General features: G+C 41.6%; 1 protein-coding gene and 1 long non-coding RNA gene across 2 annotated transcripts; one reads left to right on the forward strand and one right to left on the reverse strand.

Moving 5' to 3' along the window:
* Positions 1 to 1,072: 1,072 nt before the first annotated feature.
* On the reverse strand, positions 1,073 to 6,466 carry LOC308582498. Its single transcript, XR_014005704.1, has 2 exons — positions 6,376 to 6,466; positions 1,073 to 6,208 (listed from the first exon to the last, which is right to left on the reverse strand). It is a non-coding gene; the product is annotated as an uncharacterized lncRNA (long non-coding RNA).
* On the forward strand, positions 6,419 to 57,296 carry LOC308582444 (solute carrier family 22 member 4-like). The gene is made up of 10 exons (XM_081185570.1): positions 6,419 to 7,465; positions 32,480 to 32,583; positions 35,031 to 35,185; positions 41,297 to 41,468; positions 48,785 to 48,911; positions 50,210 to 50,307; positions 51,997 to 52,211; positions 53,335 to 53,517; positions 54,754 to 54,889; positions 56,746 to 57,296. The coding sequence occupies exons 1-10, from the start codon at positions 6,521 to 6,523 to the stop codon at positions 56,828 to 56,830; spliced, it is 2,220 nt and encodes a 739-aa protein (XP_081041696.1). The 5' UTR covers positions 6,419 to 6,520; the 3' UTR covers positions 56,831 to 57,296.
* Positions 57,297 to 66,710: the final 9,414 nt, after the last annotated feature.

Below are 66,710 nucleotides of genomic sequence, written 5' to 3' on the forward strand. Positions count from 1 at the left end.
ATGGGCGTAGTCAAGGGGGGACAGGGAGGGACAGCTTTTCCCCAAAAAATCAATAAAAATACATGGCTAACTGAGGTTTTGCCTCCCCTAACGAAAAGCCTTTCCCCCCATGGTCTGGCCTTCCATTATCTTTTCACCTCCTCCATACCATCCCATTTATCTCAAGTCACATTCAACCTGCTGTCAATTTTTCTTTCACAGCAAAGTATTTTATCTTTACAAGTTGTTTACAGGTTATTTAAAAAGGGCAACAGTGATTTACATTAAAGGAAATCAGTTTAGCTGACTAGAAAGAGACACAGCCTGTGCTGAGGCTAGGAACTGCATCCTACTTGTACATATTTTTTCTGTTGCCAACAGTGTGGGCAAAACTTCTACCTTGATTAACATTTGTTAGTCGCACCAAGGGCAACATAAACATTGCTTTGGTTATGTCAACGCGTGGAAACAAGTCATGCAGTTGCTGTGTACTCATTGCACTTATAAAACACATCTGAAACACACACGTGAATTCTGGGTGCTGTAGTTTGTTAAGGGTTGCTGGGAATTATAATTCTGTGATGGGTAAAGTGCAGGGCTCTTGGGGGAAAGAATATACTTCAATTGTGCTTTAAGGGTATAGTGATTAGGCAGCACAATATGAAAGGCTTTGGTTCCTGCTCTAAATAACTTGGGAATCTCCCTGTTGATCATGTTTATGTCTGCTTCTTCATGGGTACTTTTTTCCAGGTTTGACCCAGCCCTCCTTCCTGGAAATGGGAATGTCTACATGTCTAGATTTGCTTTTTTAAAAAAAAGACATTAGTGCTAACACATATTTGTGCATGATATGCAATTAGCTCCTTTACAGTTTTTAAGTGTACACTTAAGATCTTTTATGCGTAAAGTGCCCTTAGGATAACTTTGTTCACATTAAGGGAGTCTCCTTTTGAAAAGGGTGGAGTGCTGCTGTTGAAACCTGCACTGATATAGAAAAAATAGGGGTGGTTGGCTTTTGCTCCCCAATTCCCCAAGGGACTGAGTCCCCGAAGTCCATGATCAGTGAGAGATGAATGGATGGATCGAGGCAGGATAAAGTGAAAGCAAGACAGATCTTTATTTTTCTGTTGCAACAGAGTTCCCTCCACTCCTTGCAAGGAGGCAAGAGAGACCCAGAACCAAGAAGAAACATCACTTTTAAGGGTTTGCATTTTGTCGTAGAGAAGAAGCACATCCCCTCTACAAACATTCAGAAATTATATCACACACAAGGTGAGGTTACTGTGGCTCAAACAGGCCAAGGTGTGATATTCCTGAGGATTTAGCAAGCTTTACATAGTTCCAGACACAGTTTACACAAAACATTAGCATTTGATATGATCAGGATGCCGGTCAGACATCCCTCAATGCAGAGCATCTGAGAAGATAATGACAATTAATACAAAGGAGGTTCATAGATAGAGGAGAGGATTGCTATCTACCTACCTGTTCACAGGCAAGGGGGATTTAGGAGGCAGAGGAAATATTTAGAGTCTTCAGGAGATCCAAGATGGATTTTGGATTGCTCTCCTGTACAATTTTAGACGTGTGGTTTATATACTTATGTATGTGTATTTTTGTTGTGCAATTATCAACATTTATTCTATATCTGAGACCTTAGAATTCCTATAACACACCTTACACTCTCTTTCTCTCTCTAGAATCATTCTACTTTCATTGAATACAGTCATACCTCAGGTTGAAGTAGCTACAGGTTGAGTGTTTTCAGGTTGCGCTCCACAGCAACCCAGAAGTAACAGAATGCGTTACTTCTGGGTTTCGCCACTCGCGCATGCAGACGCTCAAAATGACGTCACACGCATGCGAAGAAGCAGTGAGTCACGACCCGCGCAAACATGGGTTGTGTTCGCTTCAGAATGAGAACGAGGCTCCGGAACGGATCCCGTTTGCATCCAGAGGTACCACAGTAAATATATACAGTATGTACACAGAAAGGCAAGCTGTCTAGTAGAGCTTAAAATCTTTGGTCTTCATTTGTAAGCAGACTGCTGTCCTGAGGATTTTGTCCTCTCTTTGTAATTAAGTGAAGTCACTCATCTAAGACCATCTGCCAAATCCAGCTGTTCAGAAACAGCAGAATGCATATTAGATCCAAATGCACATAACAGTATATTTCTTGGAGAAAGGCCATAGCCCACTAAGGTACTTATGTAGACCTACTGGCCTCCATTTTCATAATTAAAGCAAGGTCTGGAGAACCTTGCTTAAATTCACTTTTTTGTAAGTGAAAATGGAAGGCCAGTGAGTCTACACAAGTACCTTAGTGTACTATGACCTTTCTCCAAGAAATATACTGTTATGTGTTTAAACAAGTTGTGTTCAACTTCTTGTATATGCTACCCGTAGAAATTATAGGATATTGTATAGAGTGCATTAACTTGCTTGACATGTTACAATCTCAAAAGTGTGCTTCCTGTTAACATTTGTACCTCCTCTCCGCTTGCTGGAAACCTGGCCGTCCTTACAAGTGAGGCAGCAAAAGCTTCTGTCTGCTTGAACCCTCATCTCTCCTTCTGCTCTTGGCAAGCACACACACAACATGACTTCTGAAGACCATTACATACCCACTCATTAACAAGAGCAGTTTCTTGCCAGAGGAAAGAAAGAATTGCTGGCCTGGCCTTTAAAGAAAGAAAGAAAAATCTTGTTATCTTTAGTTCAGAGAGTTCCATTCCTTCTCTATTACACAGCATTTCCAGCAAAGGTTACAGGGGCTGGGACAGCAATAACCCTATCTCCCAACGCAAGCCTATAATTGCTTGATGTGAGTCAGCTGATAGGTGAAAGACCCAGGAAAATGCAGATAAAAGTTAAAGGTAATGGGAGAAATTCAGCATCACCGTCTTCTAATCATTTGGCGCAAGCATTTCTGTTTGCCAAGAGGAACAATCTCCTCTCTCCTCCCCTGCATGCTGTGTTGAGGGTTCTTCTGACTCTCCCAAGTGAATTTGGAGAAATGCGTGGACAGGAGGAGGAGAAGAAAAGCCCTGTTGCATTAGCAGGAGCCCTTGGACTGACTTCTACTAGAATGCAGAGTTAGCTGAATCTAGGCCAAAGTCTTATTTTTATTAAAAACAACTGTATTTTAAACAAATGTGTAGAGTGAGGTCTTAAATTTTAATAAATATTAATAAATATACTCAATAGTAAGAATATTTCATGGCTGCCTGACCCATTATATCTGGTATATAGGCCGTGGGATAGCTCAGTTATTAAGAGCATGAGACTCATAATTTCACAGTCATGGGTTCGAGCCCCACATTGGGCAAAAAGATTCCTGCATTGCAGGGGGTTGGACTAGATGACCCTCACGGTGCCTTCCAACTCTATGATTCTCTGAAGATACTGAGTCATAATTAAAACCTAATTTGGAACTGCTTATGATACTATATTTATAAGAAATATGGAGTGGACTTGTAAATATTACACCTTTCCTTTTGATTTACTCAAGCGTACAATAAATTCACTAACCAAACTATGTCATATATTCAACTGTTCTTGTAATCTGGATATTGCCTGAAAAGTAGTGTTTAAACTGTTCTAGACATCTTCATTTTATCTCATTGGTGAAATGGGATTCTGAAGCTATTTATGAAGACCACCAGGCTGTTGTTTCGTGTGCTTTGTTCAGAATGCTCCAAGAGAGACACAGAAAAGGCCCTGTTATTTATTTTATGTCCATCCACCACACTTTAGACTGTGGGGAGAATACCGAGCAGGGCTCAGTCCATGAGCAGGACAAACAAACAACCAGTTAGATTAATAATACCAGATATGATTTTGGGAAGGTCTACATACCAGGAGTTGGAAAATATATGACAGACCTACATCATCACACTGTTTTGGCATGAAGCAACATAAAACTACCAGATTAAGGGAGGAACAACTGGGAATACAAGACCCAGTGTGCTATTCGGAAATAATCTATTTTTGTGACATGGTTCAAGAGCAATGTGACTTAAAGGAGGAGGCAGTTTAATATGGGCAGAGATTATTCCTGTGCCCTAAAGATAAAACACAGCACCTTAAATTATGTCTGAAAACCAGAGCAGATGTTATAATTCTCTCTCTCTTTTTTAGGAGAGTTATAATTGTGACCTTCCGGCTTCACTTAATATTATGGTGGTAGCAGTCTGAACCCATTTAATTTTCTTAACTGTCTTTCTTAACATCCCCAGATGTATTGCAATAATGCAACCTGGAGGTGACTAGAACAGGAGAATGAATGAAGTTAGGCCAGGCTTTTCACAAAAAGGGAACCAACTAGAACTAGCAAAGGGGGCACTCCACTACTGCATGATCACTCAGGAGAATGACTGGTTCCAGAATCACCTTCAAATGTCATACCTGATTCTAAATTATGCTCTTCTAAACCAAATGTCTTTTTCTGAGATAATTACTTTACCTGTGATGTCTTGCTTTAAGATAATCATCTTGGTGCTTGGGAGGATAATATGTCATACATTTGTGCCCTAGGCAAACGTGTGCAGGACAGCACACTTTACAGTGTCATAGCCTACCATAACACTTCAGTCTTGGGAACCATTTATTGCTGTGAGGTCCCAGCATTGTATGGGAATTATGGGCATCAAAAGCAGTTAATGCAAAGAACAGCTATGGTAATGCTTGCTTGATGATAAATAAAAAGGAAAACATTAATACAGTATTCTTAGCCTTCACATGAAAGTGCTGGGGAAGGCAGATCTAGCTGTATACTCTTGGAGGGGACTGATTCCAGTGAACTGTTCACAAATTTCCAATGTATTTGCATCTTCAGGCTGTCTTCTGTAACTTGTTTAAATATTTGTTTGTGCACTCTTGATCATTAGTTCACAAGTAGGCAGAGAAGTTAAAGAATGTTCTCATTCTTTTATTCTCTGTTGGTCTATATGTGAAAAGACTCCTTTATCTTAGGCCTCTTTAACCAGGCTTTGGGCTGATTGACATCCAAGGCCCTTTTAAAATGTGATGTGGAAGAGAGGATTATTGGGTTGTCTTTGTTTTTGTTTTTATTATGTATTTTGTGTTTTTCATATTATAATTTTTATGTTGTGAACGATCCTGAGATCTGTGGGTATAGGGCAGTATACAAATTTAAATAATAATAATAATATCATCTTAGGCAAGCCAGCCACCACCAGTGTTTTCAAATTCCATGTTGTGCTCTCCATGAGTCCAAAAATAACTACCGATATAGGATTTGTCATAAATTCAGGGAAACCCCAAGCTAGCAAGCCCCACCTGGTCTGTTGGTCCTTGCCTGCCTTCCGTCAGAACTGACAGCTGTAAATTCATGAATCCTGAGGTCAGGGGTATTACATTTCATTTCACCACTTGAGGCAAAACAGGAAGTGCCACCCTGCTCTGTCACACCACCACCACCACCACCACCCATGGGACACTCACCACCACTGTGCCACCTGCAGGTGGCACTGGTAGCTGCACCATACCCTCCAACATTTCTCTGATGAAAATAGGGAAGTCCCATTCCATCATGCTAATTTTACTAAGGATAAGGATACCATATTTCATAGTACAGTGGTACCTCCGGTTGCGAACGGGATCTGTTCCGGAGGTCTGGCCATGTCCCAAGGGATCCGCAACTGGAGGTGCTGGTTCTGCGCATGTGCGCGATTTAGCGCTTCTGCGCATGCGGCGAAACCTGGAAAAATACTCCCAGGTTTGCCGCATTCGCATCCTGAAGTTTACGTAACCAGAGGGATACATAAGCGGAGGTACGACTGTATGTGAATGTGGTGAAGTGGTTAGAGTGTTGAACTAGGAGCTGGAAGACCAGGGTTCAAATCCTGATTTAACCATGAAGCTCCCTTGAGCTGGCCACTGCTTTTTAGCCTGAGTGTATGTGTTGCGAGTACAAAATGGGAGATATATGCCACTTTGAGCTTATTGGAGGAAAGGTGAAATATAACTGTAATAATAAATAAACAAAAGGCCTGCCTGTTCAGTTGGCATCCATCTGTCTTGGGAGACAATGGAGGAATACACCTTTAAGGGTGAAGTCAAACTTTTGGAAGGTTGCAGGGCTTGCTGTGGCTGTAGAGACCAAAACAAGAGAGACATGTTTCATTGCAGCTGGGGCAGATGAAGGCGTCCAGTTTCACTATTGGCGTTTCTTCTCTCTGCACTCCTCCAAGTGGTCATCCCTTCGCTGGACATATTCAGGACAAAGAAAATAAGGTTCACAAAAGAAATGCACCCTGCATACTCAAGAGTACTTTATCCTTGGGTCATTAAAAAAACCCACCACCCTGTTACATAGCTGTCAACTTTCAGATTTGAAAATAAGATATCAAAATAAGGGATCAGCAGCCTCACCTGTCCCAGGGACAGTCTACGGGATATCTAACAATCTGGGATAGCAGCGAGAAACAGCGCTGGAATAAGGGAATTTCCCGCAAAAAAAGGGGAAGGTTGATATCTATGCCCTGTCATACAAGGTGAGGTGCCGTAATTTTTGAAAATGAACATTAGATTAGCATCTTTAGAACGACACCCCTTTCAAGAAAGTGTTTTAAAGTTCTTTGCACGGTGCTTGGCCACCTTTCTCTTAATAAATTCCTCACAGAAGTTATTTTTGCTTCTGGAAACAGCGCGACCAGCAGCCCACTGGGCAGCGAAAACCAGGGCCTTAGTTCTCGTGTGGCGCTCTCTGCCTCAGTCCACCCCTAGCCCCCCTGGGTGGCAGCCTCCTCCAGATTGCTTTTCCCGCCCAAAGGCCCGGGCGCCGCGAGGCAGCGGAACGCCTTGGGGCGGGCTCGTCGCCGGCGCCTCCCTCCAGCGGCGGGAACCCGCTCGCAGCCCCAGCGAAGGTTATCTCGGTCGGGACCAGTTAGCGCCGGTCGCCCAGGCGAAGGGGGTGTGCTCGGGAAAGGCGGAGTCCGCCGGGGGAAGACCCCACCTCCGGAGAGATGACAGAGCCAGTCAAGAGAGCGCAGCGCGGCTCCCGCTGCCTCATACCCACTCGGCGGTGTGCGCTCCGCTGCTGCGTCTCTGTCAGCCTCCCGCCGCCGCCATGCGAGATTACGACGACATCATCGCCTTCCTGGGCGAGTGGGGCCCCTTCCAGCGCCTCATCTTCTTCCTGCTCAGCGCCAGCATCATCCCCAACGGCTTCAACGGCATGTCCGCCGTCTTCTTGGCCGGCACCCCCGAGCACCGGTGCCGGGTGCCGGCCAGCGCCAACCTGAGCCTCGAGTGGCTCAACGCCAGCATCCCGCTGGAGGAGCGCGGCGGGCGGCAGGTCCCGCAGCGCTGCCGCCGCTACAGCCTGGAGGCCCTGGCCAACTTCTCCGCCCGCAACCTGGTGCCCGGGCGGGACGTCAACCTCAGCCAGGTGGAGCAGGAGAAGTGCCTGGACGGCTGGGAGTACAGCCGAGAGCCCTACCTCTCCACCATCGTCAGCGAGGTAGGGAGGGGCGGCGGGCAGGCGCCGCAGCAGCTGCTCCGGGAGGCTGATTATTATGACTGGGCTGTGGCGCGTGTGTTTGTGTGCGGAAGCGTCAGCTGTGGGTGGAAGGGAGAATGAACTGTGTGTGTTGCCGGCGTGAGGGAAAGGAGGCGCGCGTGTCTGGAGCCTCGGAGTCAGAAAATGGAGGAGCGGGTCGGGGCTCCGAGGAGGGGCCTGGTCGGCTGCAGCACGCGCAGAAGATGCGCTCCGGGGCCGACGCGCCGCCGAGCTCCCCTTCGTAGGAGCGGAGGCCGGCTCCGGCGCCTGTCCTGGGGGCACGTGTCGCCCGCGCGGTTGTATTCGTTTCTGCTGCCGCCTGGCTCCCCGGAGGAAGGGTTGCATATAGGCTACGCGGGGTCTTCTTCGCATGCTTTCCTGCTTCTCTGGAGAGGTCGGTTGTTGCCGGGCTGGCGGAGGCATTGTCTCGTGCATCGCGCGGCACCTCTGTCCGTTTGCCTCTCTGAAGTCGTGGCACAAGCCTCTGCTCCTCGCCCTTCCATGCGTAGGGACAATGCTGCTTTGTTCGTGATCTCTTGGGTGTGTGAGGAAGGGACCGAGAAAGGCCCTTAGGCAACGTGCATGCATACATTGGGGCCCACGTAACAGATCCCGTTCAATGCATTTAGCTTCGTATGGCTAAGATTCAGCAGTACCATACAGTGGCGTAGCGTGGGTTGTCAGCACCCGGGGCAAGGCAAGTAATTTGCGCCCCCTAACCCGTGGATTTGCGCCCCCTAACCCTAACCCCCAGATGTTGCGCCCGGTGCGGCCGGCCCCCCCTGCACCCCCCACGCTACGCCACTGGTACCATAAGGGACCTGTTTACCCATCCAACCCAGGAAACATTTAGGGCCCCTACTCTTATAGCCGCTTGATGCCACGTCGCTATACGTCACCATTAGACCACTGACTGTTGAACGTGTGGACTGGCTCAATTGCAAAGTGTTGTATGTGCTGTGTGTAGGTGGATGGTTTGGTTCACACGTGTAAATAAACTGAATGCACCCATAACATACTGTGTTAATGGATTCTGCTCTCAAGGGAATCATATTAGAGAGAGAAAATCTGACAGCAAAACACAACACCAGAGTGAGGCTCTAAGTTATCTGATGGATCAGGCTCTTCTGGGTAAGAGAGCCATGATGCTGGGAAAGATTTGTTGTTTTGTACCCTTCTCCCTGCGTGTTGTTCTCCAGCTGTCACTCCCTTCCCAAGCTTCTTCTTACCATATGGAGGAAAACATATAGGCACCCTTATGATCAGCAACCAGAATACTGCATAAGTACCTCCCATTGCCATCTGTATCCTGGACTGGTAGGCTACTGTAAATAAATAAAAAACACAGCTTTGCTAGCATGCTAATTATGTCAGGTCAGATTAGATCAACTCCTTAGAGTTCTGTTGAACTGTGTAAGTGTGGGCACTGGTGTGGAATAACATCAATGTGGTAGCTAAGGGTGTGTCATATAAAGGGTGTTGTCATAATACAATTTTAAAAACATGTTATTTCACCTCCTTAAGGCGAAGAAGAAAGGAGCACAGTCCAAAACAAATTAGATTACCGTAACTAATCTAGGATAAATCTGGTAGTAATAATTACCCAATCTCTACAACTAATCTAGAGATCACATCAGATTTCTCTTTTTTCATTTTTTTTAAAAAAAATCTTCATTTCACAAAGAATTGTTCTATTGGAATAGACTGTTTTGTAGATGAGAGCTGAAACTCTGACTCATTTCTGAAACATTCATGCTTAATATTTGGAGGATTTTGGATTAGGTTAGCCCAACACGTACCTTTTGTATATACTCGAGTAGTAACAATAACAGTCCAATCCTATACCTGCTGACTCAAAAGTAAGCCCCATTGAGCTCAATGGAATTTACTCCCAGTAAACTGGTCAGGCCACTGTTCAGACTTGCTTGTTTGGGAACATTGCCTCATGTTATGGATGCTATCCGGGAGACTGCTTGAAAGACTTATCAATTTAAACTCTATCCTTTCTGTAGTTTAATACTGTTTAGACATTTAAATGAAGACTTGACTATTCTTAACTGACTCTTGTTGGTCCTGAAAATGGGGTCAGTGAAACGGAACATATAGTTATGAATAAGACGCACAAGCCCATTATTTTTATTGTGATCTTCCGAAATATCTGAAAAAGCACCACATCTTACCAGTAGTCAGTGAACTGCAGTTTTAAGTTGATGTGGGGTCTTTCAACAAGATGGCCGTGCATTAAGTCACTGAATGCTATAATGTTTCCTAATACCAGTTGCTGGAGGCCACAGAGGAGAGAGTGCGCCTGTGCTCATATCCCGCTTGCGAGTTTCTCACAGGTTTCTGAGTGGCCACTGTGAAAACAGAATGTTGGACTAGATGGGCCATTGGCTTGCTCTTGCTCTTATTATGTGTGCAGTTGTTTCCCAGTCTTAAATACTTCCTCAAGGTCTTCACTTTGCAGAAAGACAGAGAGAGCATTTCCTAGCCACTCACAAAATAGTTATTCTCCTAGCATTTGTTTCTGTTGTGGTTGCTCTGTTGAATAGAGTTGTACAGGGACACCTACAATGATAAGCAATAATATTGTCCCTTCTTCCCTGCCCTATCAGCATTTTGGAAACCTTGTGTTGAGGTGTATGTTGTGGTTGTTGTTATTAAAAAATGTTTAGATGCTGCTTTTCAGTTTAAAACTGTATACTGAAGACACTCAGCTCTACACTGCCACATCTGAAATCAATTGAGACGATGCAAGTTCTGTACCAACATGGCTCGAGTCAGTGATGGGCTGGATGAGGGCCAGTAATCTGAAGCTTAATCTTGTTAAGATGGAAGCTTTATGGATAAGCGGTTGCTAAGTTTGAGAAATTCGCAGGTTGCCTATTCTTGATAGGTTTGCACTCAACCTTGGGAGTACTCTTAAACCCATCATTGTCAGTGCTTTTTCCGGCACATATACTATCTACACCTGTTCCTTGACAGGGATAGCTTGGTCTTAGTGATGGAGGCTTTAGTAACCTCTACACTGTACTATTGGAATGCGCTCAATGTGAGGCTACATTTGGGGTGGTTTGGAAATTTCAGCTAATGTAGAGTTCTGTAATGTAGAGTTCTGTGGTCCACATTAGCGTATTGCACAGATGCTAAAAGCTCTACACTGGCTTCCGGTACATTTACAAAGTTCAAGATATTAGTGTATAAAGTCCTAATGGCCTATAATGCATTATACACCTACCAGAGCACAACCGTCATGTGGCTGAATCATCCTAACTGTCCCACAGCTAACTCATATTCATTCAGTTTCTGTGCAAACCAAGGTTTTTCACGTTATGGCACCAGTAATTTGGAACACTGTTATAAATAACATACAAATAAGGTGTTAAAACCAATAAAAGCCAATAAGCAAGGCAGAGCTGGTAGGCCTGGGCAAATAAAAAGGTATGGAAGAAATGCCTTAAATAAGTAAATGAAATGTTTTCATTTGCAGTGTAGCCACATGCACTGGCTGCTTAAGAGTTATGCACGCTTTTCAAGGTGTGCCTTATCAGAGGCATAGCTAGGGGGCAGTGGGCACTTGGGCCTGCAGTGCACCTGAGCCACATGTCTCCTGGGAGTGACGTGGTAGCTTGGGTGTCTGCAGGCTCCGTGCTGTCTGAAAGCGCTGCCTCCTCCTCAGGATGCCACTCTACAGCTGAGGGGGAGGCAGCAGGCGGACTGCATGCAAGCTCCACGTTGTGCAAAACTACTGTAAACTACAAGGTATTTCAGCGATGATGGTTTAGACCTTAGCCTGGGGCTTCTGTGCTCCCTCTCCATCCTTCTTTCATGTACTCTGATATCCCTCCCCCCCCCCCCGCTGACGTCCTGGTTTGTTGTAAGCATTACTTCCCCCACTGCATCCAGTCCACGTGAAGCATGTTTTTCTGCAAACCATAGTTGGAAACCATAGGCCACATTTCTGTGTACTCCTAAAGGACTACAGTATTAAAATACGATATATATGTGAACGTGTAGAACAGATGCTCTTCCTTCCCTGTTTTCTTCCCTAGCAACAATTCTTTTTGCCACCATTTTAGCTGCATTTACCCTAGATAATAGCTGTCTAGGCTTACCGGTTGGGCCATCTGTTGTCCATTGTCGATTTTGACAGAAAGCATTAGCATGATACAAATCTTTTCATCTGCATTGTTTCAACATTTGATGGTACTTGGGGGCTAGGTTCTTGGAAATGGGGGCAAAACTACCTCATTGTATTGCTTTCCACACATATACTTTGGCCAGCTTCTACATGAGTACTGTAATTAGAAATGAAGCTAAGGGAGGGCACCCTGTCGAAAGGGCTTATTACTTAGCCAATGTACGTATTCGGGACTGTTTTAAATCAAATTGATCTTATTTCTACAATTTCCATAAGTGAGATCTGCATATTTTTCTCTGTGTGTTTTGAGTTTTTAGGCCAAATTGAACATAAAATACGTGACTTAGTTGGGAATGAGTGGTCCTGTGTGCTTCCCCAATCCCAATCTGCTAGCTTCTTCCCCGTGCAAGCCAGCTTCAGTACTTTGATTCTGGTCTCTTTAAACTAGTTCCCCATTATTATGCCTAAAACAGAAAACTAGTTTAATTTCACTTTTTCTATAAGACATGATCAGAAGCCACAATCAAACTGTGGTTTCAGATCCTGATGAATCAACCAGCACTGAAGTGCAATTCAGTTTATGATTTAATGGAATAGCAGACCAGATTCAGTCTGGTGCATGGATAGGTGCTGGAAGTCTAAGGAAAAAGAGGGTACCTTTTGCCATATGTGGTGGTTATGTAAGATCGTGAAAGCTTTTTGGGAAATGATTTATAATGAACTGGGGGGGTGTTTGAGGTATCTTTTATTTTAAAAAACAGAAGCTTTACTTTTGGGAATAATAGGTCAAGCGATACCCACATGTCAGGGGAAAAAGTTTATTATGTATGCAACAATGACTTATGATTATTTACGCTCAGAAATGGAAAGAAGAAAAAGCTCCAACCAAGGAGGACTGACAGATAAAACTGATGGAGTATACAAATGGAAACACATGTGGTTTCATTATTTGTATGCTTTGTTATAAAATTGGAAAAGGATAAATAAATTATATTTTTAAAGGATTAATCTGGTGCATGAGGGGTAGAGCAAAGGATAGGTAGCACAGTGGACCTGACACTTGTTCCTGGCATAAAAAACACTATGGTTTGTTAAGCCAGGAACATTATGTCAGAAATATCTCTGGATCTTGTTAGCTTTTTCAGCCTGCTTCCATGATTTTATCCCTTTGTTTCATTTTTACTTTCCCACAGGTTTCCAAAGATTGGTACCAGCTTTTTATTTTGTCAGAATTTGCCCTGAAGGCAGGCTTGTTGCGTTTTAGGCTCATGGACATTTGCTTCTTAGGCTAATACAGGTGCTCTATTGTGCTTGAACTCTATGGTATTTCAGTTCATTGCAAGACTTGGTTTATTATCAATTCACCATGAGTTACAATTTATTAATATAACTGTAGTTGCCCATATATTGACTGTCTTTGTGTTCAGTGTTACAAACAACACAGCAAGGTATTTATGTCAGCAATGTTCTGTTCTCACCCCACTATTTTGATTACTGGTGAAGGCTCGGGAATGTTCACAATTATTATTGCGCAAGAAAGTATTAACCTGTTTCAGAATGTTGTTGTTCCTTCTGAACACGAGCAAACTTGCAGGAATTTGCACCACTTCCTGTTCCCTTTATGGTTATTATTCCTACAGTTGCAGACCTACTGATATTTCTTTGACTTTTACCAATTTTTTTAAATTCACAAGTGGCATTGTTGAGCCAGTCAGTCCCCTAGCTAGGATAAAGCTCAGGGGCTTCAGCAGGTGTGGGCAACCCTTGTCCCTCCAGATGTCGCTGAACTACAACTCCCATCAGTCTCAGCAAGCATGCCCAATGCCTAGGAATGATGTGAGCTGTAATTCAGCAACTTCAGAAAAGCCAGACATTCCACACACTTGGGCTAGGAGATGCAGCAAGCAGGGTGATATTGAAAGGAGATGGGGGCTATGAGAAAGCAGCCTTTCCACAAAGTGTGTATTGTGAATGTGGCAGGAACAACATGATTGCTTTGCTTTTATGTGATGGAGGGCTGGGTAATTGTGAAGTGAAAAGCTGGAAAGAGCAGAACCATGCCAAAAATGGTACTTCGGAAGTATCTATTGTGTGGTTTACTGTGAACATTTCCAAACTGGTGTTGGTTATGGGAAAATATGACTTCTTTTTCCTTTGGGGAGTAGTAAAATCTCTGACGTTTTGAGATTTTAAAAAGTTACATTCTTGGCCCGCAGTTACAGAAGATTTGTAAACGCAGAGAGAAGAGCAGAAATGCACCATCACAGGGGTTAGACTGGAGAAAATAAAGTTCTCTCCTTTACTTCTGTTTTTCCTTTGAGATAGAAGAACCGAAAGCATATTACAGGAAATTAACTCATATTGGCCAGCACTGTGCACATTATGAGGTAGAAATCAGAAGAAAGTGTGAAAATCCTGTCTAGCCTATGATTTAAAAGTTGTTGCAGGATCATTTGGTTTTCAGGAGCAAACTAGATAGATGCAAATTATATAGATTAAATTCATCTATGCATTTAATGCATAGGCTCTTAAAAATGCAGGTTGCATTAGTTGAGAAGGGTTGATAATGAACTGTATCAGGACAGGCATGGAGAAGAATTCAAACACTTTCCTCCCCTGCAGTGTCCTGAGGAGAACCCGTTTTCTCAGACTAATATCTGCTGTGGGGAGGGATTTTCCCAGTGACTCAATGCATGGCCAGAAGGAGCCAGAATGGAAAACTGCAATTTATAGTGAGCCTGGAGATATAAAATATCTAGATTTTTTTTTTTTAAAAAAACAAAAGCTAACTTAAACCCAACTTTTATTTATATCCCACTCCATCTTATTAAATTATACAGCATTGAAAATAGTTCCAGCATTATTCATGTTTATTTACCGGTTAGTGTCTGAAAGATCCATAGCTTCCTATTCAGAACTTTCACTTGGAGTTTCACAGCTTCAAAAAATAAAAGACACTTGAATCAAAATAATACTTTCAGTTCTTTCATGTCTTAGTTTGTTCCTTAATTAAATGTGGGCATCAATATTCATTTGATGAGACAAATGAAATCTGAGACAAATGAGAGCTCAAAGGATTCATTGTTCAAGGCCTTGCCACCATGTTACAGGAGCAATATGCTTGTGCAGACACCCAGATTATAAACATCTAAACATGGCACTGTATTCTTCAATATGTAAAAGTGCTTAGGGCAATGGCCGTAGGGAAGCCCCCCCCCCCCCGGTATCTAGGTGAGCGTGCATACATTGCACTAACAAATTTAAGCTGGGCCAACAAACAGCTGTTTCCCATTCATGTCTCTCCCTTCCTTTGCACTTCAGTAGTATTTCTTTTCTCTAGTTTTGTTTCATCTATAAGGCAGCAATTTCATGTTCTGGTCATCTTTAGTTTGTACACCAATATGTTTTTGGTTTATTGTTGCTGTCCTTTTTAATGCAGTGGCCAGACATTGCTCTGATTATTTTTAATACAACCTAACTGAAATGATTTCATTAATATGATTCCATGTCATTTTGATGGGTGATGACAGTTGCTGTTGAAAATAAATAAATGCCACAGTCTCTTGTAATGGAGAGCAGAAACACTAAAGCTGTGGTTCTCTGTCTTTGCTTCACTAAGTCTTCTATTTTTATTTTTATTTTTATTTATTAGATTTATATGTGTTTCTATGCTTTCTTATAAAGTCTGTGGCCAACACTCTGGTAACCTCTAGGTTGGATTACTTCAATGCATCATGCGAGGGGCTGCCTCTGAAGGTGGTTCAGAAACTTCAGCTGGTGCAAAATTTGATGGCCAGATTGCTCACCAGAACAAGATTTGAGCTGATCCTGGCCAGACTGCGCTGGCTGGCAGTTAGTTTTCAGGCCCAATTCAAAGTGCTGGTGTTGACGTCTAAAGCCTTACATGGCTCAGGACCTCAATACCTTAAAGACTGGCTCTCCACGTTTGAACTGACGAGGACCCTGCACTTCTCATCTCAAGCCCTTCTCTTTGTTTCCCCTACCCAAGAAGCGGAGGGTGACTACATGAGAACAGGCTTTTTCTGTGGTGGCTCCCCATCTGTGGAATGGTCTCAGAGAGGGTTGCCTAGCACCATCATTACGTGTCTTTAGGTATTCAGGTCTTTGGCTATTAAATAATCTATGACAGGCACCCCAACCTTTGGCCCTCCAAATGTTTCGGACTACAGTTCCCATCATCCCTGACCACTGGTCCTGCTAGCTAGGGAATATGGGAGTTGTAGGCCAAAACATCTGGAGGGCCAAAGGTTGGGGATGCCTGAACTATGACCTGTTAAATGTGTGTGGGCATGACGGTTATTATGATTATTTTATTATGTCGTTGTTATGCTCCATAAATTAGGTTCTTAATAGTGTACAACACCAATCTTTGAATAAATCAAATAAACAAAAATGCCAGACTGCTATGTTGATTTTGCCAAAATAAAATTTTCCATAGAAAGGGGGGCATTTGCCATTGTTTCAGTATGTTCCAGACTGCAAAGTATGTTTTGGAAAAGGGCTGCATGTTATGGGAAGTAGTCCTAATCCACTTTAAGTCATGGGATCTGTGACACTTACTTTAATAGAATTAGGATAACAGCTAATTTTCTTTTCGGGGAAAAACCTAAATATGTTTCATAAGACTTCAAACACACAGCTTTCCCATGGAAAAAAAGTCAGTCTGATATCAATTTAATAATGCAGTCTACGCATATAAAACAGTACATTTTTGTTGCCTCTCCCTTTTTAAGCTTGTTCCTGCAGTATTATAATTACTTGTGTAGCTTTACCGACAGCAGCATGCTGTGCCTGATGCAGGCTTGTGCTTCTTTACTACCTAATCTCCATACCGGATGGCAAATACCGTATTTTTCGCTCTATAACACACACCCGACCATAACACGCACATAGTTTTTAGAGGAGGAAAACAAGAAAAAAATATTCTAAACGAAACAGTAGATGTATGAGTTTTGTGGTTCATGCTGTGGCCACAGACATGTGATCTGACAGCGAGTTTGGAGTAGCCCAATGCAAAAATCCTTAGGATCCATGTGGATCCATGCTTTGTAACCATGTTTTTGCACCACTGCGGCCCCAGGCAACAGTGGGTGCGTGATTTTTTTGGTGCAAGATGTAGCCATGGACATGCTATGTGATCTGATGGTGAATTTGGGGTGACCCAGTGCAAAATTCCTGAGGATCCATGTGGATCCATGATTTGTAACCACGTTTTAAGTGGGGAGGGAAGGAAAAGCACTCAAGGGACAAGGAGCACGCGTGAGGTGTGTGGAGAAGGATGCTGCTAATAATGCAGAAGAGGGGTATAAGAGGAGAAGGCTCCTCTCCTCTCCCACTTTGCTCCTTTAAAGCAAGCAGGCTCTGCTTTTCTCCCTCCTCCCCGCTCATCCCTGGCTTAGCAAGCTGAAAAACTTTGCTGCTATGTAGCGAGCTGAGTGAGGAGGAGAGAGGAACAGAGAGCCTGCTTGCTTTAAAGGAACCAACTGGCTCCTCTCCCCTCCCACTTTGCTCCTTTAAAGAAGCAGGCTCTCTGTCCCTCTCTCCTCCCCACTCAGTGGCTCTTCTCCTGCTTTGCTGTTTCAAAGCGACCCACGGAGGAGGGAAGGAAGGGGAACCATGGATCCTCTGCTCACAACTGCAGCAGATCCCCCCCGCCACCCATAGGCATTCCCTCTATAACACGCACAGACATTTCCCCTTACTTTCTAGGAGGAAGAAAGTGAGTGTTATGGTGCAAAAAATACGGTACATTTCAAAAGTGAGGGAAATTTTGAAAGCTGAGTGTGATATAACATTACATAGCATTTCATTTTTTAAAAGTTTATTTATTTATTTGTAATTTTAGATTATAACCAAAAAGAAAACATTTCAACAGTAACTAACATTTTAAGCCTCAACTTCCCTCCCCCTTCCTGTGGTTACTTAAAGTTGTTTTCATCTTTCCCTGCATATCCTAAATTATCTTATCTTATTCTTTTTATTCCTCTATTATTATATATGTTTTGAAAACTGCAGGGTTTTACAATAATCCGGCTAACGTCTTAATCTGTTTACAGCTTGTATTTCAATAAACCATTTCCTATCCTTAATAAAGAGTTTGTTATCTTGATTTCTAATTCTTCCGGTAAGTTTTGCCATTTCTGCATATTCCATTGATTTCTGTAACCATTCTTCTCTTGCCAGAACTTCTTCTTTCCATTTTTGGGCAAATAACACTCTTGCAGCTGTAATTCTATACATAAATAAGTTTCTGTACTGCTTAGGTAGCTCTGACCCCATTATTTCCAAAAGAAAAGCTTCTAGGTGTTTTTTTTACAAATATTATCTTTAAAATATTTTTTTCAATTCATTATACAGTCATACCTTGGAAATCAAATGGAATCCATTCTGGAAATATTTCATAATGTTCAAAAACCAAATTGCGGCTTCTGATTGGCTACAGGAAGCTCCTCCAGCCAATCAGAATGCCCTGTCGGACATTCAGGTTCCAAAAGACTGTAGAGACCAATATGGGAGAGGCATGTTTTACTTCAGGTGAGGCAAATGAATGCATCTGGGGTTTTGCTATTATAGGTGCATCATAGCCTTTCTTCTCTGTGATCCTCCCAGTTCTTATTCCTCCTATGGTCACTGCTGTGGATACACGACCTGTGTCTCCAGGCACTACAATAATCTGCAGTGGATTCTCATACAGCAGCGTTAATGTTGCCAGCCTTCATGTCATGATTGCAGACATCTTTGTAATGCAGAGTTGGTCTGCCATAACAGCAGCCATAACAGATGGCCTCCTTCTTTTCATAGACCCAAATAAATATGTGCTAGTTAGATACTTAGAACTGCTTCAGGACCACTGGGTTGAGCGGTTTTAGAAGGTCCATGCCAGCTGTTTAATAAGACAAAGACCAACAAGGCATTGGCAGTATCTGAAGCCATGTGTATTAATTCACTTGACTAAAAGGGAATAATATCTGCCATTTGCAAATCATCTATATCGAGCGTAGAAGAAATCACACAGTGTTTATTGGAAGGCATGTTTGGGAATCCCAATATGTGAACCAAGCTGGAACTCTGTCTGGCAGAAGCAGCCCATGTCATCAAGGATAGTAATGTAGGTTTATTCTGTAATGGACTAGTTGAGCATTTTCCCATGGAAAGCAGTGGTATGTAAACTACTTTCACCATGCTCTTTTTAAAAAAGATAATCATTTTAAAAAATATTGCGCTGGCATTTCTGACTGTTGTGTGCTGTGTATTTACAAGAGATTTACAGCAGGGTGCATTTCAGCTCAGAAGTTCTGTTGCGTTCATTGAAACTTACTTTGCCTGTATGTAGGTGTGTGCACATGCAAGAGAGAGAGGGACCGTGCCCAGGACCAGGTTGTGTATATTGGTTCCTGAAGATGGCCCACCTCAGATGCTCCAGCCAAACCACAGTTTTAGCTATTGGGCATGTGCTGTGGACTTGTATGTCTGTGGCATTTATTATTTCCCTCCTGTACTTCTTGGTTTGAGATACAGTAACTATAAGTACAGTCTTTGACTGAACTGTCATAGACTATTGTCTTGAGGTACATTCTTTTTCCTTCGTTCTGTCTCTGAACATGTGCTTGTGAAAGGCGGGGGTGGTTCTTGTTTGATCCTTAGGTTGGGAGTGTATGGTTAGAATTATCACAAGTATGCGCCCTACCCCTGCTGGGTAGAGAACTACATAAAATAACTTTTTTATTTTTGATTGCCAAGAGATTTCCTAATAATCTGTTTGATTGCCAAATGATTTCTTAATAATAAATCTAAATAAAGTTCCAACACAAACTGCTGTTTCTGTGTATAATCCACTCTGCATAATCCACTGATGTGATTTTAATGCCAGCTTTTGTTTTGGTAAACACATGTAGTAATGATGAATAATTTCCTTTTGCCATGACAACCAATAGCTATTTTGAGTTCCACATGCTTGGTATTATGGTTGCTTTCATAACTCTAGAGCCATTCTTTTTGGCAAGGCATTGTCATCTTAGGTTTTATAAAAGCAGTGAATATAAAACTGCTGTGGCCTTTTGATAGGGTTTTGAATGAAGAAAATTTGTTTTTCACTTTTGTGTATTCAGGGTTTTCTAAGGAATATGTAAATATTGGATCCTATCTTTGTGAAACTTTGCAAGGCTGTGGCCTGTGGCACCCTGGAGCAAAGAGGTATGTTAATTAGTAACTTGGGTTAGTAAATTGGGTAATAGGCTACTAAAGTCTTTTCTATGCCACAAGAAAAGTGTATTACTAGAGAAATTTCTCACATTAGAGAGATTATATGTTCTAATTATTCTCAGAACTAGTGCTCATGGCACAACTTTCTCTTGCAGCTTGCAACCGCGTATAATCTCATATTAATAGCTAGGGTATATCCTTTATTCATATAGGCAGTGTTCCTCTGCATGGGCATAACAGAACTCTCCCTCTCAGCCTCGCCTTCCTGGACATGCATAAGGCCCCATATGCAAACTGTATGTCACAGCACTCTGGAAATGAGGAGGCTTGTGAGTACTGCCTTAATCCCGTCCAGTCCTCCCATTCTGCTCAGTAAAACTATGTCAGCAGCATCCATTTGAGGATTCTGAATGGTGTAGAAGTGCTGACTTGGAATATTTATTTTAAATATCTGTACCCTGCTAGTTAGCTAAAGGCTCTCAGTAATAAGATAGCCTCTACCCTCAGGCTTGGAATCTAAAGTGACGAATGAAAAGGAAAAAAAATACATCTCACAGATGCCAAGCAGATTGAGGATTTAGGTGTAATGAACATGCCAGCATACTGAACATCCTGAAAACAAAAAAATTCCTTCCAGTAGCACCTTAAAGACCAACTAAGTTAGTTCTTGGTATGAGCTTTCGTGTGCATGCACACTTTTTCAGATACCTTTATTTTGACTATGGCAGACCAACACGGCTACCTATCTGTAACTGGAATCCTGAAAACAGCATATCTTTTTGGTATCTGAGAATTATTCTTCCTTTTTGCTCATTATTTTTGAATACTTTCTGGTTTTAGTGTGTGTGTGTTTTCTTAGTCTGAAATACACGATACAGAAGGAAAAGGTTTTGTGACTGAGGAAGAAAACAAATGAGCTTGGGTGCTAGTTCTTAGCTGCATAGTTCTTGTAAGTTCTCACTGCCATTGTTCATTTGGCTGATGGATGGAACTAGGTTTGTCTTCCCTTTGCTATGATGTTCTTTCTGGGAGGCAGGGACAACAGCTTCTCATTGACCCTTGGTTCCCTGGTCAATGATTGAGGCACAGCACCCTGCCCTGTGGTCTCAGAATAACTTACACATGTAGCTCTCCTATTCCTAGTAATATCCCATTGTATGGTTCACAGGCAATGACGAGACAGTGCAATGAAGAGAGAGTAATTTCCCATTGTATGGTTCACGGGCAATGAAGAGAGAGTGCAAACGGGGGTCCAGTGCAAGGAAGAATCCTATCCATAGTGGATAGTTATGAAGTTGAGGGATTGATAATTGCAAAAAGCCAAGGCCAGTCCTTTAGTATGGGATTCCAGTCCCTACTTGCACACTAGTAAATTGTTTTATGTCAAATTTCCAGAGACTTTGCCCTGTGATAATGTTTAATCAAATGACAGAAACTCATTGCCTAGTTAATGACTAACATAGCGCTTCCTTTGTTTTCATACTGATGTATTGGTGCAGCCCTCATACTCAGGTGTTGTTAACCTTGTGTTTGGTAGTAAACCCAAACATAAGAGCTCATAAGAGCTTGCATGTTAGAATACATCCCTTCCAAACCAGCATGTCTTATTTTCTGCATGCAGCCTTAGTGACACCAACTCTCAAATTGTTGATTATTACATTTCTGTCAAGTAATTAATTGCAGTCTACGGTGAACTAAGATCATACTGGCAACAGTTCAACTTAGCTGTTAAAATTCTAAACGGATATGACCACAGGTCTTTATATAACAATAAATAGTAGCAAAGAAAAAGTGTGTGCTATACACTGTCCTGTGAAATGTTAGAACTGGTCTCTCAGCTCTGTCTGTTCCTTCCTTGGTTATGTTACCGGAAAAATCCGAGGGCTCCCTTGGACAAAAACAAAGACACCAACCAGTATAACTTGGAGCAAAACAGCAGCCTGTAGGCTTGGCCTTTATTGAACTGTTGCAACAGGGTGTTCCCCTCACTTGCAGGAGAGAGGAAAGACCCAGAAAGATGGTGTGCAAGACCTTATAAAAACTTTTGAAATTCCCATCCTCTAGGTCAAGCCCACCCCCAGAAACATCATGCATACATTACAGAAAGGAGGGGTTGGCATCATGCATACATTACAGAGAGGAGGGGTTGAGGGAGGAGTTGGTGGTAACCTGAGTGTCCTGTCACCTGGCTGGTTCCTCCTTTCCCCCTGCCCATGAGTCACTTCCAGGAGACAAAGGGGAGTTTGCAGTTTCCTTCCCCCAGAGGGAAGATCTGATCATTGTCCTATGTTTCAGTCCATGCTGAATCCACTCCCATATGCAAGTTCTTTGTGATTTTGATTGTCTTCTGTCTGGGATCATCAGGGTTGGCATAGCAGCTGGGCAGGGCTCCTGTGGATGTGCTGGGATGGTGAAGGGATTATGGCTGACCAGAACCAAGCCACCCCCCTTTGATAGTCCTTGTCATATGGAGTAAAATAAAAATGGAACAGTGCAATCCGATGTATGGTTGATTTTTCTATGAATTTATAACAGAAATGTGGCGTATGTAGTGTGTGAGTGTGTGTGAAGTTTGTACAAACAGAATGATTGGGGTGGGGGGGTTTCTGCTACAGTTACCAGTGCTATGCACTTCGGTTCATAGAACATGAAGGTTCTCCTATGCAACTATGCAAAATTCCGAAGATTATATATTAAAGGTAGGGGGGTGTTGGCAGAACACTCTCCCCACCCGTATTCTTCTTCTGTTTCTGTCATCTCCACTGTCTCTCTTCTTACCCTGAGAGAAGACAGAGGCTGGTACAATACTGACTGTTACTGCTACCGAGCCTACTTAAATGGGAAAAGACCATGGGGTAAAGGAGATATCTATCCAGGCAGATAATCAGGCTCTAGGAGGTTGGGGAGGAAATAATTGGCTCTCTTACCTGCTCTGGTCACTGTCTAGGGCAGGGGTCAGCAACCTAAGGCCCATGGGCTGGAAGCGGCCCGCGGAGGTCGTTTGACCAGCCCACGAGCCGCCCCAAACCGAGTCACCTGCTTGTGCGCTGCGCTAAACCAGCACGGCATGAGGACTCGCTTCTGTGGCGCTGGAAATTGCGTCTGCGCATGCGCAAACACTGGAAATCGCAGGCATGCGCGTGCGATCCGACCCACGGAGGGATCTCTGCGGGACTGATCTGGCTCAGGCAAGATAAACCTTGCCAACCCCTGGTCTAGGGAGTAACTAGAAGGGTTGGAATTGAGCAGCAAGGTTTTTTAAAAAAACACACCAAACAACTGTTTTCTAGAGAAAATCTTTAAAGATAATTATTTAATTTTAATTAATTATGCCATTTATAGGCTGCTTCATTTTCTGGGTGATTGAAAGCAGCTTTAAAAGCAGTAAAAAATTAAAACTCACCTCACAATAAAATACAGTAAAATGCAGCAAATAAAGCATGTGCGTTATAGAAACTTAACTTGTGGTAACTACAGAAGTCTGTAATGGTAGATAGGCCCATAGGCGCCGACTCCATGGGGCTTGAGGGGGCCCGAGCCCCCTCAAAAATTCGTTTGGGGGGCTCCGCCCCCCCAATAATCTCGGGCGCCCCTCCAGCAGAGCGCCACCGCCGCCCCTCCCCCAGCCCAAAATGCACAGGGTCGGGCTGCATGCCTCCTGCCCTCCCTCCCGAGCAAAAGCTCCACCCAATTTCCGCTCCGTAGCTGATTAATAGGCGCAGCACGCTCTCCCCTATTCGCTCACGAGGAGGCGGCGCCACTTTATTTGCATATTCATGAGCTTATTTATTATTCATGAGCTTTCCCGCCCCCCCCCCCCCAATATTTTTTATAAGTCCGCGTCCCTGGATAGGCCTCCTGTTGTTACCATACTAATCCAAACTGGATTGCATAAGGTTTATATGTGTCATTTTCATAATGTGTCACACCCACCGGTTTAAAAAAATAACAATAGTCATTTGAAAACTGTGTGTGTAAATATTTACCATTCCTTTTAATGGGTAGCACTGTAAATTGTTGTCTTACTCGGAGACATTCCTTAAAGACCATAGGCAGGAACACACAGACACTTGAATTGTTCATGGGGTTTAGACACACAAACAGGCATTGGAATGTTCTTTAAAAAATGAAATCTGTTCCCCTTGAGCACTGTATTTGCCCCAATATAAGCCGCACCCAAAATATAATCCGCTCTATTCCTCGCTGCTCCTGGCTGCATACTGGGGGGGGGGGTGAGCTGCGCTGCGTTGCTGGTGCCCTTTCCTCTTCCTCTCTCCCTTCCTGGCCTTGGGGGAGAGGACAGAGTACTACGTGCGGGGTGGGCGCCACTTTGCCGCACTCCTGGCGCTGTTTGCCCCGCGCTCCTGTCTGCGTACCACAAGGTTGCGAATATAAGCCGCACTTTAACTTTTCATGGTTGGAATTTGGGGGGAAAGGGAGGCTTATATTCAGGCCAATGCAGTATTGCTCTTCTCCCCACCACACACACACACACACACAGAGTTTTCCTACAAAGTCCGTTGCCTGCTTTGAAATGCTCCTGCATTTCTTAGTGGAGATGATAAACTGCTTTTATTTTATTTTAAGAGGCAGTTGATTGGTTTTCTTCATTTCAAGTTCCCAAAAGGGAAATATTTTTCATGAGCTAATAAATTATTTATACCAAGGCTCTAGGAGTCACAATGTGAGAATAATGGGGCTGGATTCTCATTCCACCCTTCCTGCTGGCACGAGTGTTTTGCTACTCTTTAATTGTGCCAAGTTAATGTAGCACGCTGGGTGCAAGTATTTCCTAGCTGATGTTGCACACCCTGATCCCAATCTTCCAGCCATCTGGTGAGACGAAATGTATTGTGATGCGAGAAGCGCTTGCAAAACTAGGAAATCTTTACCAGATTTTTCCATAATAAATGGCTTCCCAGCTGCACAAATAAATATCCACAGTACAAAAGAGATATGTACAAAGTTGCAATGTAAAATTCTGTGGTGTTTCTGCTTCAGCCCCTCATCTTGGCAGCAATGAAGGGATAGTACTGGGGTAGTCAACTTCTTGATTACTTGGGAAACAATTCATTCACCCAAGTCTATAAGACATGGTAGTAGAATGCCAGAGGGACTGAATAATTTGCCTTTAAGTGCATAGGACATAGAGTGGGAAAAACCAGACTAGCTGTCTGGGGTTTGGAAATATGTTAATTGTGTCTGGTGAAGGAAATGTCTTACCTAACCTGAGGCCAATGCAGTACTTCCCAGAACTCTTGGGCTTTTGGGGACCAGATATGACGCACATGCAAGTATTCTGCGCAAGAGGCAATTTGGCTTGATTTTAAACATAAAAGTAATTGGGGGAAAACAGAGGTGGTGAAGATAGCAAATTTAGCTGCGTCATATCAAGGCAGTGGGGAACTCTATAGAGAAATTTATAGAGGCAAAATAGGTCATAGCTCTTGTCACCCTTATTGGACTGTTGTTCCACAGCAGAAGTGAACAGATAATACTGGGCTGCCCATTGTTAAAGCTCCTTTTAAAGTGGTGTTGGAAGTGTGGTTTTACAAGAGACAAGTCAAAATCTCAAAATTCAGCAAACTGTAAATTAGTCAGGAGTCAGGACTACTGTATTGGCTAAATTTCTGAACTGCAAAACAATTCACGTTCCATTTTGTCTTTGTTATGTGCTGATGACCTTTGGCTTAATTTTAATTTTAAAATAAAGGAACAAGATAAGATGGTTTTGTTTAAAGATACTGCACATTTTAGCCTGTATACTTTAAGTTAATTTTCCATACCAGCTTATAGCATCTAAGAAGTATAATGGATTTTAATTTTTATTTAATTGTGGTATGTAAAATGCAAGCCTAAGGCAAGCATTTGAAAAGCGGACTGTTCTTTGTTTGTGATATACCAGACTTCAGGGACTGGCGAGTGCGCAGGGGGCTGGAGTCTGACTCAGGAGAGCAGGACAGTGGTTTGTAGGGACCTGTTCCAGCCAGGAGGCAAGAGTCAGAGGCAAGAGACGCTTCAGAGCTTTAGCCTTATTATTGTGTCTACAAGAAAGCAAAAACTGTAAAATAATCACATTGTACTTTATATTGTGGAAAGCAATGTGTGGCCTTCATTTTCAGAACATGCAGTTTACGGATGGCTGTGTGGAGTGGGCTTCAACAGGAAACACAGTTACAACACTTGGTTATCTCTGTTATGTCAGGCTGCACCTCTTTATCTACCTTAGTCATGCCTAGCATGTGTCTTTCAGCACTGTAACATTTAACTTTTACTGACTATATTGCTATAGAGCTGCGGTCAAAGCGTTGAGCCAGGAGAACTGTGCCTTACTTGTAATCTGACATTGCCCAACCTGTGTGGGCAGTTAAGTGACCTTTCTTTGTGGTTTTAAAGCATGAGCTTGCTTCAGATACTTCACTTGATAATCCTTCTGACCCGCTTTCGAAATTATATGCCACCTTCAATTACTTTGTTAACTGTTGTTTGCTTGAAGCTTTCTCTGCTCTGAATAGAATAGTTAAAATGGCCAAGAAGCATACTCTTCGTTTTAAACGTCTGTATCTGTTTAATGTCCTTTATTTTCAGATACGTATTTCAAAAAAATCTCAAAACATTTTACAACCTATCTTAAAGCATGAAATAGAACATTACAAAATATTAAAATAACTAGACTGTCATATACACTGTTTTTAGTGGGGCGGACGACTTAAATATAAACATTCAAGATAAAAACTGAATACAAAAATACAATAAAATTCCACATATACAGCATCATTTGCAATTAAACAAAATAACTAAAATAGAAGTTGCACCACATTCTCCCACACACCTAGAACTATAACCTCTCCCAAAGACGTCCTTTACAACCTTTCATTTACAAGCCTCATTCTCAAGCATTCCCACCAATCATACTGATAACACAGGTAATGCTCAACCAACCATTTGACATAAAGAGAATGCCTGGTCTGCAAAAAATCCCAGACAGTTTTAAGCATGATTAACAACCTGCTCATTCACCTATCACCATCTAGGGCAATAAAGTAACATACAAACAGCAACATAACCACTCACTCCTTGTCTCTCATCCAGGTAGCACCTTAATTGGTTCGCTCTCCCAAACTATGTGGAATTAAACAAGTTCAGAAGATACAAACACATTACGACCCAGACTTTCACTCTGGGCAACCAAAAACACAATTCCAGTTACCACCGAATAATACCTCCGGATATGTAAATCTAGATAATAATGTAAATTACATTATGCTTTCTAAATATGAAGGAGAGAAGGAACTTATTTGAAAAAATATGAGAAACAGTGCTGCAGGCTCCCCTGCGCCCAGTTTAGGCAATGGTAGGCATCTCTTCCAGCCACCTGGCTAATTTCCAAAATTCCAATATTGCATGATAAGGGACATTCTCAAAGCCAAGAAATCTTGAGTAGAAAGCTAGTGTTCAGTTAGAAAAATTCTATTTCTTCACTAGGTTGGGGCACGCCTATTAAATTATGTAAAAGGGGAGAAAAAACACATGGGAATGGCAAGTTTTAGGAAATTCCAAAGGAGCATGGTAAATAAATGCAAACAAGTAACATCTGCCTTTGTGCTGTGACTCAGGAGGAAGGATGGCGGTTCAAGTGCTGCTTCAAGGAAATGTCACTCTGCATAGTTGCAGCTTGTGCCCCACAGAAATCTGAGCAAAGCGTATTGGTGTTGGCCTGCTGGAACCACTTTTTGCTGAATAAAAATGTTTTTTTACTAAAGGACTGAGGAAACAAAGGGAACCCAGGAAGAACGCTGCTGGATCTGGCCAGAGGCTGCTGGATCAGGCCAGAGGCCCATCTAGTGTACCATCCTGTTCTCACAGTGACCAGCAGTTGCCTATGAGAAGCCCACAAGCTGGACCTAAGCGCAGCAGCACTGTCCCCACTTGTGATTCCCAGAATCAGTCAAGCACTGGGGCCAGAAGCCAACCTTCCTCCTGAGGCCAGCTGCCATGTCATCATAGCACTGCTGCCTCTCGGTATGCAAAGGCTTTTATTAGTCTTATAAAAGCACACTTCACACCCACTCCAGTTTAGATACGGCTTTTAATATGTATAGAGTTGGAACTGATCAGTTCTAGGGGTCTGCCCAGTCAAGTTATGGATACCATTTTCAGCGTGTTCACCCTGAGGATGTGAACCAATCTACTTAGAGAACAGAGACATGTACATGCAGGATCATGACGCTGCTGGTGGTTCAGCTTCAGGTGTTTTCCCATTAAAAGTACAGTTGTACTTACCTAAAGCGTAGTTTTCCACTTGGAATGGGAAAACGGAGTATTTGACTGCTTTACAGTCTTACTCAGACCTAGCTTCCACCTTGGGCTCTATATTGGGGAAACATGGGGTATAAGACAGACAAACAGATGGGATTCTATCCAACTAAGTTATATTCAGAGTAAACCCACTGAAATTAATGGACCTAGTATGTGTAGAACGAACATTGGATAAAATCTATTGTTTTGGTGCAGAAACTACATTGGTTACCCTAGTGCATGGCTGTTTCTGGGAGATGGATGAGGGGAGGTGCAAACCTTTTGATTCTGCTGGACCTCTCAGGGCACTGGAAAGCAACAAGGCCCCTCTGCACCCCCATGAATAGTCATCCCCAGACTTAAACAGAAAAACTTGTGTATGTAGAACCTGAAATACGATACAAAATGTACAGGCACTATTCTTATTTTGGAGGAAAAACTTTACTGCTTCCCCTTTTAGTGTTTTATTTTCCCTCACCCCAGAAGAAATCCTGTGAATACCCCTGTATCAATAGCTTTTGATACCATCGGCCATAGTATCCTTCCGGAATACCTTGTGAAGTTGGATTTGAGGCCATTGTTTTGCAGCTTTTCTGCCTTTTCCTGGGATGTTGATCTCATAGGATGGTGTTGGTTAGAACTGCTGTTCCACTCTCTGGCCATTGACTTGTAAGGAACCACAGGTTTTCATCTTTTCCCCAGTCTTGTTTTAATCTTGTTTTGATTATTTTTTGTGACGTACTTTATATTTTGAAGGCTTCTTTAAATACTTTGCAAAGGAAAAAGTGGACTAAAAACAAAAACTTAACTGGCAAATGCATGCTCCTCAGCCTGAGTTTGTTTAAGGAATAGCAGTTGCCTAACGGGACACGGGTGGCACTGTGGTCTAAACCACAGAGCCTAGGGCTTGCCGATCGGAAAGTCGGTGGTTAGAATCTGCGTGACGGGGTGAGCTCCCATTGCTCAGTCCCAGCTCCTGCCAACCTAGCAGTTCAAAAGCACGTCAAAGTGCAAGTAGATAAATAGGTACAGCTCCAGTGGGAAGGTAAACAGTGTTTCCGTGCACTGCTCTGGTTTCGCCAGAAGCGGCTTAGTCATGCTGGCCACATGACCTGGAAAAACTATCTACGGACAAACGTCAGCTCTCTCAGCCAGTAAAGTGAGATGAGCACCGCAACCCCAGAGTCGTTTGCAACTGGACTTAACTGTCAGGGGTCCTTTACCTTTACGTTTAACACTTGGTACCATATCATTTCCCCCACACACACACACACACACCGAAATGCCCACACATGCCTCTTCCTCCTAGCACAAATTGAAACGGAATACTTTATAGTTAACACTTTTATGCTTGTACAACATCACCGTAAAAGCTAGTGAGTGAGATAATATCTTCTTTTCTTTTCTTTTGCTATGATTTCCCTCTCGTTCCAAAAGCTGGGTATCTTAGTCCATATAAATAAAGTCTGATAATGTTTCTGGACTGTATTTTCTTTCAGTCATACTCTCTCTCTGCCAATCTCTTTCTCTTCTGCTTCTCTTCCAGTAATTATCGCTCGATGAGTTGGAAATAGATGAAAGATCTAAATAGTTTACAGTAGAAATGAGAGGTTGATTTACGCTCTGTTGAAAGTGATTTGACTTCTGGTTTGTTTGCCAATTGTGTGCGTGTTGCAGAGCATGAGTTTTGTAATCCAAGCTCTGCGGGAGCAGAGCTGTCTGTCGGCATTTCTCAGCTTTCAACTGAAGAATATTTGGCCTACATTTGCAGAGTATTGATTTTATCTTCAGCAAATGCCTGTTATTAACTCTGTACACACAGACAAATGCATGGTAATAAAGAGTTCGTTTCTTTCAGATATGCAGCCGTACCTTGGAAGTCAAACGGAATCCATTCCGGAAGTCCGTTCAACTTCCAAAATGTTTGGAAACCAAAGCACGACTGCTGCTGCTGCTGCTGCTGCTGCTGCTGCTGCTGCTGCTTTTTACATGCTGGCCATTTTTATTTTTTATTTTTTTATTATTAATTTACATCCATACACAATCTTAGGTACATGTACAGCCTTAAATAATTATACCATTAAATATTAATTTAAACTTGTATTTGTACATGCTCCTTTCTTATAATTTTTGACTAAACAAAAATAAACAAAAGTAAAAAATCCAATAAACTAAACTGTATGAAAACAGACTTCCCGTCATTTCCCGATGTTAGTTACATTTACGACATTGAATGTACTTATACTTCTTACCTTACTCTTACTATAGTTTCTAGTACTTTCTTATAACATATCGTACCATTTTTCCATGCTTAGTAGTATTTAATTTACACAAGGGTAATTCAAATGCTGCCATAGATGTTATGTCGTTGTTATATTTTTGTAGGTATTTCTTGAACATATCCCATTTTTGCGTGAATGATTGTTTTGTATTTCCCCTTAATCTGTCAGTCAGTTGAGCCAATTCTGCATATTAAACTTATTCTGCCATTCCATTACTGTTGGTACTTTCCCCCCTTTCCAGTTCGATGCAATTAATAATTGAGCAGCGGCTGTTGCATATAAAAAGATTTCTCTTATATTTTTTGGGATATCACTGCCTAAAATTGCAAGTAGAAATGCTTCTGGCTTCTTTGCAAATGTTAATTTAAAGATCTTTTTCATCTCATCATAGATGAGGTTCCAGAACTCTTTAATTTTTCGGCATGTCCACCACATATGGTACATATCTCCTTTTGTTTCCCCACACCGCCAACATTTGTCTGAAATATTTTTATACATTTTGGAGAGTTTTGATGGTGTAAGGTACCACCTGAACTGCAGGAAGCACAGCTTCTGATTCGCTGCAGGAACTTCCTGCATCAAATTGGAAGCCCTGTCGGATGTTCGGCTTCCAAAAATAGTTCACAAACCGGAACAGTCACTTCCCGGTTTGCGGCGTTCGGGAGCTAAAACGTTTGAGAACTAAGCTGTTCGAAAACCAAGGTACGACTGTACAGTATAGGTGTTAGTAATAAAAGTATTTTATATTTGTAAACAAAAAAGATCTGTATTTCAATGAATTTGCTTGTGTGTTGAGAGTTCATAGGCTAGCATAAGATTACATTGCAAAGCACAACATCAGATGATAGCACAATGCTATACATGTTTACTCAAAAGTCAGTCTTATTAACTTCAGTGGTGCTTATTCCTAGGTGATTATGTCTATATAGGATTGATTTGTTTGCCCCAGGTTGTTGCAGTGCACCATGACTAAGAAGAAGATGAGTTCCCAATTTTTGAAATACCTTAGGAGCTAGATAAATTTGTTCCAGAGCTTGCTTCTCCTCCTATCTCAGGGTTAGCTTCTGAACATCTTCAAAATCATTTCTTTACAGCCATATAAGCTAGTGAATCTCTCCCCAATTTGGGATAATAAATGGAACAGTTCATATCATAACTGCCCTTATTCAATACTGTGTATATGTATGGTCAAACCTTTTTCAAAAGTGGCACTGTAGAACTGGAAAAGGTGCAATCAAAATTTAGCAGAGAGCTGGAGCACTATTAGGTAAAGCTAAAGCATTTGGGGCTTTTTAGTTTAGAAAAATACATCTAAATGCTAGGGGTTTATAACAAGATGTTGTTGGACTACACTTCCCAAAACCCCAACTACAAGTTATGGCTAAAGACAGTGACATCCGGAAAGCCACTTCTTCCCCAACTCTGGTTTATAAAATTATGCATGATATAAAGAGGATGGATACAGATAAGTGTTATTATAGAACCCCCAGTTTTATTTTCAGTTCCATTGCTAATACAGGTGCTCCCCCACTTACACAGGGGCTACGTTCCAGGCCCCTGCATGCACAAATGAAATTACATAAAGTGGTGTGCACGGGGAGGAGGGGAGGAGACTCACACGGGCTGCAGCCCGGCTGGTCCCAAATCTGCCTGCTTGCCTGCCTGCCTGCCTGCGGAAAGCCAAAAGGGCCAAGAAGGGCACCCAGCAGAACTGGTGTCAGGATGGGGGTGCAAACACAACAGAGGTGTGTGTGTGTGTGTGTGTGTGTGTGTGTGAGAGAGAGAGAGAGAGAGAGAGAGAGAGAGAGAGAAGGAGGGAGGGAGGGAGGGAAGGAGGCTGTACACTCTAGCATGGGGTTTGGCTTTTTCTCAGCAGGATCACATTCAGCTGATATTTTTACTGAGCGCTTCCCCACTACCCTAAGTTTTCTTTCTTGCTTAGTCACTGCTAATCCATATAGTTAGTGACCAATTTAAACTAAGTTTATGCCTTAATGACATGGGATTTGCTTTGTTGTGTTTCTCTTGCAGTGGAATCTGGTGTGTGATGATGACTGGAAAACCCCCTTAACTACATCATTGTTCTTTGTGGGTGTGCTGCTTGGATCCTTTGTATCAGGACAGCTCTCAGACAGGTAAAGTACACAGTCAGCTGGCTGCCCTAGGATTTTCGCCCTGCACTTTTGAGGGAGCAGGATCATGTTTGGTGTTTTCAATTCCAGCTGTGAACCAAAATTAGACGTACGCAGCAGGCTTCAAATAGTGTGCCATGCTCAGTGTGAATTTCCCCTTTACTTTCTAGATTCTTTTAGGCATGCCTCAGTAAAAAAAGAAAGACACATACTTGACTGCTACATCTTATTTATTTATTTAATAAAATTTATACACCACTTGATTGTAAAAAACCTCAAAGCGCTTTACAAGTCTTACACATGCATATGAGGAAGAGACGGAGACTGCCAGTGTACCATGCTGTATATGGGTATTCATTCTTGCCTACAAAAAGTAAATAATAATAATATTATGCAACCTGTTTATGCCAGTACTTTCAGATTAATTTTCACTTCCGTAAAAGGACACTGTGAGTATGAGTGTAACACAGGAAAAGGAAATAAAAATACACCCGAGCCAGGATGAGGATAAAAGAAAAAGGATTGTGGTAAACCATTGCTGCAAGGTTTTCACAATCAGTGTTACAATTTGGGCAGCAAAATGCTATTGTTATTTCTGTGATTGTAAGTTGTTTTCAACTCTTCAAATATTCTGTTTTAATTGTTGTAACCTGCGCTGGGATCTTAGAAAGAAGGGCAAGTAATTAATTATTGTGAATTCTAATATTCTGGACATGTTGCCTTGAGAGGCTGTGATCTTGAGGACATAAGTAAAAGGAAGTGTGTGCTGAACCCTTGTTTTACTGGACTTTTTTTGTTTGCTTAATCTCTCCCCCCCCCCAATACTGTTCCCTGGTGGGTTCCAGAGGCACATTTACAAGGGCAAATAATGCATCTGGAACTTCAGAGAAACTCCACAGAGGCTATTTCATTTAAAAACAAAGTTAGTACAATACATGTATTAGCATGTAGTTTGCTCCTTGTGTTGCTAGACAAAGGCAATCTTTGCTTTCTGTCATTTCTGTTAAAACCCCCAACAAATTCATGCATGGCATAAATATGTCACCATGTTCTAATCAATAATGCAAAATTCATCCTGTGCTTGCCACTGGATGTTCCATGGCTGTAGATTTTCATCTCTCATCAGGAGATAATGATAATGACATGCTGCCACCATGTGTTCATCTGCCAAGAAAGGCAAATCCAGATTATTTAACTTTATCAACTGTAAAATTATTGTGACATCAGCTGATACTTAAAATACTTGTTATCTGGTTATATCTTGCTTCTCTTTACTAAGCATCACTCCAATTAGACAGAATACAGAAAACCCCAGAATTTTGTCCAACAATATTTACATAATTTCAATGGTTTAAAGCAAAGGTACCTGTAGCTGTGCTGCCTCTTGGTGTGATGTGCCTAATGAGTTAATTGCCATTTTAATTTGCAATTAGAGAATGCACAGGACAAATTGGTGGCAGTCAAGCTTTATTAATTTGAGTTCAAAGAATAGTCTACATCATCATCATCATCATCATCATCATCATCATTACAAGATGACCCCATGGGTGCAAACCTGCCTAATTTTTGTACTCCCCCCCCCCAAAAAAAGATTCTGCTAAATCCCTGCTTTTTATAACTTCTTGCCTGATGCAGAGTTCTGGAGAACTCAAAAGCTTGCCACATTTTTGTGAGTTGTTGGTTAATCCTTGGCATCCTTCCAGGGGGGACATACCCATGGTGGGCAGGACCAGAAGCAAAAGTGGGCAACATGTAAATTTTACCTTTGCATATAATAGTAGAGTTTACACACACTCGCATGCCCTACTCTATCTTGCATCCATGCAAGCAAAAAGCATTATTGGAGTTCAGGGGCACACTCCAGCCAGGAAATAACCCTCAAAAGTTCCTGTAAAGTAGGGTTTCCCAAATTTGGATCTCTAGCTGTTTTTGGACTACAATTCCCAACATCTTTGACCACTGGTCCTGCTAGCTAGGGATGGTGGGAGTTGTAGTCCAACAACAGCTGGAGGGCCAAGTTTGGGAAACCTTTCTATAAAGCAGGACCATTGAAGGGTGTGGCTGGGGAAGGTGTGTGGCCTGGGTTGAGTCCCCATGGCCAGACAAAGGAGCCCAGGGAATTCCATTTGACTCTATGGCCCATTTCTGTACTAGGGTACTGTTTTCATTTTTGAAAAGTGGGGCTCATCAAATGTCACAAGTCTGTGTTCTAGTGAAAAATAATGAACAGGTCGTGCAATGTTGGGTGAATATTGCCAATACAGGTATCTAAACTTTCAAAAGGTAAACTCAATGTTCCAGCCCCTCTCTGCAGGAGAAATGTCTGCTCCTTGAGTCTTAAGTTAAATCAACCTGCTAGGTTTCTTTGCTTTCTCTAGAATGTGGCAATAACAATATTGTGGATTCATTTATGGTCTTGCTTGTTTGTTTTTTGTTCTTTTCCTCAAAAGGTTTGGCAGAAAGTCTATTCTATTTGCAACTATGGCTGTGCAGACAGGTTTCAGCTTCCTGCAGATCTTCTCAACCAGCTGGGAAATGTTCACAGTTCTTTTTGTTCTAGTTGGCATGGGACAGATTTCAAACTACGTTGTGGCCTTCATATTAGGTAAGACTATTTCCACTCCATTTAAATGTCCTATTAGCATGGTAGTTTGAGTATGCATACTAATTTCACTTAGTAAGAAATGATTCTATGTAACTGATAGTCCTGTGCCTAAGAGCGTAAACTTCTTTTAGGAACATTTCGCAAAATTGATATAGATAAATTTGCCATAATCTATTCTGCTCTGTAGGTCAGGAATTTAGGTCTGGTTCTCAGGGCCAAACTAGATGAGATGATGAAGATATTTCTTTCTTTGGCCAATTGCAATTTCAGCAATGGCATGGAAATTATTTTTAGATATTTAAGTTTCCCAGTAATTTGGTGAGAAATGAGCAGAGAACAATTCAAAAACTCTTCCATCCCCCAAAATGTGGATGAACAATGAGTTGAATGGGCATTTCAAAAATGTTACATTCCTATGGAGACTAGAGTGGTATGCATCTGCAAAATTTGTCAAAAATTGTGTTTTTTTAAAAAATCAGATTATCTCATCAGATAATCTCATCAGATAATTATCTCATTCAGATTATTTTAGGTGTTCCACGCTGCTGGTATTATTATTATTATTTGATTTATTTGTGTCATGCCATCACTGTATACAATGATTCACAGGGTAAAATAAGTAAACAAAAATAGCTTATGCTCCAAAATCCTTTATAATCTATAATCTAAATGGTGGTTGGAAGAAAGGGGGGCACAAAGGAGGTAACCCTCAAGTAAATGGTTTACTTAGTAGAGGCAACCTCCATATAGTGCCATTTGAAAGTGGCTACCACATCAGAGCTGTTTACATATAGGTGCTTGTCTTTCCCACTTCAAACATTACTAAGTTTCTGTAAATTTGATTATACTGTAATTTCATTGACACTTATTTAAACTTCTCCTGTATTATTATAGTTTTTATTGGGATGGGATATTTTAATCTTTCCCCACCCCCCAGAAAATGTTCAGCTTTGTTTTGAGGTGCTTGAAGCCTCTTGTGATGGATATAGGGTCAGAATGTTATTGTATCATGCATTTTAACATGTAGAAAGCGACTCTTTCCATTTTTAAAAATACGTTTCTATTTGTTGAGGCAAAATTGTGTTTCCTTGAACTGCCATGCATTATTTTTCTTGTACTGGACCAAGCTGGGCCGAAGGCAGCCGGGGTTAGCAGGGTTTCTCAGGCAGGACAGTGATGCATTCCTGGTGTCCCAACGCCAAGCATTGCTGCCACTGACCAAGAAGAGGAAGGTGCAGGATGCTCAGCACCATGTGGGCACTGTGCCGCACCATGCAGAGCTCCCAGCGCCTTGCCCCTCCCCCCTTGGTAAGTGGCAGTGATGCTTTGTGTTGGGAAGTCAGGTGTGCACCCCACGCCCGCCTGCACCATCCTGTCGACCACAGCTGACAGAATGGGAACGGTGAACTGCATTGCCATGCTTTGTTTTTATAAAATGGAAAATTTTATACCTGTGGGTTGGGTTTTTTTAAAAATTTAAACCCACTTTGTCCATGCCTCATGTCTTTGTGCATTTAAGTAAAATATGCTTAAGATGTCTCTCATTTTCATTGTCTCTCCAGCAGCGTAGACTGAATAACAATGCAGTTCTGTTAACCGACATATTCCGTACTTGTACAGATTTTCCTTCCTCATTTGGTACCCTTTGCTGGAGAAATCTCAAAGGCTGTAGCCACAAATCCCAAACATTGAAGCAGGATTGTACAGGGGACAGGAGTGGGGGAATAGGCAGGGAGTCATGCAGTTGTGGAAAGTTACATCCACTAACTACTGGAATCACTTCATTTGGACATGCTTTGAGTTCACACATGCTCATTTCAATAAACTGGAGCAATGATTTTCTCTTTTGGAGGAACTGTTGACTTTTTTGTACTATGGGGCACTTTTTTCAATCTAATAATCATACTGCACAGTTTGATTTATTTTCAAAACCTTTCCTAGGCTCATGTACCCTCTGTGCCTTAATACTGTGTTCACACACAAGCAAGCAACTTCACTTGTATATGTATGTAATTGTTTTTTAAAAGGCACTTCTTTTGTTGCCCTACTAATCCTTTATCAGGCTATTGAGTACCAACACCTCACCCCCCCCAATCACTGCCCAAAATTGTTTGAAGCACATCATGTTTTTGCCCCAGGTTTCTATTGTGTGTTGTCATCTCCATGGGTTTGATCCCCAGCATGGATCCCAAGTTTGTGTGAGTGTGTCATTCCTTAGTGTTCAGAGGCAGACAGAGAATTCCACCCTGTTTTACCTTGATCAAACATACCCAAATTATCAGGCTGGCTCATAAACTTTAGTACTACAATTTCTTTATCACCCCTCCATGTTGGCAAAACTGGATTGCCACATATTAATTTTCTAAGCATCATCTGACTTCCAAGAATGGTTAGATTTATAACCTTTAATGACACTTTAAACAAAGTTTCATAAGGAGAATTAATATAAATTTCCTCTTGGAAATAAAAAGAGAGCATTCTTAAGGCAAGATGTTCTCTTTTCCTACTGCAATAGCAGCACTGAGGGCCAGGAAATAAAGTGTACTAATACTTTCTCCTTCACCCTGGTGGTATATAAAGGAATATTGCCACACTATCTTAATTGGTTGAGACCAATTGTGTCCACCCTTGGAAAGGACAGAACATCATGACATGGATAGATTCTCCTTCCCTCCCTTTAATAGACCTGTGGGCCACCCCAAGTTGTCTCTAGGAGGTCTCCAAGTTGTCTCTAGGAGGTCTCCTTATCTTAGTTGGTCTTTAAGGTGCTACTGGAAGGAATTTTTTTATCTTAATTAAGAAGGAGGTCAAAAAGAGCACCCATAACCCTTGTGTGCACATTCCTTCCACAACAAATGTTGTACTGACTGCACTGTTCTTTCAAGCAATTTTCAAGAATTATTCAAGTTGCCAGAGTCTACTTGAAAATGATCTGATGTATATTTCTGGTAGCACAGCTCTTGAAAACCTTTTTGAGCATGCTCCAACTAAGACAGAACAAATTCCCGAAAGTATCTTCCTTCCTCTTTTTATTTTCTGCAGGGGCATTCAACAATGAAGCAATATAATTTATGAAACGATTCCACACAATTCCAGCATTACAAACTTGTGTTTTTAAAATGTGTTTAAGGAGGCCACAAGTGCAGCAAATGAAGGGAAAAGAGAGAACTCAAATATGTACAGAAATCAAACAAATACATTTACTAGCTAAGAATCACGTAATATATTTTATAGAATGATTTGTATGCAACTTTGGAGCCTCTTTTCTTAATTCATTCCAGAACATACAAAGTTGTTTCATAATAATAATAATAATAATAATAATAATAATAATAATAAATAATAATAATAATAATAATAATAATAATAATAATAATAATAATAATAATAATAATAAATTTTATTTATATCCCGCCGTCCCCAGCCGAAGCCGGGCTCAGGGCGGCTAACAACAATCAAATAATCAATCAAATAGTCACACAATCTAAAAATATTTCATTATAAAAATTAATTAAATCAAATTGATGGCAACCAATTAAGCAAAATTCTGTGCAGGTTGCCAGAGGAGGGAGTCAGGCTGCACCCTGACCAAAGGCCTGGCGGAACAACTCTGTGTAAGGCATACTGTAAAATAGGGGGTAGGAGTGGGTGGGTGGATGAAAGAGAGATAGAGACCCGCCCCACCTCCCAAAAAATCGATCTGAACCTTCCACTTGATTTTGCTGAATTCAGTCTTCTTCATAATAAGAAATTGTGAACTGAAATGCAGGATTCAATGACAAAAACTCAGGTACCCATTGTTGAGAATCTTGTCACCAGTACACATACTTGATTATTTCATTTTCCATAAACTGCTTCAGAGAAAAGTTCTTCACAGAACTAAAGAAAAAATAAAATTTGCTGCACCACTTGGTTCATCACTCAAATCTTACAAGATTTCTGACTGGGTTTACACAATGGCCTTCTTTCAGTCATGGGGTGGCCTATTGTGATGAGATACCTATGAAATGGAAATTTAAAGGTCAAACAATAATTAGATTCCCTGGGTTTGGCCGTCTTGATTTTTGAACTTGCTGGATGCTAAACTGGAAAAGGGCCTAATACAAAATAGTAATGTGACTTCATCTTAGAGAAGGAAATGCATATTGGTACAGTTTTATGAGTATCAATGGCAATTGTACTGTAAGAGATGATGTAGCATAGTGGCTAAGTGTGTGAAGTCCCTAATTCAAATCTTGCCTCAGCTGCAAACTCACTAGGGAGTTTTACACAATAGTATTTTCCCAGTCCCCAATATGGGAATAATAGTAATATGCACTTTCATTACAATAATAATATGGACATTCCTTCCTTCGCTTGTTGAGGGAATTGCTGAGATAATCCCTCAGATGCCTTGTGCTTGGTTTCCCTCTTTTGATGCAGCTGTTAGGACTGCACTTAGAAAACCTAGTTTTAAATGTGTGATTGTTCCGATCAACTGTTCAAGAGGAGAGAGAATTGTAGGGGGGGCTGCCCTTAGTTACCTTCCCCTCTCCACAGATTGACACATTTCTGCCTGCATTGGGGGCACTAACAACTCCACGGCCCTAACAGTTTCATGAATCCAGTAGTAGATAGGTAGCCGTGTTGGTCTGCCATAGTCAAAATAAAAAAATTCCTTCCAGTAGCACCTTAAAGACCAACTAAGTTAGTTCTTGGTATGAGCTTTCGTGTGCATGCACACTTCTTCAGATACACATCTGTATATCTGAAGAAGTGTGCATGCACACGAAAGCTCATACCAAGAACTAACTTAGTTGGTCTTTAAGGTGCTACTGGAAGGAATTTTTTTAGTTTCATGAATGTATACTTAGAGTGATGATGAAGAAGAATTTATTCATATCCCATCTTTTCCCCTGGTTTAGGCCAATGTATGTGAAGGACTTGGAATATTTTAAAGGACTACCTAAATGATAAGTGTATTTTTAATGACACTGAAGGTTCACCAAAGAAATAATTCATTAGCCCCCTTGGTCTTCACAGAATTACTGGCACTAGGAAGTTTCACCCTTCTTCAAAGCTTTCTGTTACAGATGGTTATTGGGGAACGTGGCAGGTGTTTTTATTATTCTTCAGAGTGAACCAAAGTAGTACTTAAATCTCATAAATTTGGATATTATAGCCCTTCTTTTCTGTTTTTAAAATTAGGTTATTTTTCTTGTTTAAAGCATTTAAAAGCATTTTCCAACATTTGCCGCAACCCCAGAATTTGTTCCAGTGAGTCTGGGCTCTTCAGCACTCACAGCAGGGCAGTGTCCCTCTGGCCTCCCAGAAATCTCTGAAATTGAGCAGGATGAGTCTGGCCCTGCCCCCAAGGCCAGGTGGAAAGGGCCTTGCAGGGAGCGGTCTTCAGCACTCACAGTAGGGCAAACATCTAGTCATTTTTGTTAGAATTAATACTAGTTGTTGGGTTGAGATAGGATCAAATGGGACTCTGCTTGTATGACAGGGCTATCCCGACTCCTCACCAAAAAAGCCATCTGGGTCCCTGCAAAATCTTCTCCTGGAGGTCAGCAGCCCCTCTGGAGCCGAATGGGCTGGGCTACAATGGACTGCTGTAGGCTGTGAAAATTGGAGGAATATGGGAGGGCTGCTTTTCTCAAGTAGAATTGCTTTTCGCTTGCACAAGATATCTCTGGATCTAAGCTATGGTTACAAATGGAATGACTCTTACTTCCGTGCTCTACTTGTGAGTGTCTAGAGAGATATGATTCGCTGGTGTTGGGAACATAATAATGGATTATCTGAACCTTGGTCAAACCTAGCAAAGGCAATTCTGATATTTTTTAATAGAGGTTGAAACAGATTCTTAATAATGTTATAGCTGTGTTTGATAATCCCATCCCATTTCTTCCCCCTCCCCCAGCATTATATCCTATCTTACACATTAAACCATAGTTACAAGCATAGCTTAATTTTGGGCCATACTTCTCTTGAAATGTTCTAGGACAAATGGCTCCATTTTAAAGACTGTATTCATTTTTCAAAATGCAATAGAATATTTCGAGTAACTTTTTTTAAAAGAGGGGGGAGAGAGTTAAGATGCTAACCCACACTCCTTGTTTTGAACAGGCACAGAAATTCTTGGCAAATCAGTTCGTATTATATTCTCTACATTAGGAGTTTGCATATTTTTTGCAATTGGCTACATGTTGCTGCCACTATTTGCTTACTTCATCAGAGAATGGCGGATGCTGCTACTGGCTCTTACTGTACCTGGGGTTTGCTGCGTTCCACTGTGGTGGTGAGTCTTAATGTTTGAAAGGCGTTCAGCTTCAGAAATGTGTCATCTGTAGCTGATAGCCTTCAACTTGCATTGTTATATAACCAGCTGGAGGATTTTAACAGCCTTTGGTTGCTGTGGATATATTCCCCACCCCTGGCATTTTGGTTGCAGAGAACAGAATTGTCTTCAATGCCGAACATGTTCTTTACAGATAAATTATCTTTCTTTTTAGAGCCTGACTGACTCTGGTAGCTTGGTTGAGTGCATCCTGTGCCGGCTCTTCAATGCAATTTTGAAATTATTTCTCGCCTTTCTTATTCTTTTTCCTCCAGCTTTTTTATTGCCTTTTTTGAATCTTACTAGATGAGCACTCTTGTACAACCTTTCCCTTTCTCTAATTTTCTTCCATCCCCATTTTCTTCATAGTTACAACTAAAAATTTTCCTGAAATATCTGTTATAAATTACATAAAATAGACAATTCACCTTGTTCCTCCAATAGTCATAGAAAAGTAGTGGCTAAATCTATGTATACCTCATCTTCCGGATCACATTACAGTGGTGCCTCGCAAGACGAAATTAATTCGTTCCGCAAGTTTTTTCTTCTTGCGAGTTTTTCGTCTTGCAAAGCACGGTTTCCCATAGGAATGCATTGAAAATCAATCAATGCATTCCTATGGAGACCGTCCGTGGGACAGACGCGCTGCGCTTCCCGCTGTCCCCGGACCTGGGGCTGCGGGGAGAAGATCGCTTCTCCCCGCCACCCCTTGCTTCAAAAGAGGTCCGGGGACAGCGGGGAAGACGCGCTGCGCTTCCCGCTGTCCCCGGAGCTTGCGGGGCAAGCTTCGTTTTGCAAAGCAAGCCCATAGGGAAATTCGTCTTGCGAGGCAACTCGAAAACGAAAAAACCTTTCGTTTTGCGAGTTTTTCGTCTCGCGAGGCGTTCGTCTTGCGGGGCACCACTGTATATAATTTCACTTGGATACCTTTTGTATGTACAGTGGTACCTCGGTTTTTGAGCATATTGGAAGCCAAACGTTTTGGTTTTCGAACGTGCCTCCATTTACGAACGTGCCTCCAAAGTCAAACAACTTCTGCTGCATTTTTTTCAATTTCTTCCATTGACTTTGCCGACCACCCTTTGCACCTCAGTTGTTGAACATTTCGGAAGAGGAACTGTCTTCCAGAACGGATTACGTTCGACAACCAAGGTACCACTGTATTTGATATATGTAGCCTATTTACTTGTTTGCAACTCTGACATATCTAGGCATAGTGAGGGACTGGGGAAGGCATTGCAAGTTTATCTTTAAGGGGGGAAATAGCTCCCTAAAAACCATCGAATGATCAAATGATTCTTAACACGGATGCTGAATCTAACTCAACTGCTAAAACCAGAAAAATATTGAAAACACATATGTACCTGCCTTGGACTGGGTGTGTATGTTTTGCTTGGTATTCGCTCCTGCATTACTGCTCAGTTTGGGATGTGATGTTAAGTTTATTCCAGCATCACCATTTGTAGCAGCTTAATGCTATAGCTATTTTCACTAGTAGGGTATTCAGATGGTGAAGTAGAAGAGCCACACTAGTTCTGCCCTCCATCTGCCCCTGTCTGCCCTGGTGCCCATGGATTTCCCCTGACAGAATTTTTTTCTCCAGTAGCTAGCAATATGTTGGCACTAAATATTTCAGTAATAATAGTTTTTTATTCATTCTATAGTTGGTGTCTGCTCCAAATAACATGAACAGGAGTATGGGCCCTTTTATTCCCCAACCCCACCCTACCCTCCAGCTAATATTTTTTTCATCTTCACTGAAAAAGCTGTTAAATTGATTCTAAAATGTGGTGTACAGCTCAAATGTTCTTGAGGGACATATCACATTTAATTTAATGTATTTATGCTAACTCATTTATCCCTTGTTCTCTCAGTACCCCATAGTTCGCACACACACTCTTCCCTGCTTCCCTCACCACCGCAGGGCTCTCTGAATCCCCCCACCTCTTCTACTCCATAGCTAACACTCCTTTCCCCCCACTACCTCAAGCCTTTCTGCACTCCCAGCTCTGTTTCTTTCTTTTTCTTGCATTAGGCCTTTTGTTTTGTTTACACACACACTTTTGAATACCATTATCTGCTTTCCTTCTCCTGTTCCCCAAGTTCTGGGCGACAGAACATAAGGCATTCAGTCTCCTAGAAATTGCACAGTGGTGATTCAAATGGTGGCTAGTTACAACAGGCTAGAAAAACTAGTACAGATTCTACCATGTAGACCTATTGATAACGGTATTTGACTATCTCTGCACCCACTTTTGATGTGCTTGAGTGAGGTGGGAACAGCTGCAAACAAGGGGTATTTTTAATTTTCTGAGAAGGATTCAGTCAACTTTTTAGATTTGTTGACTTGAAATAATGATTTGGCAGTGGCCTTAAAATTTCACTATTGTGAACACATCAGTTTCAGATGCTCTTAATATACAGGAGCTGTGCATTTTTAAAAGGGTTTTAAAAATCTGCTACCCTGTTAAGCAATTTTGCTTCATTACATTTTAGTCTACAGGGAATGTGTATGGTGTCTTTTCTTCACCCATACGCCATTCCTCCCAACCTCAGACTACTTGTTTGAGTTCTACATAGGTGTCCTCCATCTTTAATCTTGTCCACCAAAGCTCTCTCCCTAAGTTTCTGGTGGCTGATGTTTGATGTGTGTTTTTGCTAGGGAGAAACTTCTAAAATGAATTCCCCGCTTTAGCTGCTGAAACAAAAACATGGTTCAACCTTGGTCCCAGCTGCTTTCTACTCTGCTAATCAGTTTGCCAGTTTGCTGAAGGGTAATGCTGACTGTTAGAGATTAGAAATGTGCCTTGGGGTTGACCTGACTCCCTGAAATGTCCTACTTTTTAGCCTTGGTTCCACAAAAATAAAATTGCAGATAGTTTTAATCAAAATCCTGCTAGCTACCATATGTATTGTTTCCTATGGTGGTTGCACTAGAGAGTTTTCCCTTTAGTTACTTCTTGTGTCTTCATATAGTTCTTCCTTCCACTTCTAATTTTCCTGCTTTTTGTTCCTGCAAATCTTGAGTTGTTGAGCTCATAGCTAGCCAGTGTCCATGTGATTCAGCAGCTACAAAGTAAGAGACCACATTTTATAATGGGCCACATTTTTGAAAAGACTGTCACAGGTATCTGTAGCAAACTCCCAAAAAGAGGTACTCTCCTTTTCCAGTTCTGCTGGCCAAATAACATAAGATTGAAGGAGATGGGTTGCAGCAATCTGAGATCCAAGTGGAATCTCTCTTTTCCAGTTTGCCTGATACACTTTAGATGTGAAGCTAGTTTCTTGGAAGATGGGTATTTATTGAAACAACTTTAGGGGTCCCAGAATGGAAAGTAATCTTGGATGCTAATTATTAGACAGTATGTAGGCTGTAGGAAGCAGACTTTGGCTTGAGTGGCCATGTTATTATGCTCAGGAAACAAAATGCACTCTCTCCCCCCCCCCCCCTTGGAGGAGGGTTAATTTTGTGTTTTCCATGCATTCTTCCCTCATGTTCACTACAACTCTTGGATTTTCATGCATTTCAGCCTTGGCCATTTCAACACTTGCTAATTCCCCTGTGTGTGTACACAAAACTACCCCTCTTAAGTGCTCTTGGATATTTCTCTTTTGGCTTTCAGTTGCGGTCATTTCCTTTACACTTTTTTTTTCAAATCAATACAAATTTAAACAAATTCTCACTGAACTTGCTTCTGGCTGGTTATGTGGTTTCAGTATGAAAAGAGATTATATATATACATATATATATATTTAGAGTTATTTTGTCCATGACTTGATGAAGTAGCATACAAGAGAGTGGGGACCTATTATGCTTAGCTTGACGCTCAGATAAGATCTGTGATGTGAAGTGAGTTATGCCAAACAGACAACTTCTCAACTTATTTTCATGTATAGATCTGAACTTGTAGAATCCTCTCTCAGTGAACAGCCTCTGTTTTAATATTAAGGTGATAAAAAGAATGTGGTTTAATGGTTTTTATAGGTTTAAGCAAATTAATTCACTTTGTTACAGAAATGCCTTACTACTGCCTTTTTTATTATTTTTCTCTTTTGTATTAAACAAAAACATCCCTGCAGGCAAGCACCTGCATGTATAGGGTTTTGAGCTCTGTGGACTGGACGTTATAGGAAATAGGGAGCTTCAGACCTCTTGTGTCTCCATCCAGCCCTTTTGCTCTGAATGTCTGTATGTATTAGTCACCCCATAACATACATTCTCTGGGCAACATTTAATTTATATTTTATTGTATTGTATTTTCTTTATTCTTTGTAAACTGCTTTGAGACCCATATGAGGGGCAAAGTGGTGTATAATTTAAAATAAATACATAAATAATAAACGTACAATAACTTAAGTTTAAAATAAAATACAACACTAAATATACTAAAGCTCATGTTCCTCAAAAGTTTGCAAGGAGCTGGATGGGAATAAGGGACATGCACATAGACCTCCCATTTCCTGTCGGAGCTTGGTTCTCCTTCTGTGCACATACAGTGGGGTTTGGATAGAGGAACCTGTGCATTATACCATCAGGATTCCTGAACAAGAAAGTATTGCGCTCATGAAATAAAGCTGTTGTGAAATTCTTTCTTCTCCCCCCTTGGTTGCTTGCAGAAAATCAGTCCTATTTTATATTGGTTAAATTACAGTGCAGACCAGTTTGTTTGCAGCAGAAATCTAAATACTTGTTTGCTACAGTGTGACATATTTGTGTCTAGAAATAAGCTCCATTGAGCTCAGTAGGGCATGCTTCTAGTAAATATGGCCTGGATACTATGCTTAGTATCACTGTGTTTTGAATTTACTATGTTTAGCATTTAACAGTTGTTCTTAATTAAAACTAATGTTTTTATCTTACTTTGGGGACATTTTGGTTGAAAAGTGGCATTTATGCATTTTTTAAAAGTATGTGGGAAAGATGGTTCTTTTCAAATTCCCATTGGAAATGTATCTATAAGATGATACCGTACAAAAGCCCCTGACATGAGATCAGATCAAAGTGCACTTGTAAGAAACTATATTTTTTTCTTTTATGGTCATGAGTGGCCACCTCATTCTTTATGAAGCCTTCTAGAGATGGCAGACGTGCCCTAACTCAGTGATGGAACACTTGCCATGCATGCAGAAGGTCTGAAGTTCCTAGACAGGGATAGGAATGTCCCCTAGCTGATATTGTGAAGAGCTATTGCGACTCAGCATGGATAATTACTGAGCTGGATGAACCAATGGACTGACTTGGTATAAGGCAGCTTCCCATGTTCCTTTTCACAGATTTAGAAAAAGCTTATGCAGTGTCTACCAGTAGTATTCGTCCTTAGCATTCTAGTCCCATAAATGCCTTGGGTGTTAACCCTATATAAAGTTCCTAAGCTTTGCAAGTATTTACAACTGTTACCTGGCCAATTAATGGCCCATAGAATATCATGTAAGGGGAAAGCCTTGCTTTGGTCCACACACACACACACACACACACACACACACACACTGTGTGGCACCACCCTACCGCATAAGGAAGGGGGAGCAAGGGAACCGGTGGCTGTGTAGGGTTCAGATCAGTTCTTTGCCAGAATAGAGGAATGGGCCGTTATTTTGTGCCAGCTTATGACTTCTGTGAACAGAGGAATCCTAGTGAAGGAACAAGTAGTATTTTGGGGTATTATCTATGAACAAAGCAAAATAGAAAACAAATCCATAATGATCCACAGGGATAAAAACATCTTTCTGTTGTCAAAATCTTAGAAAGTCCAAATGTGAAATCCTAGTATTTGGTTTGTACATTCTATATATTTCATCTCTGTTATAAAGGAATTGACATTTACATTAATATCTGAGCATTTGGAGAGAGGGGGGGACAGCAGTTTCTTATCATTCAAAACTTTCTACAGATACTAGAATATCTAATTTCTGAAGTGTTTTTCTGTAAAGAGGGACCATTTCCCCTGTGAAAGAAAGCAATGCCACAACTTATGAGAATGATATTTCAACCTAAATGAATAGTAAGCATGTACTTGCCTTAATCACACGCACAGTTCCTGGCTAACTTCATTTGGATTCTGCTTGAGAAGCAGCCATGCCCACAAGATGGCACTACTAACACTTCCTCATTTTGCTAAATTCCTGCTGCAATTCAGTTTTGCAGGTTTTTGTGCCACTGCAAAGAATGCCCTCAAAATGTCAAAGCAAGCTCTTCCTCCAAATTGTAAATGAGCATTGATGTGTACACACGCCATGCCCAAAGCATTTTTTGAACTATGATTCATTTTTTTAAAATGTATGTAAGCAAGAAAAAAGCACTCACGAAGCCTACTTCTACATTATATCTTTACAGTTACCATATTACTAATGTTGAATCAGGACCAGCATCACACTACAGATATATTTCCAATAATCCCTGCTGTAAGTGGGGTTTGCAGTCTGCGCAAATCCCAGCTAGGTTTGCAGTCAGCCCCTTTTGGAAGGTATCCTCAGTTGCAGCTCAGCCTAACTTCGAGCCAGGCTGCAAAGGAAGGAAGAATTTGGAATGCCCTTAAGAGTGCACTCCCAAGTCTTTTCTTTGAAGTTGAGTCACCTGATGTCACAACCTGAACTGTTTGACAGGTGTGCCTCCCCACTCACCTGCCAAAGTGACCCGCAGGAGATTGGGGAGTTGAAGTTCTGACTGCTGGATGGATCCTGTTCTCCACCATTGGTATACAACCTTAGTAATGGTTGTTGTACATTAAAGCTGCTGTTTAAACACGCTTTCAGTTTTACTGAAATGTAGTATTATTAATATTGAGGCAAATGTGCTTTAAAACCAGACTATTTGGCTTTTCGTTTTACATGGGTTTGATCCCCATATGGGACAACTGCATATTCCTGGATAGCAGGGGATTGGACTAGATGATGCTCAGGGTCCCTTCCAACTCTACAGTTTGATGATACTCTTCTAAAGCATTGATCTGCTCCATACCATTGCTGAAACAGATCTGATTGTTTTTATTTGGCATTACATTAAATGAGGAATACCTTTTTATGATTTGTGACATATAAAACATAGCCATGAGGTAAGAAGAGTTTGGCTCACCTCGCCCTCATGCACCTTTTTGATATGAAATACAGACCTCATTCCCTGCATAACACACAAACAGGAGAGACATGCATAAAACACACATAGCCTGCTCAATCATATCTACAAACTCCAACTAAGGAAGTAATTGGCTTACAAAGTTCCTTTGAACCAGCAAGTTCATAGTTTTAAAAATATCAGCTTGATTATTTGACGCTTGTTTCAGGCTCATTCCTGAGTCTCCCCGGTGGTTGATCTCTCAAGGAAGATTTGAAGAAGCTGAAATTATTATTCGAAAGGCTGCCAAAATAAATGGTGTTCCAGCCCCAGCAATACTTATAGATCCTGTGGAGGTAAATATTTCCATGTGCTTGACTACTTTGTGATCCTTCTTTGTAACTGTTTCAAACGGGTTTTGTGGTTACAATAAGCCAGTATAGTAAACAAGCCACAGCTGGAACATTTGTCATACTAATAAGTAGTAAATATGTGCCACTGGCAGTTGATGGCTCATGCGGTCCTTACACTTATTATTACTTTCAGGGCCAGCTCACCCATGAGGCCAGGTGAGGCAATCACCGCCAGACATCAGGATCCCCAGGGGCAGCAGATCCTGATGTCTTTCTTTCTTCCCTGCCTTGTTCCCTCACCCCTTCTTGCCTGGCAGAGAGGGGGCACTATTTTAGGGTCTTCCTCACCTGTCAAAATGTCTTGGGCCAGCTCTGATTACTTTATCAGCAAGAACTCTCTTAATTTGCTGAAAGATAGTTGTGTCTTGTTTGCCTGTTCTTTGTGGCAAGATCTTTGGATGCTTTCAACAAAGAAGTAAAAATAAGAATCTCAGTTTGGTGGCCAATCATTAGCTTTGAAAAATATTTTCACTGAGATAAAATGGCTTTTAGCTGAGATAAAATGGTTTTTAGCATTAGATTATTATTTTTTAAGTGGCAGCCTGCGACTTTCTAACCTGTTGCTAATGTGTTAGTAAAATAACTCACTTAAATTCCCTCAATCTCTGAGCAGTGTTGTAGAAACATGTGCAAGGGCCAACTGGTTGCTCTTGTCTGCTATGGGCAAAATAATACAGGTCACCTGATTCCATGTGGCATCAAGTGATTGACAGGTGGGCCGTCCTGCCAGCCTATCAGAGTTGGCCCAAGAAGGGTAGTGATAAGGACCTGACCCACTGGCTGGACCCAGTTCCCCACTCCTAATTGAGTTGAACTCATCTAGCTTTCTAACGTGTAACCCTCATCGGCACCTTACGTTGAATTCTGAACTTGGTTCCACCAATGGCTTTACTATTGCTAAAAGAAAAAGGCAGAGCTGGACAATTCTAGCCTTGTGTTCATTTTACACATAAAATAGGTAGCTGACATACTGCAGTGAAGAACAGAATACATTTGATAACAGGGCCACTACAAAAGGGGAAGAAATCAGACTCAGAAATGTAATGATGTCTCAGAACATATGTCGGTGGATTACCTGTATCTAACAACTGATTTCCAGCTAACTTGAATCCTATTTCATGACTTCAGTTTTTTTGCACCACTGCCCTAATCACAATTGTTTCCCATTTTGGGTACTTAGGGCTTTTAAGCTTGTTTTGTTTTTGGGAATCATTTTCACTTTCTTTTCCCCCACTCCTAAGATACAAGATATGAAGGCCAAGCAGCAGCAAGGATTACTTCTGGACTTGTTCAGAACCCGAAATATTGCAACTATCACTGTCTTTTCTCTTCTCTTGTGGTAAGTGTGTGAATGTTTCTAAAGCACATACGGATCAAGGGAATATGGACACTGCAAACCATGTATGAACTGAGTTGTTCAAATTCCCACCTAAGTGTTTAAATAGCAGGTTCAAATTCAACATACATTATTTTGTGAGTCGCTCAGCAGTCTACTGCAATTGTGGGAATATTTAGTTTCTGCATGTTTCTAGCCTCTGCGATATTAAATGGATTCCTTATGAAATTGAGGACAGTGATGGGGCTACTCCCTTAATGCATGCAGAAGTGCCCCAGTAACAACAATTATGTCTGGCAATGTTCAATAAAAGAAAAACAGTCAAGGAAAATAGTCTTTTTAAAAACCAAAACAAACCTAATAATTGCCCACTAAAATTCTTCATCCTGGCAGGTCAAATATCTATCAGAATAAAAATGTCTTCACTAAAAAGCAAACAGCTGAGACAAACGAAGAAATCAAATGGGCCTCCCAGGTCAGGGAATTCCAAAATAGCTGCTTCCTTGTTCTTTGCACTAAAACTACTAAACATTCTTGAACAAGATGGAAACAAGAGGAAAAAATGCACCTGCTTGAGGTACAGTAAGTCCACAACTTACACAGGGTTTACGTTCTGAGGATCGTGCCTAAAGCCAAAATCACATATAGTAGAAACCCACTGGGTTCAATGGCAGGTGGGATTGTCAAAATAATTTCCCCAGAACCATGCCTCCTTTCTGCCCACCCCCTTCTTTTTGGCATGCATGTAAAGCTGAATGCAGACAAGTTAAATGTTGTGGGCTTAGTATACTTAGCTTACTAAATGGCCATTAGGAAATCCAGACCATTTTGAAGATTCAGAGCTGTTACTAATGAAAGCACTTCTTACAAAGAGCTGTAACAAATGCTGGCAATGCATGAATATGGGTAACTGAGTCAGATAATGAGTATCTATTAGACCACATTTCATCCTCAGAGTAAAGTCCCCTCAGTTACATAGCAGCTGCAGAACAGCCACAAAAAATAATTCTCCCTGCTCATGAAAATCTCATATAGTGCAACTCAGGCCTAGGGAATCTTTGACCTGCCACATGTTGTTGGATTACAATTCCCATCATCCCTGACCATTGGCCCTGCTGGTGGGGGCTGATGCACTTGGAATCCAACAACAGATTCTCCACTCCTGGCTTGAGACCTTGGGTAACAGAAACCTGATAAGGTTGCTACCTTCCTACATATGTCAGGATTAAAACCTAGAAAATTTCTTTCCATGGCTGGGCCTAGTATAGAGGCTCTTATTTAAAACCTCTTATTTCAAACAAGAAAATAAAATCAAAGCTAGAAAATGCCCAATGTGTCTTAGCTATACCTTTTGGAGGGGCAAAATTCTGTAAATGTTGTTACTACTTGCCTCTGACTGAGAGTAGTGCTCAGTGACCTTTGGTCTGATTGGTAAGCCAAGTGTTATGCTTGTCTTCTGGGATGAAGGCATTTTATTTTATTTATTTTTAAAATGTGTAGAGCACTCTGTATCTGAATATGGATCTCAGGGCAGTATACAAAAAAGTTTAAAACCACAAATACATTCTAAAACAAAGTGTTACTACATGGAATGGTAGCGTAGAAAATAACTAGCTATTGTTGTATTGGCTAATACTTTGAACATCAAGGCACATTATTATTATTATTATTATTCTCCCTTTCCTATTCCAGGATGTTTACATCTATTGGCTACTTTGGCTTGTCACTCAACACCCCCAATCTACATGGAGATGCCTACCTCAATTGTTTCCTGTCAGCAGTAATTGAGGTTCCAGCCTATGTGATTGCTTGGCTTCTGCTCCGAACCTTACCTCGGCGTTATTCAATAGCTGGCACCCTTTTCTTGGGTGGAGGAGTTATTCTGTTCATTCAACTGGTACCTCCAAGTATGAACACCCACCAATGCTATAGATATGTTGATATTTGACCGTACTGTGCAAGGCAGGGGTGGAGAACATTTTTCATTTCAATGGCCACATTTCTTTCTGGGCAACCTTCTGAGCACCAGATGGCAGTGTTTAGGCTGAGGCAAAAGTGTGAAGCATAAACTATATATATTGGGCTACATGCAATGCTCTGTCCTCCATCTGGGCAAGCAAGAGGCATTAACAAAGTTCAAGGACATATTCCAGGCAGACAAAAACACTTAAGGGTGTGCAGCTGGGCCAGTGAAGGCTGTGGTCAGGGAAGTGGCCTGAGAGCCACACATAAAGGCATGGAGGGCCATATTTGGCTCCTGGATCTAGGGTTCCCCACCCCTGGTGTAAAGACTCTGCTAGAGGATTGGGTATTGGAAAAGACCAACTTGAGCTAAGTATCCTTGCGTTTTGTTTAGCTCCATTATCCTAGTCGCTTATCCATGTTGCAAGTTAGATTATGGACTTGCTTCCTCTGTACTTTAGGACGTATCATCATGCATTTATTCTAACAGGGATTTGAAGCATGAAAGCTTCACTTCCTAGTCCTATCTATGTGCATAAATGAAAGCTATGTACCTCAGAGGATGACTGGACCAGGTCCTTGCCTTCTTAGTGCCTTCATTTACTTGCACCCATGCAGAAAACGACAAGTCTCTCTGGTTGGTAGTGATGGTGCAGCCTTCAGATGTTTTGAACCACAGCTCCCATCAGCCTTGTCTAACTCTGGCAAAGGTTAATATCATGGATGAAGGCACAGCTCTTAATGGCCCTGCCTATATAACAAATGTGCAATGTTAAATAGTTAAGAAACTTATTTGGTGCATTTAATGCTATTATGGTTAATTAGATTTTCTACATTTAGCTATTGGAACTAGTATACCTGCAGCTTAGTCTCAGACCTGTTGTGTAAATCAAGTATTTACAGGTACCACTAACCAACAAGGCATATATGCTGACGTGCTGCAGTGCTCTTAGCAACATTTAAAACAGTTTGTAGGATAAGTAAGAATAGTTGGGATAAAAGGAGGATTTCTGGAAAGGTGGTGAATAACAATAGAGGTCTTATGACTCTGTTTCTGTTCCTCTGCAGACCTCAACCTCCTGTCTGTTATCTTGGTGATGTTGGGAAAATTTGGCATCACGTCTGCCTTCTCTATGCTTTATGTTTACACCGCAGAGCTCTATCCAACCATAGTAAGAAACATGGCCGTAGGTGCCACCTCCATGTCATCCCGTGTGGGCAGCATCATTGCTCCTTACTTTGTTTACCTTGGTAAGAAGTGTCCTATCATTTTAAGAATCTTGCCGTTCACTTTTCGGTCATCTCTAGGTAGCTGTTGCATAAGTTCAATTCTGACTGCCTTATCCGTGAGTCACTCCTTGCTTCAAAACACTTACCCTCAAACGTCCAACATGCAGTAGTGTAATTATTATTTATTATGCATTTGAGCTACGTTTTTAAAACAACCTTAACTTCCCAGTTCCCATCTAATTTAGGATTGTGAAACTGAATGACCTTAAACTAGGGGTGGATAATCTGACAGCTTTGTTTTCACTTGGTTTTTATTTTTTTTAATGACCTTAAATTCAGTTTGTAACATTTTCACATCAGTTTGCTTTTTTTTTTTTAGTTCTCATGAAAATTCATCAGCATTTTAGTTCACATTTCTCCTAATATACATTTTGCAAGCAATTTCCCCTCATATAGTGCAATTTTTGATTATGCTTTTACCAATGTATATATTTTTATGCAAACTGAGTATGTATATATTTGTGTTCACTTTTTTTTTTTTTTGGTTGGAGAACTGCAAAATTCAGAGAAGTATGAATTTTGAAGGATAACCACATTTCAGTTTGCATATTGTTTCAGGAAGTCCAAATTGGCTAATTTCATGCTAAAATATGAAATTCTCCCCACTCACCCCCGCCATATCTTGAAATATTCACTGTATTTTAACCTAGCCTACCTCATAAGAACATTGTTGAGGATGAAATGGATAAACCCATGCATGCTGCCTTGGTGTCCTTAGAGGAAGGACAGTATGCAAATATGATAAAGTAATAATCAAGTCGGTGGAAGAAGATTGGAAGAAATTTAAAGATTACTTACAGAAATATTGTAAAATTAATGAATGATAGAATGATGTTGGATAGAAATTAAGTGGTTTCTAGCTGTAATGCTTTAAGAGAATATGAAAAAAAGGTCTATAAATGGGTAAAAGCTTAATGGTAAGGATTTGCTGAACTAATAAATTTAAGTGGAATACAAAAAAGGGAGGTATGAGGAGGTCCGGGAAAATAAGCTTAATGAAAATAAGAAACGGAAAATTATTGTGTTTTTAACTGTTTTTATTTTGCATTTTTATTTTTATTTTTCCATTTTTTATTGTAATGTGTTAAAAAATCTTAATAAATATCTTATAAAAAATGATAAAGTAATAATCACTTCAGTTCTTCTGTAACTATATTGGAATATAATCTAAACTTTGGAACTTCTGTCTCTCACCAGGTGCCTATGATAGATTTCTACCTTATATCGTCATGGGCAGTCTGACTGTGCTGATAGGGATTCTCACCCTGTTCCTCCCAGAGAGTTATGGGAATCCTCTGCCAGAGACGTTTGAAGAGATGCTGCGAGTTAAAGGGTAAACACATTTCACTAAAATAAAGCTCCCCCTTGCATTGTATTTTTGCAGTCATGGAGTATAATGAACTTTTGGCCTGGAGGCAGAATGTCAAATCTACTTAGATACTATGCAAGCTTCAACAGGATGCTAGGAGCTAAACCAAACCATAAAGGAAAATAAGTTTGTTTCTTTAAGGTTCTTATATACTACTAGGTACTTTGCCCCTGCTTGCTCCTCTAACCAATCCCTCTGCCTTTCCCAAATGAACACTCCAGAATAATAGAATTGTAGAATTGGAAGGGACCCCAAGGGTCATCTAGTCCAACCCTCTGCACTGCAGGACTCTCAGCTAAAGCATCCATGACAGATGGCCATCCTCTGTTATAAACAGCTCTCAATGTCATAATTTTTTTCCTGATGTTTAGAGCATCTACTTCCCACCCCAGTCAACTACGAAGCTTGCTTTTCACCATCCTAATTCTATTTCTGAAGCCACTTCTCTCTTTTATTCTGCATCTCCGCTTTTTACCCCATGACCCTACTGCATTCTTCCCCTCCTTTTGTGGAACGCCCCCCCTTGAACACGACCCCATCCATGGTAACCTCTGGCACCTTCCTCCCAAGCATTTAAACTGCAAAGCACCCATCTTACTTTCTGCCCAGTTATGAAGCCACCATTGCCTCCTTTCACCAGAGGTACTGCCCCTCCCCTAGCACCCCATACACCCCAATCGTGACAATAATACTACTATTAAGATAAACCAGTGTTACTGTTAGGGAATACAATGTTCAGATTGTACATAATGTATTAGAAATCACCCCAGAATCGGCCCTACTAAACATCTTCCAAAACATTTACATCACAAAGAACTCATAACCCACCTACTTTCAGCAGCCAGAAACATCATAACCAGACACTGGAGAGACCTGTCAGGAGTAAGCATGGACCAATGGTACCAAATAGTATGGGAAACAGCCCTACTAGAAAAATTAACCAATAAACTGAAACTGACACAGAGACAAATAGAAGAAGATGCCTTCACCCCGGTATGGCTCCCCTTTATCACATACACAGCCTAACAAGACAACGACAAAAATCCACCAACAGCATACAAATCAATATGGCTAACCTGATCCAAAACACTCACCCACCCCACTCACACATGAAAACAAAGTTCACCACAGCCAATCACAAATGAACAACCACACCCTAGGCCAACCCCAACCTCTCTCACCACCAAAGGAAAACAAGCAAATAGCAGAGAACCTGCACAAATGACACTGACACAAAACCCCACACATACATTAAGTAAAATAGAAACATCGCCACCCGACCCCACGCCCACTTGGCTTTCCCCCCTCCACCTCTTTCCCCCTTTTCTTCCTAATGTAACACTAATGTCTCAACAAATGAAACTGATCTGTAAAAATGTTACTTGGAAAAGAAAAAGAGAGAGACGCGGCTCATACTTTTGTAAACCAATAAATTTAATAAAAATACATTTTAATCTAAAAAAAAAAAAGATTGTACATAATGCTTTCTCATTGTGAATGCTGAAAAACAAAAGGATGTATCTGAGTGAGGACATTGTCTTAAATGCTCTCCTTCAGCAAGTGTCAGTTCTAAAATGACCCCAGTGCTCTTGCAGCTTGAGCCTCTGCATGCTTCCTCAGAAGTAAATCCAACACAGTTCAATAGATCTTGCTTCCCACTAAGTGTGTTTAGGATTGCCTTAATTGGATTACAGATGCTCTTTGCTGAAATATGGATGCTTGGACAAAATTGTATTGTAGGAGAGTTCCTGTGGGAAAAATATAAACCAGTGCTTTGCTGTTTCTGTTTCTAATGTATGTAATCTCCTGTTTATTTTCAGATTCAGAAATAGAAAACACACCTACAAAATAGGGAGTTCAAAGCAGAGTGAACTGAACTCCAGGACTATGAGAACATCGTTGTGATCATATATCTTTGCCTTTTACTGAAATGAACAACCAGGACTTGTTAAATTGCAACTATGAAGATAAATGAAAAAAATATTTACCATACTAGGCAGCAGTTGTCCTAATAATCTCATGTTTCAGAACACTGGTGTACCAAATGTGTGGGTTTTTATTCTAAGTCATTGTCAGCATGTATAAAGCTCCTCCATCTTTTTTTTTCTTTCTTTTTTGTGCCTTGGTTTTGGGGTTTGTTTTGTGAAGCCTTGAGCACATTTTTTCATCTCCTTGGGATTTATGTAGTACTGTATGTACATTTTAAGAGCAGGCCATCAATGATGGTTGGACGAAGTAGAGGTAATTACTGTAGAATCTTCAGTTGTACTTGATGGCACATCAAGCTGCCCTGAATCCCATATTTCACTTTCAAAAGGCCCTTAAATAGCTGGATAGATTGTTTTAAGGAAATAAATGGTACTGAAATTAATGGAGCTGTTACCAGAAAGTACTTTGAGAACCAAGCTTCATTTTCTTACACTAACTGGAAAATCTTGAAAAGGAACAGAATTTTAGTAGACAACACTTTATCCCCAATAAATCATAGATGTAAAATTTTAAAGCCATTTTTGAAAATAGACTCTTTAGAGTCTATGTCATTGTCAGGAGGTTTGTACAGAAAGCAGTACTGTATATCAAAGTACTTGCAAGTTCTAGTCACTTCAATGAAGCCCAGGCCCGGCAGTGTTTCTGGAGACTGGGCCTTGCAAAAAAAATTGACAGTGCAACCGTGGCTGCAAACCTATATACATTTGTTTGAGAGCAAGGCCAATTGAACCCATTGGACTTATTTCAGAATAGATATATATAGGCTTCAGCTGAAAGCTTGCAAGTTGCATTTCCTATTGTTATGCCAAACACTCTTGTTCCTCCTAAATACCTAGCAAATAAAAGTTAGTTCAATATAATTGCTAAATTAAATTTTCTGTAGCAGATAAAATTATTGGAACTGGATACAAACCAACATTTAGAGAGAGACACTGGTTTTTCTGGGACCAGTACTACTGCAAACCAGATCTTAGGTTGCACTCATGCCATTCTGCCACAGAAATCCATTGTGAAACTGGAATCTTCTAATTTTTTATATTATGCACACTGTAAATTTCTATATTTAGGACAAAGTAGAAGAAGTATTTAAGTAAGGGAAGACTTCATTACCTAAAACATGTTTTGTTGTTTCCTTAAGAGATTTTGAGCACATTTTCTGCTGAGAAATGAATATTGGTGAGAGAGTTAACAAGTCAGGTATTGATTGACATTGAGATTTGTGCCAAGTAAAGTTCATGTATAGATTTCAATTACCCACTTAACAGTGAAATTATCTGCTTGGATTATATATTAGATAATCTCCTGGTTTGTTGCCTCAGAATGAACAATTTCCTAGTGCAGATTTTGAGGACCTAGTCATATATACTAGCAGCCCTTTTGGGGGAAGACCATGGTATGTCTGCTTCCATGCTGCAACTTCCACAAAATACAGTCCAGCTGAACTTAGAATGATCAAAGACTGAAGTAGAGGGACCTTCCTTGTCTATTTTTAAAGCCTAAACTTACCAATGCACCAGAACTCCACAGTATATCATTGCTATGTTTTAAATATGGTTAGAACCTGCTTCATGACATCACATCTAATCCATAATGGCAGGGAATGTGGCAAGGTGATCCTGTTTTGCAGGTTCTTGGCACCCAGTTCTCTAAAGGACTATAAAGATCTGGTGCTCCACATTCTATATGGGTGATCACTGCCCTTCTTTAAACAGCAGGGGAGCAGCTGGCTATGCCAGAGTACTTAAATGGAAACACCTTTCTGATTTTGCAAGTGGCCTAACAAATGTTATTAATGTTGCAAGCCCAATATTTCACCATTGCAAAATTAGCCAGTTTTTTTCAGAAACAATTTTATTTGCCATATGAAAGCCTATACTATTGATACACCATTGTGCCAAAACAAGGTACTCCTTTATTTTCTGTGCATTATGTATGTGTATTTTTCTTGGGGGGGGGGGGTTGCCACAAAAAATATCCCTAGCCCCATGTGTAGCATGGCTTGGTTGTCTTGGTTGCTGGTAAGGTGGCCAGTTTCTGAGCCAGAGACTGTAGTCGTTGCTTTTATATGTAAATATTTGGCAACATTGTTTCATGGTCTTGCTCTGCAGCAGAAATTCCAAACGCAGTCTTTCTGATTAGGTTTTTTTATATATACAGTGGTACCCCGCAAGACGAATGCCTCGCAAGACGGAAAACCCGCAAGACGAAAGGGTTTTCTGTTTTGGAGGCGCTTCGCAAGACGAATTTCCCTATGGGCTTGCATCGCAAGACGAAAGCCCATAGGGAAATGCTGGCGGTCGGGAGCAAAGACTTTCGCCCACAGCCGGCCTTCAGAAGAGGACCTCTTCTGAAGGCCGGCGGGGGGCAAAAGTCTTTGCTCCCCCTGCCTGCCTCCCCCCTGCCTGCCCCGGGCGATCTTAAAATGCTGGCGGGCGGGAGCAAAGCGTTCGCTGCCGACCCCCAGCATTTTAAAATCTCCAAGGGACAGCAGAGAAGTCTCTGTCCCGGGGAGATTTTAAAATGCTGGGGGTCGGGAGCGTTCGCTGCCGACCCCCAGCATTTTAAAACGCTGTTCCGAAGCGGGGGGCGGGAACATCTGCCCCAGCCGCCCCACTTCGGAACGATGTTCCGAAGGGGGGAGGGGGGGCAGGAACATCTGCCCCAGCCGCCCCACTTCGGAACGATGTTCCGAAGGGGGGAGGTGGGGCGGGAACAGCTGCCCCATCCGCCCCACTTCGGAACGATGTTCCGAAGGGGGGAGGTGGGGCGGGAACAGCTGCCCCATCCGCCCCCCTTCGGAATGATGTTCCGAAGGGGGGAGGTGGGGCGGGAACAGCTGCCCCAGCCGCCCCCCTTCGGAACGATGTTCCGAAGTGGGGAGGTGGGGCGGGAACAGCTGCCCCATCCGCCCCCCTTCGGAACGATGTTCCGAAGGGGGGAGGTGGGGCGGGAACAGCTGCCCCATCCGCCCCCCTTCGGAACGATGTTCCGAAGGGGGGAGGTGGGGCGGGAACAGCTGCCCCATCCGCCCCCCTTCGGAACGATGTTCCGAAGGGGGGAGGTGGGGCGGGAACAGCTGCCCCAGCCGCCCCCCTTCGGAACGATGTTCCGAAGGGGGGAGGTGGGGCGGGAACAGCTGCCCCATCCGCCCCACTTCGGAACGATGTTCCGAAGGGGGGAGGTGGGGCGGGAACAGCTGCCCCAGCCGCCCCCCTTCGGAACGATGTTCCGAAGGGGGGAGGTGGGGCGGGAACAGCTGCCCCATCCGCCCCACTTCGGAACGATGTTCCGAAGGGGGGAGGTGGGGCGGGAACAGCTGCCCCAGCCGCCCCCCTTCGGAACGATGTTCCGAAGGGGGGAGGTGGGGCGGGAACAGCTGCCCCATCCGCCCCCCTTCGGAACGATGTTCCGAAGGGGGGAGGTGGGGCGGGAACAGCTGCCCCATCCGCCCCTCTTCGGAACGATGTTCCGAAGGGGGGAGGTGGGGCGGGAACAGCTGCCCCATCCGCCCCACTTCGGAACGATGTTCCGAAGTGGGGAGGTGAGGCGGGAACAGCTGCCCCATCCGCCCCACTTCGGAACGCTGTTCCGAATGGGGGAGGGGGGCGGGAACAGCTGCCCCAGCTGCCGGGCTTCGTAGCGCTGCTGCGAAGCCGGGCGGGGGGTGGGGGGTGGGAACACCTTCTGAAGGCGGGCAGGGGGCGAAAGTCTTTGCTCCCCCCTGCCTGCCTTCCCAGGGGCTTTTACATCGCCCCGGACAGCGGAGAAGTCCTCCGCTGTCTGGGGCGATTTTAAAATGCCGCCCGCCAGCATTTTAAGATCGCCCCGGACAGCGGAGAAGTCCCCCGCTGTCCCGGGGTTTTTTAAAATGCTGGGGGTGGGAAGAAAAGCCCTTGTCCCCCCCCCAGCCTTCAGAAGAGGTCCGGGGACAGACTGTCCCCGGACCTGGCCTGAAGGTGGTTTCCCTAGGAACGCATTAATTGATTTTCAATGCATTCCTATGGGAAACCGTGCATCGCAAGACGAAAAACCCGCAAGACGAAGAGAATTGCGGAACGAATTAATTTCGTCTTGCGAGGCACCACTGTATATGGAGCTATTGATCCTAATAGATTTCTCAGCACACTCTTAAACATCTGCAAAGGATAAAATTGTTTACATGCAGTTTGGCAATATGTACCATGGCATCTTTTTATGTATATATTTTATACAAAAATAATGGATTCTTATTCTGTTTTACACTGTTGTAACTGTCACTATTTCTAACATATACACTTTAATATCGCTCTCTATATATTGTGGTATTTTTGTGGAAGACTTTGTTTTGCCAGTGTTTCTGTAACAATTTAAAGTTCTCTCAATTTTTAATTGGGCAAATTCCAATGTAGCTCCTTAGGCACTGCTTTTAAAAAATCTTTTGGAATCTTAAAACATGAAGCTGCACTTTCTAGAGGATTGTGATGTGATATAAAATAAAGGCCTTTTCAAAGGGACCAGTTCTGTAAAGATTCCCCCAATATTGCTTGATTTGACTAAAAGTTCTTGGGGTATATTTGCCTTTTAAAGTATGGGTGATGGTTTCATAGATAATGAGATCAGTTATGTTACTAAAAGCTGTGACTGTCAGGGTCTGCTTGCTGCCATGCAACACGGCTACTGGTCTGGAGAGATTTTATTTAGTAACTACATACAGTATGTGGTTGAAGAAACCCACCGTAACATTTCTATGTGCTTTGCTATAAAAACTGTAGGGGCTTGGGGACTGGAATGAATTTTTATACTAAGTCTTTACAGTATTGATCCTAGAAAGAGTTGCTTTTACAAGGAAAATGTACATTCTCTGCCAAATGATTCCTCTCAGGGATTTGCCAGGTGGTATCTGCGGTAGTCCAAAGATTGTGAAAGAAAGAAGGATCAAGATGGAGAGACTTCTGTTGTTGGCACCTTATTTTTCTTTTCTTTTTCTTTCTTACTGTAAATCTTCCAGAAGGTTCTGGCAAAAGCTTTAATTTACTTTTGTGGGACTATTCTATCTTTTTATTACAGGGCTGTACAACTTTGACCCACTTGGCAAAACACAGCCAACCAGCAGCTTAATCTGCCTGTTTTTGCTGCCTGCCTGGGATGTCGCATACTATAAAGATAACAGGCTCCTAGTAGGTTGTGTATGGCTCTGCGGTCACAGATTTAAGTTGTGCAGGCCTGTTCAGCTGCAATCTTTGTAAAGTGCCTGCTGGTCAGGTTGGGCCCAGGATAGTTCTTTATTAGAAGGGAGAAATGTTTGATCAAAGTATTTCTACTAACCTGAGTGGAAGTCTCCCTTTTCTTAGACCTTACCTAGCTGCTATCTGAGATGCCCCTCTCCTTTCCATGTTATATCTGAATAATGTATACACTGTTGAGATCTACAAATGTTTTGTGTGTGATTTTTAAAATATGCTATGCATCACCATGTAGCAGTTGCCTCTTTATTTTTCCATATTGGCAGGAAAAAAAGAAATACAATTGCACTGACCAGTTTCCTCTAGGTATTAAAAAAAATTCTCTTTCTAAGATATGGTTGCAAGACCAAAAAAAAACTGTGTAAATACTCAGATATTGTGTTAAGTAAGTGGGACAGTGAGAGAAACAAACCAGTACAAATGTCCTCACCTGAAAATGGAAGAACTGGTATGAATTTGCACTAAATAATATAGATAGACCTGTCAGTATGAAGCATTATTCTAATTGGTTCTAGTAAAGGCACTACAGTTACTGTTCCACCATGTTCTCAACCTTTGTTGCATGTTCTTTGGTATAATAAATAAATAATAAAGCCACAAAATAAAGCTACTGTGATTACCAGAGAATTTCCTTTTTTGGTCTGAAGGTGGGGGAGAGAAGTAATGAGCATCTTGGAAGTCTCTAGTCACTTTTTCCACCATTAGAATTTTTGATTCCCACAATTAACTTGCAGAATTGGAAGAATTCGTGCATGTGTCTGTTAGTACATCAGATAGGTATTCCAGAATCCAGCAGCAGCCATTGCATCCACAAATTCCAGAGGATTAGCCATGTCGTTCTGTTGCATGATATGATGAAACAGAGAATCACAGCACTATAAAATTGGAAGTAGCTTAAAGACCATCTAGTCAACAAATGCCTGTGATTCTTATTTCCAGACTGAAATAGGGTTACAGCCTTAAAATAATTATATTTATACATTTAATATTGCAAATCTGTACTCTTCTATCTGAGTATCACTACAATATATACTCCAGTATGCAACAAATGTGATTGCTTTTTGCCAGGTACAACCAAACAATTGCATCTATTTTCACAGTGAATCTTAGTAAAATCTGTCCATTTCCACACACTCCAAAACTTCAATTAGCCACTTCTTGAACCTTGCTTGTTAAAGCTGCAAGTTTTTACTAACACTGCAATACAGTCTTGCCTGCTAACAAAAAGTTAATGATAAGCCTAAAAACATCCATACTGTTCTCATCTTAAGTCCAGTTATTGGTTACAAACTTGTTGCTAACTCTTCTATGTTAAACTTGAGTGTAATAACCCATGCCTAACGTTATTGGGAGTTCCATTGTACTCTCCCTGATGTCAATGAGAGCATGCCAAGTTGGGAGTAATTTCTATTGGTTAATTGCCAAATCCAATTCTAAATTGAGCAGAGGGCCATTCACCCATCACTGCTTAAAGATTTGTACAGTGGTGCCCCGCAAGACGAATGCCTCGCAAGACGAAAAACTCGCTAGACGAAAGGGTTTTCCGTTTTTGCGTTGCTTCGCTAGATGAATTTCCCTATGGGCTTGCTTCGCAAGACGAAAACGTCTTGCACTTTTTTTTTTAAGCCGCTTGAAGAGGTGCAGTTGCGACGGACCGTGCTTCGCAAGACGAAAAACATCGCAAGACGAAAAGACTCGCGGAACAAATTCTTTTCGTCTTGCGAGGCACCACTGTATTGTGTTAACTCAGGTTTTCTGTAGCTGCCTGCCACAAAACTTAAGGTTTTTTTTAAGTGGTATTAAAATTTTATGAAAATAAATACTTAGTCAGTTTGCACCATTTTCCAACCACTCAGAAATCCAGGTTAACAGGATTAACATATACCCTAGCTTAATTGATCAGCTTCACCATATGGTTGGAGGCTACAGTTGCTGTCCTAACATGTAAGCAAGCAGCTGCCTTTCCCATAGCTCTGGGTGATTGGTGAGCAACTTGGGTTTATACACTAGAAAAAATGTTTTTATTAGATGACTAATATATTAAATAGACACACAAATATAAAATATTCCTTCATTGTTTATCCAAAGCAAATATTAGAAAGAAATCTTTGCCATGCCTGAGAAATTAAGACCCAGTTGCTTTATTGAACAAAAGCGCAATGAAATGGCCTTTTTTCTAGGAGTACTCTCATCAGTGCTGTTGAGCAATTTTTATTGTGAGCTCGGATGTGACAAGATAAAAACAATGTGTGCAGACTTCATTGTCGACGCACAGAAAATAGAGAAGATAAACTATTGCTGTCTAGTGAAATCAAGCTATTCAGTCTTTGAAGATATTCCTGACCTTGTTTAGTTGTGCAGCCTTCACTGGCAAAGGCCTAATGTTGTATAGTCTGAGTTTCTGTTTTGAAAAGCTGTGGAATTTTTCCGTTGGATTAAAGCATATCTATATCAGAGCTATCTTGTGCTTTGTCAAATATGTATACAATGAGGAGCTTTTCATGGGACCCAGTAAAAAGGTATGTCTTCCTCATAATTGTTTTTGCATCATTTCAGCCTTCACAGCATTTTATTATGGCTGAGTCTGAAATTCTAACCCTTTTAACCCTTATGCAGGCAGCTTGTCCTGTCCATTTTTGCAGGAACTGGAAATCAAAACAGCTCCAGTTGGGGGCGAGAGAGGTTTTCTAATTCATGTTGCATTTTCTGAACAACTCCAGACCATACCCCAGTTTAGATGACACACATTATGGCTTAGTTCAGCACAGCAGCAAAATGACCGGGAAGGAGTAAAGCAGGCACAGTCTTCTGGAATCCACATATGTGCACGATGTGTAAACCAGGAGTGTCAAATACAGCATCAGTGCTCAAAAAGTAAGGCCCAAGCTAGGCATGATTCTCACACAGCAGTCCTATGCATTTCTTCTCAGAAGTAAACCCCGCTGAGTTCAATAGGGCTTACTTCCAAAAGTGTACACAGAATTGTAACTGTTTAACCCCCTTTCTATTTTTTGTTATTAATTTTAACTAAAACCATCCATGTTACTGTTTTAGCAGAGGACTAATAGGGATTCTCCTTAATCCAACTGTTTTTTCCTCACTCAGAATTGCCTCCCAGCTGCTTTTTGCCTCACAAGGAAAAATAGGTGGGTACCACTATTTCCCCCCTGCATGTGGACATGCAACATAGGGGAGATATCTTCTGCAGAAAAACAAGGGGAAGTGAAAGTGGGCTACCTTTGGTTTAAGCTACCCTTTCACCTGGCATTCCTCTAATTCACTGGAAAAGTGGAGTGTGAGGCAGTGAGCGTTAGATGTAGCTTGGACCAAAGTCCAAGAAGCCAGCATATATATTTTTTCAACTTTACCCTCAATACATTATCTTTCACCTGCTATTTTAAAGGCCAAACAACAACAACAAAAATCCTAGTAAAATCAATGTAAATTGATTTTTTAATGTAATCATTCTTTTTTTCTGTTGAAATGGGTGGTGCATACTTTATACATAAATCAAGGTAACAGGTTTTTCTGCCCTGAGGACTACTACATGCTGATGATTATGTATTCAAGCACTAAGCTGTGTGGCTTTACCTTTCACCTAGTAACTAAGAGAAACAGGTTGGAATTTTTACAGCCAGACATGCAAAAGGTATTTTTTGGACAAATGTTTTGTGGAAGCATCACTCTATTCTAATAAAATAAAGTATTATTTTGAGAACTAAACCATTATTTTAGGTAGCCGTTTGTACCTTGGCCCCAAAAACATTTAGATTCTCTGCCAACAAATTGGACAGGACTCACTAGGTCTTAAATGTGATGCAATGCACTCTAGGTGATGATTGCAGGCAGCAACACTCGTGGCTCCATTGTCTCCAGAGGTCTTGCAACATTGCCTTTAGGCTCATATCGTACTTTTTGGCTATTAAAGCAATCAAAACAAAATGTTAGCAATGCACTGCTGAAGTAATTATCTGCAAAATAATTTATCCTTGTTTGACTTAGATATAGGTGGAACCAATAACAGACCAGGAGAAAGCACCCTGCACTTTAGGCTTGATCATTCAAAGCTTTTCCAAGGTCCCTGACCACAAGAAATCTCTGAAATAAATTATTCCCTATATGATTATGAAACCATAGAACTAATGTACGGTATCTTTTCTGCTTAGACTTTGGTTTAGTTTTGTGGGAATGGACACATTTGTGCCCGATCCCAGCTAAATTAAAATCTAGGATTATTCCATTGATTTCTATGGGAAACTCTTCACTTCTGCCCCTGGATACATTTAAAAATAACTTTGTTGTGAACCAGGAAATATGGCCAGACAATAAGACAGTTCTCTGTACACTTTTTACATAGAAACATCTCCCACCCACACCTTTCTAACTATTCCATTCCTTTTCCGCTCGTGCCTGATTTTCTGTTGTTCCCTTGCCTCCCCACAGTCACTCAGCATTCTATACCTACTAAGCACGATCAGTCCTCATTGGGCTATTTTTCTTCTCCCCACCCCCCAAAATAAGGTTCCTCCAAATCTGCCAATATATCCCCATTTTAGCTGTGTAAGCGCAAGGAC

This window comes from Podarcis bocagei (genome assembly GCF_964188305.1).
Source record: "Podarcis bocagei genome assembly, chromosome: 2".
NCBI lineage: Eukaryota > Metazoa > Chordata > Lepidosauria > Squamata > Lacertidae > Podarcis > Podarcis bocagei.

Bases quoted from the DNA above. Each gene is read 5' to 3' on its own strand.
- LOC308582444 (XM_081185570.1), top strand. From the start codon at position 6,521: ATGAACATTAGATTAGCATCTTTAGAACGACACCCCTTTCAAGAAAGT. The intron at 7,466-32,479 runs GTAGGGAGGGGC...TTTCTCTTGCAG, and splicing joins TCTCCACCATCGTCAGCGAG to TGGAATCTGGTGTGTGATGA. The intron at 32,584-35,030 runs GTAAAGTACACA...TTTCCTCAAAAG, and splicing joins TCAGGACAGCTCTCAGACAG to GTTTGGCAGAAAGTCTATTC.